At 39.0% G+C, this 71,743-nt stretch overlaps 5 protein-coding genes and 1 long non-coding RNA gene across 7 annotated transcripts; 3 read left to right on the top strand and 3 right to left on the bottom strand.

Annotated features, from left to right (window-relative positions):
• Positions 1-17,031: 17,031 nt before the first annotated feature.
• On the bottom strand, positions 17,032-18,422 carry LOC112167137 (late embryogenesis abundant protein 14). The gene is made up of 2 exons (XM_024304105.2): positions 18,240-18,422; positions 17,032-18,161 (listed from the first exon to the last, which is right to left on the bottom strand). The coding sequence occupies exons 1-2, from the start codon at positions 18,375-18,377 to the stop codon at positions 17,331-17,333; spliced, it is 969 nt and encodes a 322-aa protein (XP_024159873.1). The 5' UTR covers positions 18,378-18,422; the 3' UTR covers positions 17,032-17,330.
• Positions 18,423-21,783: 3,361 nt separating this feature from the next.
• LOC112202985 (B3 domain-containing transcription factor LEC2) lies at positions 21,784-22,622 on the top strand. The gene is made up of 3 exons (XM_024344018.1): positions 21,784-22,251; positions 22,326-22,400; positions 22,518-22,622. Exons 1-3 carry the CDS (start codon positions 21,784-21,786, stop codon positions 22,620-22,622), a joined length of 648 nt encoding a protein of 215 aa, XP_024199786.1.
• Positions 22,623-23,068: 446 nt separating this feature from the next.
• LOC112166557 lies at positions 23,069-25,470 on the top strand. The gene is made up of 4 exons (XR_002923319.2): positions 23,069-23,338; positions 24,556-24,629; positions 24,840-25,001; positions 25,162-25,470. It is a non-coding gene; the product is annotated as an uncharacterized LOC112166557 (long non-coding RNA).
• Positions 25,471-28,552: 3,082 nt separating this feature from the next.
• On the bottom strand, positions 28,553-29,473 carry LOC112165541 (cytosolic-abundant heat soluble protein 68135). 2 transcript variants are annotated; one of them, XM_040506932.1, is made up of 2 exons: positions 29,293-29,473; positions 28,553-29,163 (listed from the first exon to the last, which is right to left on the bottom strand). In XM_040506932.1, exons 1-2 carry the CDS (start codon positions 29,386-29,388, stop codon positions 28,684-28,686), a joined length of 576 nt encoding a protein of 191 aa, XP_040362866.1. In that variant the 5' UTR covers positions 29,389-29,473; the 3' UTR covers positions 28,553-28,683. The 2 variants fall into 2 exon arrangements, with proteins under 2 accessions (XP_040362866.1, XP_024157858.1); XM_024302090.2 differs by having other exon boundaries at positions 29,260-29,469.
• Positions 29,474-39,618: 10,145 nt separating this feature from the next.
• On the bottom strand, positions 39,619-40,408 carry LOC112166753. Its single transcript, XM_024303656.2, has 2 exons — positions 40,214-40,408; positions 39,619-40,123 (listed from the first exon to the last, which is right to left on the bottom strand). Exons 1-2 carry the CDS (start codon positions 40,340-40,342, stop codon positions 39,770-39,772), a joined length of 483 nt encoding a protein of 160 aa, XP_024159424.1. The 5' UTR covers positions 40,343-40,408; the 3' UTR covers positions 39,619-39,769.
• Positions 40,409-56,000: 15,592 nt separating this feature from the next.
• Positions 56,001-58,193, top strand: LOC112202984 (B3 domain-containing transcription factor FUS3). Its single transcript, XM_040505689.1, has 6 exons — positions 56,001-56,159; positions 56,248-56,322; positions 56,500-56,600; positions 56,701-56,747; positions 56,857-56,930; positions 57,621-58,193. The coding sequence occupies exons 1-6, from the start codon at positions 56,001-56,003 to the stop codon at positions 58,191-58,193; spliced, it is 1,029 nt and encodes a 342-aa protein (XP_040361623.1).
• Positions 58,194-71,743: the final 13,550 nt, after the last annotated feature.

The following is a 71,743-nucleotide window of genomic DNA, read 5'->3' as shown; positions in this document are numbered from 1 at the left end:
GGGGAAGAGTAAAGGGACCGGTTAACTGTTGAGTCACAAATTACTTACGCAATTGTGCCCCATAATTATGAAAATTGATTTGTCTTCCATGCTATTTTACTTTTTTTAATCCATTTCCTTTTATTTGTAGGAAACCTTGCATTGAGAATAAAATGACTATTTGAGGCTTGAAATGTGGAGATTTGAAGCTAGGGGAAGAAGACACGGAGATTGGAAGAAAATTGCAAATCGACTTTTCCGGCGATTTTTCCGGTGACTTTTCCGGCAAACTTTTCCGGCGAGCCGCCACTCATGGAGGGTCTTTTCTTCAGCAAAGGAGGACCATGGTGGTGACAATCTCCCATCACTTGAAATTCAAATATCTCCCTACACCTTGTCCTTTTATCACCTTACCAATTTGGGACCATTTGGGGGAGAATGGTGTAAGAGCATCTCTTGCACACTTGGGGACCAAAGATGACACACCTAGCTGATCAAAAAGAGGCAAAAGACCAATTATTCAGCATTCTTGACTCCATTCAATTATCTTCATCCTATCCAAGATCCATTTTTCTCTCTAGAGAAGAGACCACCATCTCCACCACAAAAACCACCATCTCCACCTCTAAAACCTCCATTTCCACCACTACATCCTCCATTTCCTTCACCACTCAACACCACAACTCATCTTAGAGATCCCAAATTTCACTATTCTTACCAATATCAAGAGCTTGGAGCAAGGAGAAGGAGGTGACTACCACCACATCATGTTCTTGGAGACCCATCTCCACCACCTCTTCCGGCATCATCAATAGTCACCCTTTACTCCTTATCTCTTTATGTATTTGATGTTTAATAGAATGTTGAAGTTTGTGTATCTAGCTATGTGTGAGTAGTGAACTAGTTGGGGCTAGGGTTGAAAGCCCTAGCCAAACTTGCTTGGATTGATGCTTTTGTTTATAAATTGATGCAAATTCATGTTGTCATTCTCACATGCTAAGTCAATAGTTGAATGCATTACTTAGACCTAATCAATTTGAGTTATGTGTTTGCCATGACATGAAGTTTTTCCTAGAGATTGATTACCTTTAGGCAAAAAGGGAGCATGAAAGCACACCATGTGTGCATGTGAGGGTAGTGAGCTAAAATCACCTAGAGATAGGATTGGTTTGCTTGCTTGGTTACCTAAACTCTAAGCTTTATGCATTTAGGGGCAAAGGATTGAGACCTATCCGGTAATTGAATTTGTCTCTAGGTAGTTAGCTCTAGACTTATCCGGTTAGAGTTAATAAAATGAAAGGGGTTTAAGCCTTAGTAGTCCTATCCGGATGCTAAGAGGGTAGTTGGACAATTAGCTTTGCATCATTCATATTCAATTGCTTTAATACTTGCAAGGGAGGCAAAAGGTGAAACCCGATGCCCTAACTCCCATCCATTTGATAACAACTTGTTTAGTTTAGCTTAGTTTATATTACTCGCTTTCATTGTTTCAATTTGAATAGAAACCAATCTCAAAATCAAAATCAAATCTCTACACACCATCTTGCACATACTCACCATGAACTTTGGTTCACTTGTGAGCCTTTGTTTGTGATTGTATATTTGCATATTCTTCTAGTTTTTCCTTAGGTTTCCCTAGCTAGGAAAGGATTCACCAATCCTCGTGGGTTCGACATCCTTACTTAATCCCCTATTCTATAACTTGTACCTCTTGCACTTGAGGGTGGCTTTAATGCTAACAAGTTTTTGGCGCCGTTGCCGGGGATTGGTGTGAAAAACCAATCCCTAGCTTGGGTAGCCTTAGGGACTAGCTAGAAATTTTTCTTGTTTTTATTTTATCTTTGTTTGCCGACCAGTCGTTGGTCTTCGCCGACCAGTCGTTTGTGTTAATTTCGTGTGATTTTTGTCTCACCGACCAGTCGTTGGAAATTTCCGACCAGTCGGCAAGTGTCATTTTAGGGGTCAGAAGCTCACCGACCAGTCGGCAAGTGTCGCCGACCGGTCGTTTCCCCTGTTTTCAGAATTTTTCAATTTCTTGTTTTTGGTTTCTTTTTGTATTTTGACTTATTTTCTTACCTTTGTTTTGAAATTTTATAGGTGTTTATGTCTCACGAATCACCTATAAGTAGTCCAAGGATCAATTCAACATATTCCACTCCATCATCTCCAAGCACACCAAGTGGAGACAACATATCTATTGATCAAGTTCTTGAAGATAGTGGTGAAGAAACTCGGATACCGCAAGAAACTCTTGATCTCATAAAGAAATTGGCAGAAGAGTTGCAAGCTAAAATAGCCCGGATACCCACAATGGATGAACCACGCCCCATGAAGGAGTACGCTTTACCAACAATCTCCAATCATCCAAGTTGCATCGTGCTTCCACCATGTGCCGTTGCTTTTGACATAAAGCCGGGGACTATTGCAAACTTACCCCTCTTCTTTGGCTTGCCAAGTAATGAGCCATACTTGCACCTCCAAGAGTTCAATGAAGCATGCTCAACCGTTCAACTTTTGGGTATTGATGAAGGCAACTTGCGTCTTCGGCTCTTTCCCTTTTCATTGAAGGACAAAGCTAAGAAATGGTTGTACAAGCTTCCCCCAAGTAGTATCCACACTTGGGAAGAGATGCAAAGGGTATTCCTCAAGTTCTATTTCCCTCCTCACAAGTCTAATTCATTAAGGAATGAGTTGATGAACTTCCGAGAGCTACCAAATGAGTCATTCTATGAGACATGGGAGAGATTCAAGGATATAGAAGGTGGTGTTCCCAATAATGGCCTCTCTAAGGTAGCGGTTCTAAGTGCCTTCTACACGGGGCTTTCACAAGACACAAGGAGGAGAGTTGACAATGCTTGTGGGGGATGTTTCATGAACAAGACCGAAGATGAAGCGATGAAGATCCTAGATGAAATGAGTGAGTCTTCTCAACTCTATGATAGTGCCTCGGATAGAAAGCCAATGATGATGAAGAGTGCACAAGTACCTATGAGGGAGCAAGAGCAAAGGAGAGGCATGTATAATGTTGATATTCCAAGTGTTCAAATGCAACAAGAGTTGAAGCGGATAGAAGGAGAAATGCAAAAGAAACTTGACATGATTCTACAAGCACAAGGAAGACCCTTCAATCAAATGGCATCACCAAGCCAAATTCGGGAGCCTAGTTTGGGAGTCAAATCCATGGAGCAAGCTTGCTTGATTTGCGAAAGTGTGTACCATAGCACAACGGAGTGTTCACAAAGTGACATGTACCCGGAATTGATAGAGCAATGCAATCTTCTCAGCAACCAAACAAGGCCAAAGAATGATCCTTATAGCAACACTTATAATCCCGGGTGGAGGAATCACCCTAATTTTGGTTGGGGTGGGAATCAAAACCGTGAACAAGGTCAAGGTTACCAAAGGCAAGGAGGTGGATTTCAAGGTGCAAGTAGCTCACACTTCAACAATCAAGGAGCAAACAATGCTTATCATGCTCCTAGACCACCTTATCAAGCACCACCTCAACAACCTCTACCTCTACAACAACCCCAGGTGCCAATTCAAGAAGCAAGAAAGGCACCTACCCTTGAAGAAATGATGGCGGCCTTTGTGAACAATCAAGCAAAGCAAGATGAGAAGATCAATGTCATTCAACAAAGTGTGAGCAAGCTTGAGGTACAAATGGGGCAACTAGCTAGTGAGTTAAGTCAAAGGAGGCAAGGTGTGTTTCCAAGCCAAGTAGAGACTAACCCAAGACATGAAGCCAAAGCTATTACCACCTTGAGAAGTGGAAGGCAAGTGGAGAACAATGTGTACATGCCTACCAATGAGGAAGATGTAACTCCAAGGGAGCCACCCGGTTTTGAAAGAAGATCAAAGGGGAAAGCAAGAGAGTTGTCACATGGAGAAGTCATCTTAGGCTTCAATGATGGTGAAGAAGAAGCTTTGAATGACAAGATGAATGCTTATGCCGATGAGAAGCAAGAAGAAGCCTTGAAGGACAATTTCAATGCCAAGGTTGGAACTCATGATAATGAAGCCTCTCCTTCTACTCTAATTGAAAGGCCATTCAAAAGAGGTATCACCTTCAACCCTCCTTTGAAGATTGTTCAAGATAAAGAAGTGTCTCTCCCTTACCTTCAAGCTATATGGCAACAAGAGAAAAAACTCAAGAAAGAGAGCCAATTGAGGGAGATGATTGATTTGTTCAAGAAGGTTCATATAAACATTCCACTCCTTGAAGCCGTGAAGACAATCCCATCTTATGCTAAGTTCTTGAAGGATATGTGCATGAAGAAGAAAAAGTTCAAAGAAAATGAGCAAGTGGCTCTTTGTGAAGAAGTGAGTGCTATCATTCAAAGAAAGCTTCCACCAAAGCTCAAAGATCCGGGAAGCTTCACTATTCCAAGCAAGATTGGAGAAACTACTTTTGACAATTGCTTGATGGATCTTGGGGCAAGTATCAATTTAATGCCCTATTCGGCTTTAAAGAAGCTTGGTCTTGAAGGAGCTTTGAAACCAACTTCAATCACTCTCCAATTGGCGGATAGAAGCGTGAGGTATCCTAGAGGAATCTTGGAGAATGTGCTTGTCAATGTTGCAAGGTTTGTGATACCGGTGGATTTTATAGTCCTAGACATGGAGGAAGCCCCCATGGTTGACAATGAGCTTCCTATCATCTTTGGAAGAGCTTTCATGGCCACTGCCGGTGTCAAGATTAATGTGAAGAAAGGCACCATGAGCATGAAGGTACTTGGAGACAAAATCAAGTTCCAAATCTTTCCTCCCCTTCAAATTCTAGATGACATGAATGAATGCTATTTTTTGGGTTACTATGGAGAGGCAAGAGTAAGGGGAGATGAGAAAAATAAGAAAGAAGTTTGGGCACCTCTTCCGGTCTTACCATGTTCACAAGGCTTTGAGTCACTCCTCACCCCTATCAAGAAGAAGAAACAAATTGGAGGATTGCTCAAGGGAGCACTTGTTGACATGGGAGATTGCTTTGGAAGTTCAAAGAAGGTAAACAAGGGAGATGGTTGTCTCAAGAAGCCCCCTTGAATGAATGAAGAATCAACGGACCGGCTAGAAGTCCTTAAAGCAAAGCCCTACTTGGAGGTAGCCAAGCTCATAATGCAAGTGAAGGAGGAGGAAAACCCTTGGAACCATTCTTGAAGAAATGACACCATTAAAGTTTAGCTTGGAAGGCAAGGGCTTAAAGCCTTGCATGTTGGTGATTGTTGGTGAATTGAATGAACTTCATGGTTTACAAGGGGGAGCATTCCTAAACCTTTTTCTTGCTTTATGTACTTCATTGTGTTTAAATTCCGATCACTTCTTTGTTTTTGTGATAGTTTGCATGCTCCTTCTTACCATGCTTGACTCTTTCATTGCAAAACTTTCAAGAAAACACTTTTTAACATTGAGGACAATGTTAAGTTCAAGTGTGGGGGGAAGGTCTAGTTTAAATTCAATAAATTCAAATTGTTAAAAAAAAAAAAAAAATTTATTTTTAGCTTTTAGTTGTTTCTAGTTATTGTGTGTTTTGTTTGTGTTGAGTTCCTTCCAACTCCTATGATGAAACTTGAACTTGATTTGTAAAGGGATAGAAAGCATGTCTATGTTTTGTGAACTCAATTTTTCAAATAAAGGTTATGGGACTTATGTTTAACTTCATTGGTACCTTTGATTGTCAAGTTGATGCATTGAGATATGGTTGGCATGATGAGATTTGTGAGAACTATTTGCACCACAAATGTGAGTTTTGAGCCTAATAAAAGTGCATCCAATAGCTCTTAGCACTTTATTCTTCATGTGTGTTCCATCTTTTGTGAATTGTATCTCTAGAACTTGCTTTATATCTCTCAAAACTTTTGTCAAGCATGAATACATCTCGGAAATGATTGAGACAATAGGAATTCCACCATGGCCAAATAAGCTCTTGTCCTAAAAAGATGATTATCCTTAGATTGCCAATTTGTGCCTTTTGTTAGCCTTTCATTTCTTTGCACCACAAATGTCTTACCTTCTAGCTTAAACACTAGCCTTACCCTTTCCAAGTTTTCTTAGTGAGCAATGTAAGATTGTATATGTCAAGATGCTTCAAGAAACAAAGTTTGGGGGTACTTGAAAAGAAATAAGTGTGGGGGAGTATTATGTTTGTTGTGCAATTGTAATTTGTCTTTACATTTCAAGAAAGTCAAGAAAGAAAGTAAAAAAAAAAAAAAAAAAAAAAAAAAAAAAAAAGAAAGAAAGAAAGAAAGAAAATCCAAAAAGAAAGTTTCTCTAGTTGATCAATAAATAGTTTTTAGTTTAAAGTTTGGGGGAATGGTTAAGAGAGTGAATCATATGAAGCATCTTAAGGTCCTAAGTTCGTAAAATCTCAATAAGGGAGTTGCTTGCTAAGTTGCTTGGAATTTGTGATTTCCTATCCACTTCATTTCTTTAACCCCTTGCCCTAAGCCTCATTACAACCTAATAAAAGTCATTTTTGATCCAAGATGGTTTGTGCATGACCCGTGGAGATGAGATTGAAAAGCAAGCATATGGCGGCATTTGCATGAGATTGTTTGAGTGATAGTGTAGCTAACCTTTAAACACTTGTGTGAAAATTAGAGTGAAAATCTAGTGAGTTTATGGTTAGCACGGTTTTGTTGTGCAAGCTTGGTTTTGGTGCATCAAAGTGACAATCATGGCATGACATACATTCTACTCTAGCATTTGTCCCATAGCTTCATAAACTTTTGAGATATGACTTGATTTTCTAGCCTTGAGCAAATTGTGTTCTTTGAGGATAATGTTGGAAGGATTAGGTTGTGTTAGTTTTGTTATGTTTCGGATTGGGGTTAATGCTTTTGCTTGAGGACAAGCAATATTCAAGTTTGGGGGTATTTGTTGAGTCACAAATTACTTACGCAATTGTGCCCCATAATTATGAAAATTGATTTGTCTTCCATGCTATTTTACTTTTTTTAATCCATTTCCTTTTATTTGTAGGAAACCTTGCATTGAGAATAAAATGACTATTTGAGGCTTGAAATGTGGAGATTTGAAGCTAGGGGAAGAAGACACGGAGATTGGAAGAAAATTGCAAATCGACTTTTCCGGCGATTTTTCCGGTGACTTTTCTGGCAAACTTTTCCTGCGAGCCACCACTCATGGAGGGTCTTTTCTTCAGCAAAGGAGGACCATGGTGGTGACAATCTCCCATCACTTGAAATTCAAATATCTCCCTACACCTTGTCCTTTTATCACCTTACCAATTTGGGAACATTTGGGGGAGAATGATGTAAGAGCATCTCTTGCACACTTGGGGACCAAAGATGACACACCTAGCTGATCAAAAAGAGGCAAAAGACCAATTATTCAGCATTCTTGACTCCATTCAATTATCTTCATCCTATCCAAGATCCATTTTTCTCTCTAGAGAAGAGACCACCATCTCCACCACAAAAACCACCATCTCCACCTCTAAAACCTCCATTTCCACCACTACATCCTCCATTTCCTTCACCACTCAACACCACAACTCATCTTAGAGATCCCAAATTTCACTATTCTTACCAATATCAAGAGCTTGGAGCAAGGAGAAGGAGGTGACTACCACCACATCATGTTCTTGGAGACCCATCTCCACCACCTCTTCCGGCATCATCAATAGTCACCCTTTACTCCTTATCTCTTTATGTATTTGATGTTTAATAGAATGTTGAAGTTTGTGTATCTAGCTATGTGTGAGTAGTGAACTAGTTGGGGCTAGGGTTGAAAGCCCTAGCCAAACTTGCTTGGATTGATGCTTTTGTTTATAAATTGATGCAAATTCATGTTGTCATTCTCACATGCTAAGTCAATAGTTGAATGCATTACTTAGACCTAATCAATTTGAGTTATGTGTTTGCCATGACATGAAGTTTTTCCTAGAGATTGATTACCTTTAGGCAAAAAGGGAGCATGAAAGCACACCATGTGTGCATGTGAGGGTAGTGAGCTAAAATCACCTAGAGATAGGATTGGTTTGCTTGCTTGGTTACCTAAACTCTAAGCTTTATGCATTTAGGGGCAAAGGATTGAGACCTATCCAGTAATTGAATTTGTCTCTAGGTAGTTAGCTCTAGACTTATCCGGTTAGAGTTAATAAAATGAAAGGGGTTTAAGCCTTAGTAGTCCTATCCGGATGCTAAGAGGGTAGTTGGACAATTAGCTTTGCATCATTCATATTCAATTGCTTTAATACTTGCAAGGGAGGCAAAAGGTGAAACCCGATGCCCTAACTCCCATCCATTTGATAACAACTTGTTTAGTTTAGCTTAGTTTATATTACTCGCTTTCATTGTTTCAATTTGAATAGAAACCAATCTCAAAATCAAAATCAAATCTCTACACACCATCTTGCACATACTCACCATGAACTTTGGTTCACTTGTGAGCCTTTGTTTGTGATTGTATATTTGCATATTCTTCTAGTTTTTCCTTAGGTTTCCCTAGCTAGGAAAGGATTCACCAATCCTCGTGGGTTCGACATCCTTACTTAATCCCCTATTCTATAACTTGTACCTCTTGCACTTGAGGGTGGCTTTAATGCTAACATTAACGCAGCCCACGGCAGCCCTTGATCCTGCAGTTAACCCCCGACGCTTGGGTATCAAAGATTAGGTTCGCTACCTAACACCCATTGCTCATACGTAGCTCCCCTCATCAAACAATTTTCTGACCATACGGAGGTCTATAGCTAGGAGTTGGGGACTCCTCGGAAGGCCTAGCAGGGGGCCCACCCTAAAGGGCATAAGCGTTCGCTCCACAAAATTCTAGATGGATGACGCACTTGCACTAATTATGCTAGTTATACGGCACAAAGCTACGCTTTGGTATTAACCCTGTAAGAAAACCCTCATTCACTGGGGACTTCGGGGACTTGTACATACAGCCCAACATAATTAGCGACGGTTACACTCATGCCTTCACGGCATCCCCGAGCTTCCCACTCACGAGCTCTCACGCTCATGCCTCCGGGGCATCCTCGAGCTTCCCGCTCAAGCCTTCATGGCACCCCCGAGCTCTAACGCTCACACCACCACGGCACCCTCGAGCTTCTTGCTCACAAGCTCTAACGCTCACACCTTCGCGGCACCCTCGAGCTTTCCGCTCACGACTTTACGGCACCCCCGAGCTCTAATGCTCACGCCTCCGCGGCATCCTCAAGCTTCCCGCTCACGCCTTCACAGCACCCCCGAGCTCTAGTGCTCACGCCTCCGCGGCACCCTCGAGTTTCCTGCTCACGAGCTCTAATGCTCATGCCTTCGTGACACCCTCAAGCTTCCCGCTCACGAGCTCTAACACTCACGCTTCCACGGCACCCCCGAGCTTCCCTCTCACGCCTATCCAGCACCCCCGAGCTCTCACGCTCACGCCTTCCCGACATCCTCGAGCTTCCCACTCACGAGCTCTAACGCTCATGCCTCCGCGGCACCCCCGAGCTTCCCTTTCACGAGCTCTAACGCTTGCGCCTACCCAGCACTCACTCACGAGTTCTAACGCTCATGCCTCCGTGGCACCCCCGAGCTTCCCTCTCAAGCCTATCCGGCACCCCCGAGCTCTCACGCTTACGCCTTCCTGGCATCCTCGAGCTTCCCGTTCACGAGCTCTAACGCTTGCGCCTACCCAACACTCACGAGCTTCCCGCTCACGCCTACCCGGCACCCCCGAGCTTCCCTCTCACGCCTATCCGGCACCCCCGAGCTCTCACGCTCACGCCTTCCCGGCATCCTCGAGCTTCCCACTCACGAGCTCTAACGCTCACGCCTCCGCGGTACCCCCGAGCTTTCCGTTTAATAGATCTAAAGCTTGCGCCTACCCGGCACCCCCGAGCTTCCCGCTCAAGCCTTCCCTGCACCCCTAAGCTTTCGCTCACGCCTTCCCGACACCCTCGAGCTTCCCGCTCACGAGCCTTCCGCTCATGCCTTCTCGGCACCCCTGTGCTTCCCGCTCACAAGCTTTCCTCTCATGCCTTCCCGGCACCCCCGAGCTTACCGCTCACGCGCTTTCCTCTCATGCCTTCCCGGCACCCCCGAGCTTCCCGCTCACGAGCTTTCCTTTCATGCCTTCCCGGCAACCCCTGAGCTTCCGCTCACGCCTTCCCGGCACTCCCGAGCTTCTCGCTCACAAGCTCTAACGCTCACGCCTCCCCGGCAATCCCGAGATTTACACTCACGTCTCCTCGACATAGTGCACATTAATGGAATATTGAATTCTTCTACCATTTGTCGTTTGCAACAAATCGAATTTTTTTCTCGTTCCATTAATATGAGCGAAAACCAAACAATCACAAGCGTTCGCATAGCCATCGTTTACTAATTACAACCGCTTGCCTTCATGGCACTCATGCAACTCACATCGAGCATAACCTCATCCTTACTCGACCTCGCTTGTTCTCTTGCAAACACCATGTGCATCATATGCAATTTATGTGCTTATTCGTGATATGTTCACACAAACAACCATACGCGTTCTCGAGTTTATACGTTATAATCGATCGTACTCGGCGCCATTCACATGTATACATCAACATGAATCATGCACATCGTACATTAGTATATGCCAATGCATATCAATGCAACTCACATACGTTGCCCAATACAACAAGTATTCTACAAGTGCGTGCTTTTGTCTTTATTGTGCAGGTTAACGAGTCCCTTCTTGCTTACGGAGTTCGGGGACTTGTAGGGGCTGGACGTCGCCGGACATTACTTATTCTTGATGACTTCATGTTTATAACTCCACAACCAAGAAGCTCCTCTTACTTGGGGACTTGTAGATACCTCTACTAGCAAGGCTATTTTCTATGTCACCAAGCATAAGTAACACCTTCTTAGGGGGCCCACAAGCCACGGTGGGGCCCAACCGCAACATGCATCACGTAGCCAGATGTCCAAGCTATGCCACGGTAGTCGGAAGCGGCCAATACCTCGTCGGGAAGCCACCTTCCCGGCCTTGCCAAGTTACCTTCACAAGTATGTTTTCTAAAGACTAGAATAGTGGGTTTAGCATCCCACATGGAAGAAAATGTAAAGTGGAGGGGTTCCCTTACCTATAAAAGGGACGTAGTCTCCCGCTAAGGCGGGAGATGAACCACTATACACTACACCAAAAAATGAAACACACAACAGGTAAAAATTATTGTCTGATTTGACTGATAACCGTTGCGTATCGGCGCGTTGTGTGATTAAAATTTGCACAACGGTGTTGCACCGTTGTATGATATACAAACACACGACATCTTTTTGTTATCACCGTTGTGCCTTCTCTCGGTAGATGCCAAGCACAGTTGCCACATAGCATGGCTGGTGCATCCTTCATACAACAGAACTTGTTTCCAAGCTGTTGTTGGAAAGCCTAGTTAGACAACGTGTTCTATAATTTCACCGTCGTCTGATATAGCATCACACTTCAGTTGTACACAATGGTTGTTGTGTGAATTGATTTTAGACAACATTGTTCAGTTTTTATCGTTGTGTGATTGTAAATCAGAAGACATAGTTTTTAAAAAAAAAACCATTGTGTGATATGTAAAGAATGCATTGAGTGAATGACCCAATTTTTGTATTCAAACAACGTTGGATTGCTACATATAAACTGTTGTACGATCATTTTCATTTGCTCTATTTTGTGCATATATAGCTCCATTGTACCTAATGAATAGTGATTAATTGGGAACAAAACTGATTGCAAACCATCAAATGAGTAATCCAACCCATACTATAAACTTCAAATGTAAAAATGGAGCATTCCCCAATCATCCAAGCCAACATTAAAAGAAGAAAAGCATTCTATAATACATGCCCATCTACTTGGGACATCAAAAGTTGATACAAATACATATTGTTCCAAAACAAGATAGCATTCTAGTGCCATGCCATTATAAATATCCATAAACCATCAAAAAATAATATGATTAATGAAAAAAACATGAGCAGCTGCTGCATGTGAATCTTATATGCCAGCAGAAAATGGTGCGCTCATAGGATCAATATTTTCCCTCTCTTTTGTGACTCAACCCTGTATAGAAAAAGAAAAATTATTATTAGTCACAAACAAGTTAGGCCAAGTACTACTACATTGTCATTGTTCACACTTCAATTCAACTTCTTCAAGCGATGGAATAGAGGAGCCAGATTTGTAAAAAAAAAGAGATTACTTTATCTATTTTTTTTTTTTTTTGGGCAATGAATACTTCATTAAAGCTGTAAATGCAGCAAACGAAACAAAAGAAGATACAAAAGCAAAAGAAACAACAAACAACTAACTGAAGCTAGAAACTAAACTAACAAAGGAGGAGCAGGCAAGCCATCAGTTTTAAGAACCTGCATCAATGAAAGTGGAGGTTGATTGATCCAATCTCCCAAATCCACCCCCATTTTAGCTCACGTTGCAAGCCAATCCGCCGCAGCGTTACACTTTCTCTTGACCAAACTCCAAATCCACAGGGGCTTCTCAAGCTTAATCTTCCTAATGTCTCTCAAAAGAGGATAGATATGCCATAAATTTGTGTAAGGCTTCGAAACAATTGCAGAAAACAATTGTTCAGAATCCATTTCAACACTTACTGAAGGGAAATCCAGATTTCTAGCTGTAGTCAATCCCTCTAATACAACAATGGCTTTCGCATGCAAAGCAGAGTTTGCCAAGCAGGTTTTAACTCTCCCATTAATAATTGTACCAGTAAAATCTCTGATAATGCATCCAATCCCAGCTCTTTTGGTTGTTGAATTCCAAGCCCCATCACAATTCAGCTTTACAGTAGGAAACAAAGGAGCATACCACTTCAGACTCTCGATAGAAGAACTTCGGATTGATCCCCAGACATTTGATGAACCAGAGACAAGCAGGCCACAATATTCTGTAATAGCAGCTTTGATTTGAGCAATTACCCCCCAAGGACTAGGTTCTCTGTGATCATAAACACTTGATCTAACTTCGAACTCACAAGAATTGAAGCACAAGAATAATATCAACTCATGTGAAAATTAGTTTCTAGGACTGCACTAAATTACAACTTGTATGCCAAGTACAAGAGAAAGCAACCCAGAAAGCCAAAACTAACATATGGAAGTGAAAAGTACTAGATTATGGACCAATTGAACTATGAAACTACACATTGAAACAAAAAAAAAAACTATGAAACTACATAAGAAACTACAGACCTTTATAAACATGATACTGAAAATTAATTATATGAACAAGAAAGCCATTTCACTCAAAACCGATAGAAATCGATAAAGACATTACAGTTTGTGGTACCTGTGATAGTACTGGAAGGGAGAATGAGCCAGCTATGGAAGCCAGATCCAGACACGCCGCTCCACATCAAAGATTAACAAAAAGCTACACAAGTCACCACAATTCCATTCATTTTTGGAGATCCAATATGATTTTACAGCAAGTAAAAAAATGAAACTCAGTGCTAGTAACTACCTCGACAATCTGTTGACAATGTAAAACTGGAAGTATCACCATATACTTCTATGAGATAATGGAATCATTATGACATCAGAAAAGCAAAGACAAAAAATTTTTCTACTTAGCAACATACAAAGTTCACAGTTCATACACACACACACCCACCCACCTATATGTACAACTAGTGATTCAATTTTGATCATTAGGGAGAATTGAGATGATACCAGTACACTTGATCATCATCCTCTAGTACAGACCTCATGAGATCCTCTTCTGTCAATTGTACACCTGTGAAACAAGAGGGAAAAAGTTGTCATTAAGTATTCTCACTTTTTAACCATTGGTCTAGCATAAAAATTGAACATCAAAAAGAAATATATCAGACTACTATACCACATATGTAGCTTTCTGCATCTAACTCAGATCTCTGCTGTTGTTGAATATGCTTAAGGAACGGCAGAGTTTTGCACAACAAGTAAAACAATTTTTCCAATTGAATATTCATATCTGTTTCTTCATGTCCAGCCTGAAAACATATACACTGACTAGCAATCACATATTCATGTTCAATTTACAGGTTAAGGTCCAAGTTTGTAAAATTCTATTAATTGATTATGAATGGGTTCAAATAGGTTCTTTATGCACAAATGAAGCATCTACAAGTTCAATGGTACATTTTAGCTCTCGGATACCAGAATCAACATCCTCTATGTTCTCAATTCAATCAAATTTTCTCAAATACAACCAGATGGGGTTAGGATTGTACTTGCAGAAGACCCATTAGAGAGGTGAGATTGAGGAGCGATGAGCATCTGTTTCGGTGCCGCATCCGAAACTTTGGAGATTTGGGGTTTTCCACCGGCATTGTAAATGTTCATCGAGTTCTGCAACCCATTCAACATCGTCTGAACCCTGCTCTTCTCCTGCTCCACCCGAACCTTCTCATGTCCAACAACACCTTCTGCTTCTTCAACGCTATGTACTAGTTTAGAATCTCAGAAAAACTTAGCAAGCTCTTTGACACCTAAAAAAAATTAAAACCCAAAATTAAAAACCCTAAATCAGAAAAATGTTGAATATTTTAGTCAAAATTGATGGGGAAAAAGAAATGGGTACCTCTTAAATCGGAGACTTAGAGAAGAGCGAGGATGCTTCAGTTTGGAAAACGGAGCGGGCTTCGGTGTAGCTGTTATCGGAGAGATACTGGTCGACGAGGAAAGCGATCTGGACGGGGGTGACGGTGCCCTTGCCCAGATTCTCGGATTTCTTGGCTTTAGATTGCTTCGCCATTATTCTGAAATGTGAGAGAAAATAACCGTCGGGAAAAAGTTAAGGGGTGGAGTTGAGATCTGAGAGAAATGAAAATGAGGGCAGTGTCTACAAAGGAGAGGCTAAGGCCACAAAGCGGGAATTGCATTAGAGTGCGGTGGAGTCGGGGGTCGAGTATGAGTTGGAGATAGTGAGTTAGGGTTTCGATGGTTAAAGAAATTGCAAGGGGCTAGAGTTGAGGGGTTGATGAATAGGGATATGAGGGATACAGGTTTCAATGGAGAGAGGGTGAAATTCATTGGGTGCTTCGATTGGATGAGGGATGTGCTTTTGAGTCGGACGCGAAGGTTGGTTGTGGATGAAGAGGAAGGTACTTGTGTTTCGGGGAGAGAAGAAGACTGATGAAGAAATTGTGTTTTTATGGTATTTTGTCCCAAGTGTTGGAAATAAATGAAGTAGGAGACAAAAGTTGCTAGCCCTAGCTAGCTTAATTAAGTTGTCAAATGTCGGGGCAGTTAGCTCTTTTTATCTTGTATTCATGAATCAGACAACACGTAAATGATATTATGTTGTCTGATTTTGGCAAGGAGGGGAGGTTCCCGCTACATGCAATCAAAGTTTCAGTTGTTTTTGGTGGGAGGGGGGAATATATGAGTGGCATTTGGAGGCACATCTAAACCTCCCAATATATCTTACTTGATCATACAACACAAAAACAAAAATTGTTGTATGACATTTTGCAAGCTACACTCATACAACGCATTTAACTATTCTGTTGTACAATGTAGTACAAATTTGGAGCCAAGTTTGAGTCAATGTAGGAGGGAAATCTGCCGCTCATTTTTTTTTTTCATTCACACAACGAACCATTCTTATAAGTGTTGCATTACCTTCTAGCTTAAAACTTTTGAATTTTAACAGCTTTACACAACGCAAGTTTTTTAAACATGTTGTATGATTCACTTTCCCTCATCACACAACAATTTTTTTTTTTCGTTGTGCAAAAAGTGTTGTGTGTTGAGGTTATTGGTGTAGTGATACTTCTTGTGTATTCTCTCTCTCTCTGTCTCTCTCTCACGTTAATTAGACCCCTCGGTCACTAACATTAACACGTTGTGAACTGGTCTCAGTAATTTGTCGAAGTTGACTAATCTGCACAGGCAGATTGGCTGATTTTGCCTTTCAATCCCTCTTTTACTTCTTTTCTCATTCTTTGCTCAAAGATACCTATAAAACAAATAACAACGTAAATAACGAGAAAATACACTAAACTAACAAAGAAAGTATACAGATTAACGTTATTAATATCGCATAATTATGCTCCTATCATTAATACAAAATCTTTTCTTGAAAAGTGTCTAATTATTCAATTATCTCTTGTTAGTACACAACATAAAGAGTTACTAACTTTATATTCAACCTACCCTACGAAAGATCGTGAAGAATAATTAGACGTACGTTAGTGTTGCAATGCCAACAATCCTCCGACTCCGATTAGTGATGCACCTACAAACAAAAATCCAAGTTTTAAAGGAACCTGAATTTACCAAATACAAGTAAAATTCTGTTTCCTAACCCACATTAACAGCTCTACATGGGCATTCTTCACTAATCACATTAATTATTATACGCCCTAAAATAAGGTTAGTGAATTGAAAGGCAACATAAAACTACCGCTATTCTGTTTGTAGGACTTCTGACCCTAGTCTACTAGGTATGGTACCCAGAGCTCAACTCTCCCTTCCCGACTATCCTTATAAGCCTCAACATGACACTATTTTTTTTTTTTTGAAATAAGGGCCTGTGCGACCGTTCTCAGGTCTTGATTGATGAAATCGATGAATACAAGAAGGGGACATAAAGCCTAAACCCCATATTACAATACACTTCAAGAAGACCTCCCGAATAATAATAAGAGTCTTTACAACTACCATGTATTCGAACATGCATCAATTAGCAAATAGTGTCATATTGACTACTCTATTTGCTTTACAATAGTGATGATATATCAGAAAGTTAAAGCAATGCTATAGAACTAATAAAGTAGCTTTGCCAATATGCTGACAAGCCGAAAGAAATTTGTCGACACGAAGTTTCATCCTACCATTAGAAAGTTGCACCCAATTCAAAATCTGCCATCTCGCTAGAATAGACAAGACATACTGAGTATGCAACATAATACAAAACCCACATGACCTTACCAAAAGTTGGCAGAGATTTATTGTAGAAAAAATACACCTAGACTTGAAACAAATTATAAAAACTAAATAAAACTTAATAACAGCCCACCAGTAGAGGCCCAAAGACTGAAGATAGCAGCCCACCAGTAGAGGCCCAAAGACTGATGACAGGCCCACCATCCTGACCAGGCCCACGACCCGGGTGTCCCTTGAACGTCAATCATTCCCGGTCAGACTTCCTGCACCGCCCAACCATTATATACACGCACAAATGCAGTCACAATGGCGCACAAAAATATTTTCTTTTCCATAAAACTTGAGCAGTGTCGCAACATACAAATTCAAAAGAACGTAGGAAAGCAAAGCTTCCACCTCATGACGAACATCCTTGATTTATTAATTAATTACAACTATTGAAAACACAAATAGCCACAAAACAGTACGTTGCAAAACATGTTCATCTTGTCATGATCAGGTATCTTTCTTGTCATCGGCCTTCTTATAGGCGGTCCGCCGCCTAAGGTCTGCCTCCGCCGACAGGTCCTCATCGGACCTATACCCAGCAGCACGCCTCCGCTCAATGACATCAGCATCCATCACCTTCCCTCCGGTGACCGCCACATCTTCATCGGACGAAGTGCTCTCTTCGACAAGATCAACCGCCACATCATCATCTGACGTGTCCTCCACGACCACTGCCACCTCCGCATCGGGACCCACAACTGCCTCCTTGATTGCCTGCCCCGTCTCCTTAGTCGCCTCCCAAGCGCCCTTCACTGTATCCTTCACGGTCTCCGCAGCCTTATGTGTTCCTCCCTTCACCTTATCCGTCACCGTCTCCGCCACACCCTCCGCCTTCTCAGTCGCCCCATAAACCGTGTCCTTGGCCTTCTCCTTAGCACTCCCCGCAGTCTTCGCCACCTTGTGAGTCCCCTCCTTAGCCTTCTCCTCGACAGTTCCAGCCATGTCTTTCGTCTTCTCCTTAGCATCATAAGCGTAGTCCTTTGCCTTCTCCTTGGCACTCTCCGCTGTCTCTGAAGCCTTATACGTTCCCTCTTTGGCCTTCTCCTCCATGGTTTCCGCCGCACTCTTTGTCTTCTCCTTAGCTTCGTAGGCGTAATCCTTCGCTCTCTCTTTCATCTCCTCTGATTCCCGCTTGGTTTTTTCTAGTCCTTCCATGGTTTCTTTCGCGTGCTTGCTCACTTCAGCAGAGCCGTACCCTCTTTCCTTGTCCCTCCAGTCCTTATCGGCATACGGCCGGTGAGAATTTGAATCCCTATTCTCCTCCGCCGCATTTCGACCCTGAAAAATCAAGACAATGTCAGTATCCATAAAATGGGGTTCAGACTTTAAAACTTGTAGTAATTTTCAAGTAATTACCTCGGAGAATTTGGAGGCGGAGGTGAAGCAAACCCTAGAGATTTTGAGAGAGGGTCTGAGAGAGAGTGAAACTTGGGATTGAGGAAACGACTTTGAGAGATTGAAGATGAGATTCTTCGCTAATGAAAGGCTCGCCATTGTTCCTAGTTACTGCACTCTGTTTTTTTCTTTCTGTTCTCTGTGTTTGTACTTTGGTTTATCTTCTTCCTTACTGCTTTCTAGGGTTGCATGATATAATATAGTAAGGTGGCAGTGTTAATGGCCGACACGCGTCTAGGTCAATTTGCTGGGGCGCTTAGGAGGTTACACATGTCTTTCACAGTTTCACGTTCAAGAAGTCAAAAAAGATAATTGAATCGTTTTGATCCGTACGATTCATGGACGGTGACTCAATTTTATGGGCCAGATAAAGCCCATGCAATTTACCAAATTGGAAGGCCATCTATTTGCTTGGACATTTAATCCATGTTGATGTACAGAAATTTGCCATAATTAATAGGTCCAAACTCTTGCCACTATTAATAGGCTCAAACTCTAAGTCTTCTTTAAGACCTTAAAGGCTTTCTAGGCTAAAAGACTAATTCATCGACGCATATGAACATTGCATACAGCATACATAAAAGGATTTCCAACTATTACACTCAACCGTTAAGTGAGAAACTTGGAGTCCAAAAGTATGGATGGTGTGAGCGAGCAACTTGTTGACCCGGTATTTAAGAAAGAGAGTTGAAACGCTTGCTTCTTGCTTAGGAAGGAGCAAAACTTCTTAGAAGGTCAAGCTTTTGTCCAGTTGCGCTGCTCCGACCGTTTCAGTTTCAGTCACGCAAAGCCTCAAATGGAACCATCACTACATTTTCAAGTTCAGGTCAGTTACCACAAACCTCTCTCTTTTCCCCTCACAGTTTTACAATTACCAGGCTTAATTATGTATCCCTATGTGCAAAAGTGTCAATTCACAATTTCAAATTTTAAACCTAGATATTTAAATTGGGGAAAATGATTCCCAGCTCAACTGGGTTTATTATGACTGCAGTTTCAGTAATACTTGGCTGTGATTCTAGTATAGTTCGAAAAATGAAAAATCTGGAAGCAATGGATTTAGAGAAGGAAGAAGGCAATTTAAACCATTAAAATTGTCCCTTTAACTTGGATTATAACATGGTGCTTTGCTTTCTTTAGCATTCATGAAAACTCTTGCAGTAACCTACCTATGTATCTATGTATTAGAATCACAACCTCGGTTACAGTAGAGAGAATTTATATCCGTGAAGTATTCCTTGCCATTGTGTTTGAGATGTTTGAGATTTTGGGTTATATATATGAATTGAGTTTTCAGTTAAAGGTTGATCAACTGCTAATGTCAATTTTCAAATGGTCATATCACTGTGATTAAAGATTACACTGTCAAATTTCCAAGAAAGATGACCAACAAAAGCAGGAGCAAGATATTTATATATAGGTGGTGAGTCTTGTACGTAATGAACTACATTGTCACTCATTGCAGGAGGAATACATATATTCTCATGAACTTTATAGCATATTTAGTTCCGCATCATGGACCATTTGTCTGCAACTTACTGCTTTATTATGAAAATGAATTGCTAGTGAATTACAGAAGTACAGAAGTCTCATATCGATCTTGTGGCTTGTCAATAAGGATGGTGTATGCGTTTTTTTTTTTCTTCTTTCCTGCTGTAGCGAACTACATTATAAGATCTAGCTAATCTCTGAATAATAGTCTAAAACCTAAGGAAATATCCCTACTTTTAATTGACTGACTTGAATAAAACTCTGAAAACAAACTTGAAGTACTTCTTTTACTAACAAACTTGAATTACTTCTTTTACTACTAATTTCTGCTCTGCTATTTGACATAAAGGTCTTTAGTCTTCTTATGTTGTTAGCTCTGTTGAGTATTTAGCATAGGTGAAATTACATGCCCAAATATTTTCCTTTATGAGAGAAATAAACTGAAGTTCATATTATCATCAACAACGATAAATATCTAAACTCAGGAATAAATTATTAGGAACCAAAATAGACATAAATCATAAACTTATCTACTTAATTACCCTATTTGTTCTTTCCGAGGATGGGTGCGTTTCAGGTTTTAGAGGTCTTAGAGGTCGAGTATATATATATATAATCATGCATGGGCGACACACCTGAGGCAGGTGTAATCACCTAGGCAAGCTAGCTGCATGCAGTTTGTCGAGATGCTCTTTACACCGTCTATATAACGCCTGGATGATTTCTCAAGGCATCTTCACAAATCATATTCAAGTTCTCTTCCTTGTTCTTTTTTTTTTTCTACAGTTCGTATAAGCAATTGAAGTTTTCTGTTTGGTGATGAATGTAAGAGATTTTCATGCCATGGAGAATTTCTTTACTCATTCTGTGGTGAACTCTGTAAGTACTAAGAACCAGTACTGCATTCTGATCTTATAGCATTGTAAATCCTTTCAAGTATCATGCGTGTTACTAATAAGAAACTCTGCTTGATTTATTAATTGATATTATGAGAAAGGAAGATTATCAATTTATCAGAGTTTATATAGTTAAAGTTAGCCTTTGCGTCACCCTAATGATAAACTCAGTTACTGTCATGCAAAACCAAGTCAAATTTTTGTTGAAGTAGCATAATTTCCATTCAATTTTGTCCAAAAGCAAAGATAGTCCTCTTACCAGGGATTGACACTATTTTATATATTTGGTTTGTTCACAATCTTAAGAATCAAGGCCACAGTAACAATAAAATGCAATTCCATCTGTGGTACTATTCTGTTGGAAAATATGGCATGTTGATTTTGGCACATCAATTATAGATAAAATCCTGCATATTTCTTGGTCTGGATTCAGATTTTTGAAACAGAACATGAATAAATTTCTGACGAAAGATCATTTCCCTTTTTTATGCAGGGTGGACTCAAAGTAGTCTTGGGTTCATGCTTTGTGGTCGAAGAAATGAGAAGCAAGAAGCAAGATGTGGCTTCAAACCATGGAGTGCTTCAAATCAAGACGGAAATGAAAGCACAGATTTCATTGAGTTCCTCAGGTTATGCTGCCCCTGTTTTTACTCACATTCCAAACATTAAAACAACCTTGTTTACTCACATCCCAAACATTATATAAACAAAAAATATCACCTTGCAACCTTTTAAAACGACCCCCAGTGACGCCACCCCTTATAAAAAAAAAAAAACTCTGATTATATTAAACACATAACTAGAAAGGTCAAGGTTTGGTCATTTGCCATTTCTGGGGGAGGTTTTTGATATGCAGTCGTGTTGCAAAGACAGGAACCCTTCCGTGGAAAGAGCAAACTACACACCTTGACCACTTTCAAGCCCCAAACGGCCAAACCCATTCTCTCCCTCTTGAATGGTATCTATTGGAACTCCCAGCTTCCCCATTGCCTGCTTAAACACACCCCACTCACAAACGTAGACACCAAACCCAACCAGGCAGTACCAGCCAAACAGTGAGTGCAACTCTGTATCACCAACACCTAAAGACCGACTTCTCTCCCTTCCAGTGGTTGATAATGGAGAACTCCCGCCCACCTTTCACTCCAACAACAACCACCACCAGCTCTTCTTCATTTTCAACTCTGGATAGTTCATCATCTTTGTCGTACTATTATCCGGCGGTTCAGAACCCACCACCACACCCTTCCCGGCAGCAGCAGCCCTTTTTGCCATGGAACTTTCCAGTCTATCCCTCTCCAGTCCCAAACCCTTACTGGCAGCAGCAGCCCTTTTTGCCATGGCACATTCCAGTCTATCCCTCTCCAGTCCCAAGTCCGGCTGTCGATGCAAGTGTATCCAGGGCTGCGAGGGAGGAGAGAAGAATGGCACGCCAACAAAGAAGATTTATTCTGAGCACAAGAAATGATGCTCATGCCGCATCTCCTTCTTCGAGAATGGGAGGAGAGAGGGATGCAACTGATGCTGGTTCTGATGCACAGAACAACGAACAAGACCTCTACTTGTTCTGCACGCCGGGTCAGTGGGTTTGTTTTCTCACTTTGTCTCTGAAATCTTATATTCTCTTACATTGTTTATGTTCTGACGTTTTGTTTGACAGAAACTGAGATTTTTGTTCAAAAAGGAGATCAAGAAGAGTGATGTTGGATCTTGGGGCAGGATTGTCCTTCCTAAGGTGATGAGCTTTTTAGTCTTTAGTCTAATTTTCTCTCTTAAAGATTATTCTCTTTATTAATTTTCTCTCGTCATGAAGTCACTGATCGATTTCATTGTAATCTGTTCACATTCACAGAGGGAGGCAGAAAAATACCTTCCCAGCCTCTCTGACAAGGAAGGAATCGAGTTGATGATCAAGGATGCCCTCTCAAATCAAGAGTGGGGTTTGACATACAAGTAGGCCACTATTCTCTGCTTACTGATGATAATATGATAGTGAACTGATATAAACATGGTAAAGAGTTTTAGTCAGTTTATTGAAGCCACTTTTCTCTGCTTGTTGAATGGACACAGGTACTGGACCAATAACAACAGCCGAATGTATGTTCTTGAACATACAGGTAAAATGAAATTTCCTTTTGGGTATCTCTTTTTGTAAACATCACTACAACAAATCCGGGCAATAGCCACGGATGGTTTGCCACAGTCAAAATAAACGTGGAGATATGCTTCAGATTTGCCCATTTGCTTCCATTCATTCCACTTTATAATTAGAAATAGTGGAGATCCAATATTTTATAGTTTCTGATTCTTGTTTCCCCACCCAATATGGCGGGGGCCCTACCTTTCACCATTTATTAATTCTCTTCTCGTACAAAAGTTCAGAATTTAATAAAAATCAAATTCCTCCCTTCAATGAGAGTAGCGAATAGGTGACATCTGTATGACTGTAGTCTGCTTGCAAAAAAAAAATAATAATTAAGAGTTACAGAAGCCTTTCCCCACTTCGCCAAATTAGATCTATACTTCTGCAAAACAGCTCTCTCTCTGTTTTTGCCTGTGTTGAATCGAATGTTCTTCTCAGATCTACCAACCAACCCATCTGAATCCATTTCTATGGCACTCTATGAGCATTCCGAACTACATATCAGTCACCAACCAATGGAATCTTTTCTGGTGAGGATCGGAGCTCCTCCTTTTTTCTCCCTCCATTTCAATTGTTAGATTCTCATGTCCTGGTTGGTAATCGATATTAGGTTTTCTGTTTTTGATTGGGTTCTGCAAGTAGAGAAAGCCACATCAGGCAGCCATCTTCTGATCTAGATTTTTTATTTATTTATTTTTAATCTGATGCTTTGATTTTATTGAGATTTAGTTGTGCTACTCATATGTTTTTAATGAAAATGGTTGATTCATTGTCTCACCCAAATTTCCTCTCCCTTCCAAACCAAACCTAGCCGCCACCCATGGAAGGCATACACCGCCAAGTCCAGATCTTCCCATATGGTGGAAGCCAAGCCAAGCCAAGCTGGAGCGATTCCATCTTGAAAGTTCTTAAAGGTTCAGAACTTCAGATCTTTCCCTCTTTGCTACGAGTGCATGATATCTTTCCCTCTTCTCGATCTTTCTTGCTCTCCTCAGACTCGTAATGATTCAAGATCTTTCCCATTCTGCTGCATTTCAGTTTTTGGTCTTGTGCTTATCTGTAAAGTTTAGAAATTGTCTTTCCATATATTTGATTTTACATTTTAGATTCTGGGTCAGATTGAATTAACCCAATTTAGTTCGGAAAAAAAAAATGTTTGGTAATCCCTGTAAAAACTAACAAGTAATTGCTCAATCTATCTTTTTTTCCTGTGAATTCAGATCTGGTTTTCAAATCTTGGTTTGAATTTTTGTTTTAAGTATTGTAATTTCAATTCCTTACCTCTGAAATTTAAGGAGGATCATCCTCATATAAATTGTGTTTTCTGAATGAAACATTATTTTTACTTTAGCGTCATGACTGATTAATGGTTGTTCTTGGTTATTTCAGAGTTTAGCCACATAATTGTTATATGATCTAAATGCATGGGAATCCTAATTGGTGAACCTTGCTAAGATGATGTAACAGTAACATTCGGGTATGCTTATTGATTATAAGAGTCCAGAAATAAACTTGTTTCTTAAAGTTCATGTCAAATTCAGTTACCTTGAAATTTGACTTGTGTGGAAATACCTGTATCTATGCATGACAAACTAGCACTTAATCCTTTACATGACAGTTATCACCTAAATTAGAATGCTTAATATGATTACCTTATCATTTCCACTATAAAGATTGATTAATGGTCCTAACACATAAAAAACCTCTGATTTTCAAGTTGTTTATTTCATTTGTTTACTACTGCCAGGTGATGGAAGCTCTTTTGGACATGCTAAAGGATGGAAAATATCTTGATACCTATATTGTGATTCAAACTATGAGGTAAAACTTGTTGACAATTTTCTTTAAATTTCTATGTGGTTCGATTAACCTTCATAGATGCAGTGCATATTTACAAGCAAACTATTATGCGTATCAAGTTATCTACTGAGATTATGTGTTTAGTCAATTCTTTTTTGGTGACTTGGCTTTCAACATACATCAATCTATTATTCTGTTTAAGTTTTTTTCACTGCTCTCCTATCAATTCAGATGCTATTTGAACTGTGATGATATTGATCGTGGTGTGCAAACCCCTGATGACTATCTGAAGTTAGGGAAGCTTCCTGCACCAGAACTCATAACATAAATGTGATATGGAGTTGTGGAGTTGCTAAGATGATGTATCTCATAACATAAATGTGATATGTAGTGGTATGTTTCCCTCATCTTTACATGCTCTAAAGTGGTCCTTTTAAGTTTAAATATGTTTAACCTCATTATAAACTACATACTCATTGCTTTGCACTATGGTGCTAGTGGTTTGCTGTGCTAGTTATTTTTAGCAACTGATTACCCATGATTGATCCTACAGATGTGAAAATGCTCGTTGGGCTTTGCTGCTAAATTTGGGTCAGCAAGTGTAGCTGTTCTAGGATATCAAGAAGGCGCTATTAAGACAATTGCAGATAAGGTTGCAGCATAAATGAGGCAAAGCTTGTAGACAAAATATTCTTAGGTTCTGTATGCATTATTATGTGGTTGCTTGAAGTTGGCAGTTGATTTTCATGTTTTACAGTATTAGTGAAATGCACTTGTTTCTTTCATATGTAGAGAAATCTGAAGTTGTAATTGAATGGTTTCTGGAATTTTATAATTAAATATTTTGGAATGATTAATTTTGTGCATCTTTTTATTTAATATATTTTTTTAATTGCAAATAGATGTCACGGTTTGTATTGATGGTGGGTATTGAACCCAATAAAATATTGTTAAAATAGTTTAGAATTGGCACACATAATTGTGGGTCCCCTCATAGTCATACCCACGAAAGAGTTGGAATGTGACATATTTGAAGGATGGCAACGGCTCCACAGCGCACTGACATTTTTAAAAGTGGCTGCAGCGTGGCTTTGGGCGTTGGACACGGATAAATGTGTCTCTTGCTTGTCGTTTTCTGTATAAAGCCACAAACATGGTACGTGGCTGTAGCTTATAATTGTAGTGGTGCATGGAAAAATGTTCAGTTTTCACTGACTGGTATAAATCGATTTTTCAACGTAACAGGAGACTTTGTTAGGCAAACTGGAGTGGAGGTGGGAGATAGCCTTCATCTTTAAGAAGATGAATGCAAGAATCTCGTGAGTTCTACTCTCTTTTCCTCTTTGGATTTAGAATTTTGTAATAGATGAACACTTTGAATTTGAAAATTGAATTAAGAAAGAAAGATAAGAGTTTAATTTGTTTCAGTTTGCTTGCATGCTGACAAAGTTTCTTTTCACCTTTTACAGTTATGCTGACGGTTTTCTTTGAATTAGAGTCAAGGGGGATGAATTAGAGTAAATGATGTACTGGTAACTTTGAATGGAAACCTAGGAGCTTGGGAGTTGGGACTATGCACGTTCCTCTTGCACCCCCTCTTGGCCTGTTGTATCAGATAAAACATAAATGACAGCATGGAGAGGATTGTATGCACCGACAGTGCAAGTGCACTGTAGGTTATTTTAATCTCTAAAAAAATAACAGCCACTCATCTAATTCACTCCTTTATATATTTTAATATAAAAAAAATTACATTAATTCATATTGCAAATACTCATGCATTGACGGTGCATGAAATACACTCCCCCGAAAGCATATTCGTCTAAGGCTAAAATGGGTGTTTAGGCATGACTTATTTGTAGAATTCAGTTTAAGTGGGCCACCCTTCATAAAATTAATAAAACAATAATATACAGGGCAGTGATTTAATGAGATTTATTATGAGACTTACATGCATTTACGATTAAAACACATTAAATATGATACCATATATTTATCGAGCTGTCAATATTTGCTTTCAATGTTCTTCATATCTTGCATAGGTGCTCTTAGTTTGCTGTATTCTTAACTATTTTCTTTTTCTTTCTCTTCTTTTTGTGCGAGGAAACAGTATATTTCCATTCGAAAGGTTCCACCGCGACCAGTACATGATGCCAAGCCCTGCTCGTACCAACAACAAATCTATACCGAAGACAACAGTAGCAAGAGCAGTAGCTGCCTTGCAAATGCTTCCACCACCGCCATTAACAACACCACCAAGACGAAGACAACAGCATCGACCAAGAGAAGAATCCTAACCCCACGATCGGTAACAACAGCAACATAACCCTTACCGAAGCAACAACAACAGGCATATATGTTGAGAATATATACATCCCACATGGGAAAAATGGGACCTTGCCTATGAGTTTATAAGGGTTTGGGCCACTCCATCCATTGCCAATTGGTTTTGGATGTGAACCCCAGATTACTTTATCATGGTATCAAAGCGGGTTACCCACGTGTGCATGCCTAACGGCCACACGGGCTCCACGTCACCCAAAGTTGTCCACGTGCATGGCTTGAAAATTCGCCACACGTGCGGGGGCGTGTTGAGAATATATACATCTCACATGGGAAAAATGGGACCTTGCCTATGAGTTTATAAGAGTTTGAGCCACTCCATCCATTGCCAATTGGTTTTGGATGTGAACCCCAGATATAACCAAGTTGGGTAATTGGTATCATCGAGACAAACAGAGACTGCATTATAGTACTGTGATGAAGACGCCATTGTAGATCTTGATGAAAATAGGCACAAGATTGAATCTTGAGACAGTATCGACTTGAATCTTCGAACGAGCTTCGTGAAAAGTAAGGAACTGAGAAATTGAGAATGAACAGCTACAAATCTACTAGAACCTTGAGATTTCTTCACTGGTAATTATACAAATCTTGCTTTGTTTGTGATTTTGCTTCGCAATTGTACAGGAATTTGGTATTTGATTTGGTAATTGTACATATCTGAATCAATCTAGGGTTTCAATCTAGGGTATTGTACATATCTGTATCAATATATACCTACAACGATGCCCGAACTAAAGAAGATGAGAGTTCTTCAGCGGTACTACTACAACAACAACTCAAGGAACACATACTAGAAACAAACAACCTGGAGACATTGTTCGCGGATCAGGCTTCTTCAAATAGACAAACTGAGGAAGCTAGTAACTCCAACAACGACGTCCCTAAACAACTAGAGACCTCGAGTCAACCAGCCATGGCACAGAGCATAGTGACGATGGCGGAGGATAACTTCGACGACTGGTTCCTACGTCTAGAGATGCTCCCTGAAATCGAACATTTCGACTTTAATGAATTAATAAAAGACGACAACATGTAGTTGTACTGGAACTGGCAATGTAATGACATGATAAAGATAAGAACAATTTTTTCTTCTAATTCGTATTTCTTTTCGGCTAAATTCTTATAAAGGATCGATGTACATACATACATGCACATACATGTAGTTCGGCTTGTAGCCAGTTGGGCACCTATGCTAACTGTCTCTTGTTTGTTCAAACTTGTCCCCATTCTTTGCCCCAAAAAAATAAAATAAAAATAAATAAAATTTAAATGTAAATGTTATCTCTATTGTAACCTCACTACCTCAGGAATCAATATATGATATAATAATGGTAAAACTCGTTATTATTTATCGTTAATAGAAAAATAGATGGAAATACCAAATGGTTAAATAGTTGAATAAAAAAGAACCATTTTGACATAATGATTTACCATTGAATATCAAACGGTTCTCTTTTATTCACTTGGTATAGTAATAATACGTGGATTACCATAAAATTTTATCCAAACTTATAATCAATTATTAAATAGTGGTAGTATATTTTTGTTTGTTTGTTATTAAGCGGCTGGCAGAGAGGTTTGAAAAATTAAAGTTGAACTAGAAATATCAAGGAACGCTTTTCAGACTATTGAGATTATCTTTCTGCCATACAAAACGTTAAGACGATTGCTTCAATGTAGAAATTCTACTAACACCGCGCTTATGTATCCATACATGCAAACATGTCAATTACAACTTCAAATTCTTCACCGCGTCCGCCGTCTTGCTCGTCCCCTCGTTCACCTTATCTTTCACCGTCTCTGCCCCACTCTCCGCCGCATCGTAAGCCTTGTCCTTGGCACTCACTGTGGAGTCCACCGCCTTGTTAGCGTTCCCCTTGGCCTCGGCCGTTATAGTCTCCGCCGCGTCTTTTGTCTTCTCTGTTGCACCATCTGCATACTTCTTTACCTTCTCCTTGGTACTCTCCGCGGACTCCGCCACCTTGTCCGACCCGTCCTTGGCCTTCTCTCCTATAGTCGCCGCCGCATCTTTGATGTTCTCCACCGTGTCTTTGGCGTACTCGGTCGCTGCTCCCTTCATTTCCTCGAAGCGCTGCTTTCCACCCTCGACATCGTCTTCCAGGGTTTGCTTTGCTTTAGTACTCCAGTCCTTGTCGTCATACGCCCGGCGAAAACTTGAGTTCCTACTCTTCTCTGCCGCATTTCCAACCTGAAATTTCAAACGACGTCAATATAAATGAAACGGGGTACCTACATTGAAATTGAAGTGAAGGAACGTGGTGGTTAATTTTAACCAAGTGATTACCTTGGAGAAGTTGGAGGAGGAGGTGAAGCAGACCTTGGAGGTTTTGAGAGAGGGACTGAGGGACTGTGAAGCCGGGGACTGAGGAAATGAGGACCTTGAGAGGTTGAAGATGACATTGCTGGCTGCCATTCTTGTAAATGCGCTGTGTGCTGCTCTATTTACTTTCTGGCTTTCTTTCTTTTGTCTCTGAATAAATAGATGGTTTACTTCTTCATCACCCTTTGCATGTTATAAAGAGCTTAACGAGCGCAAGGTGGCAGTGATAGAGGTTGACACATGTCCTGGTCCAGTCCCGGAGAGAAAGTCTAAAAGAAAATTTGGAACGTTTTGATCCGCACAGCCTACTGTGTCGGCTAGATCATTTCCAATTTGGCATCTATTTTGTGTGGGCATTAATCCATGTACAGGTACAGCCAATATCCATGTACAGGTATAACCGAAAATCCATGTCGACATCTAACACGATATCTACTAGCCTAGGGGTGAGACCGGCCCAATGGGTTTAGCAACCCCGTACACCAATGGAGGGATTGTACATTGTCTCTCTCTCTGTTTTTTTTTAATCTAGAATTACATTAAGGAATACGGGTGTGACAAAGTGTCAACTTAAGGACACTGCTCACGTTAGTGATAGGACAACACTATTTCCTTGTACCTTTTTTTTTTTTTTTTTTTTTTTTTTAAGAGGGAAGCGGAATGAGGTTCCGTTACAAATCGACAACGCCTCTCCGTCAAGTTAGAGAGATCCAAGAATCCCTCGTATTATATCTCAAAGCCCAAATAAAATTATTCAAAGCCAAAAGCAAAAAACCAAACTAAAGAACCAAAACAAAAAATAAAAGCAGAAAAAGAAAGAACACAGACCTACACCATACCAAACAGAACAACTGACATGAAGCATATCGACGCCTAAGACTATCTTGGTGTACATCTCTGCAAACATCATAGCAAAGCTTCCGCCTTTGATAGTGTAGGGCTGCTACCCTAACCCTCTTGGGAGAGGGTGTTCACCTTTAGCTTCTTCACAGACTTCGGTTTATTCCGATGACCATGAGGACGACCTCTTTTCTTTGGAACCTTCCCAATAGCAGTAATGGGGACCTCCACCAAGCCCTCACCAAAGAACTCCAGCAAATGCACCTCTGCCAAGCAAAGACGCTTCCCAGACGCAGGTGATTAAGTTTAGAACCATACTAGCTAGCGTTGATAACTTCATTGAGTATGTTCACAGTGAATTCAATCAAGTGATTAATTTAAAACAATACCATATATGTTTGATATCATTGTGGTATTTTTTTTTTTGGTCTGATATATCATTGTGGTTATAACCTAACATATTGCTAATACTCATAATAAGGTAATTTGAGCTTAGAAGACTAATTTGATGATGCATGGAGAGACCCAAGTCCTTGGGCAAAATTATATTCATGTTAAAGGAAAAACATATTGTGTGCCTTCGTCAAAGCAACTGACGGAGAAGGAATCAAGGAATCAGTGATTACCATCAATCAACACAATTATAAATCAATCAGCATTCAATGTATTTAATGTAATTAATATTTCCGTTGTAACTCTATCCCTATATAAAGGGACTATGAAATGAAATGAGTAGACCAATTCAAATCCATTTTTACTTTAACACGTTATCAGCATGCTCAGAGCCAATAACCAAGAAAAAATCCTAGCTTTCCAATTTCTTTTCGTCCAAGAAAAAAAAAAAATCCTAGAAGAAAAAATATTTTTTTTTCTTTTCTGCCGCCTACAGCAGATCCCAACCTGTCAAAAAAAAAAAAAATTTCCAGTCTACATCACCGGCCTCACCTCGCTGGTCAGCCCTGCCTAGCGTGGCCGCTCACCTCTGCCTCTCCGGCCTCACAACCCGCTTGCGCGGATCCCACACCGAGCCTAGCAACCGCTGCGCAGATCCCGCCTAGCTGCTGCCCAATCTCAGCCGCCGACCGATCCCAATCCCAGCGGCCGACCGATCCCAGCGCACCAGGCCGTGAGCTGCGCAACACAGTCCCGTCAAGACCGGCCTCCATCTCGATCCGGCGGCCTTCCCACTCGATCCCACAGCCGGCCTCATCCTTCCCGGCCACGAAGCCCCACAGCCGGCCTCATCTTTCGCCAGCTAGCCAACCTGCAAACAAAGAACCTGTAGGAAGAAGAAGACGCGAAGAGAGAGAAAGAAGGAAGAAAAAAAAAAAAAACAAAGAAGGTGACTTGGCGAAAAAAAAGAAAAAAAAGAGAGAGAAAAAAAAAAGGGGACCTGGCCCAAAGAACCGGCCCAGAGAAAAAAAGGAAACAAGCCTTGCGGCCTAAGACAAAAAAAAACAGAAACAGGCCTTGTGGCCCAGACAAAAAAAAAAAAAAACAGGCCTGCGGCCCAGAGAGAAAAAAAGAGAGAAAGCAATTAAAAAAAAAAAAACAAAAAGGGTTTTGTGGCCCATTGTTGAAAAAAAAAAAAAGAGGAAGCAAACACCGTTTTTTCTCAAGCCCAAAAACATCGCTACGCACGCCTGCATCAACACGCGCGTGTGCTAGGATTGTTTTATTTTCTCGAAATCAAGTATGTTTTCTTTATTTTATTTTATGATTTTAACAAAGCATGCTTTATACTTTATTGTTTATGCTTTTATTATAGTTTGTTATTAAGCATGTTTTGTTCGATAATATTAATCCTCTTACAGCATGCCTTGTTATTTATGTTTTAAATAATTATGTTTAAGCATGTTTCAATTATGCTATAGTTTATACTTTATTTTGAACATGCCATATATATTTTGTTATATATTATTTATGCAATTATGAGCATGTTTTGTGAATTTTAGCGTAAATAAATATAGTTATTCCTAAGCATGACTTTAATTATGCTATTATTTATATTTTATTTTACGCATGCTATATTATTGCTATTATTATGTGTAGTATATAATTTGTTGTATATTTGTGAAATTTAAGCATGCCATGTAGTTTATTTTTTTATATGCTATATTTTAAATGTGCTATGATTATTTTTAATGCAACATATCAATACTGTTTGGCCATGATAATGAAAATTCATGCGCATTATACACACACTTACTGTGATAAAGTATTTTCACATAGCATCGAAAAAAATGTGACCATTACGAATCTTGGTCTTGAAATCTAATTCATACGTTTGGAAAATAATTCACGTGGATGTCTTTATGACTGCGTAATTTATTTCTTCTCTCTTGTTTATGTAGATGGCTGATCCAACTCGACCTGAGTTTGACATTTTGGACTCAGACGGACTTGAGTACCACCGTTGGGTTTCCGATGTAGAAACTGCCTTTGTGGCAAGAGATTACACTGCCACCATTACCGACCCCAAAGACAATGGACCGTCTGATAAGGTGAAAGCAAATGCCTTAATGTTTCTGAGGCGACATATTGATCCTAGCCTCCGCTGGGAATACCTTCAGTTGAAGACACCCAAAGAACTATGGGATGGGATGCCCTTAAGGGACGTTTTGGGAACATTCATGACACCTTGCTCCCAGAACTGACCATTCAGTGGAATGAAATCCGCTTGCTTGACTACAAAAGGGTCAATGACTTCAACAAGGACATGTTGAGCCTAAAGGCACGTCTAAATTTCTGTGGAAGGGAAATCACAGAAGATGATATGATCCAGAAGACTCTTTCCACTTTTCCTACTTCAGCAATCATACTAGCGAACCAGTATAGGCTGGAGTATGATAACAAAAGAATCACAACCTTCAACAAGCTGATCAACCTACTGCAAGTGGCTGAGAGGTATAATGAGGTTCTTTTGAACAACAATGCCAGGCCTTTTGGGACAAAGAAAATTCCTGAGGCTAATTATGGCAAAGTGAAAGGTGGACAGAACCCCAATGCAAAAGGGGTTGGACATGCTGATACCTACCAACGTGGCAATAATGCACCACGTGGCAAGGGACATGGGGGTCATTATATGGGCCGTGGAGGCCCTCCCAATGTATGGGGCAAAGATGGTGGTGCTGGCCCTAGTGGTCATGGAAACAAGGTGCAAAGGGTACCTAAGAGCCCTTCAGTCAAACAGAATAGAGTTGGTAATGAACCATGCTATAGGTGTGGAATCATTGGGCATTGGTACAAGAACTGCCAAGCAAGCAACAGAGTAGCAGCCAATTACAAGAGATATAGGGAGTCTAAAGAACAAGAAACTCACTATATGGAAGAAAGAGGCCATGACCCAAATGTCAACCTCACAATTGCAGACCTCAATAGCAACAAGGAACTTGCTCAGTCAATGGATGCACTAGATTTTGACTGACCTGCTTTATCTATTTATTTTCCAAAGACAGTTGTGAAGGCATAATGCCCCACTTTTACTTAGACTATTGTTTTGGTCTTAAAGTTTATTTTCAATCATGGATTGATGAATAAGATTTCTAAACAAGACCTTGATTTGATTATCGTTGGCTTATTAATAAATTTTGAATTTTATTCTAAAGCACTGAATTTATTCAAATTTATTTCTATACACATATTTACCTGGTTCGAAATAGCACTACAAAGATGTAAAGCAATACATCTAGAAAAGAGAAAAATTATTAGAATGAAAAGAATATCATTCTACGCAAATAAAATTACTCTAAAGAATCTGAGATATATTTAAAGTCAAAAACGCTCTGTATGCACCAAGAGCTAATCGAACCTTGTTAATGTTTCAAAGCAATTTGTGCCAACGGTTATCATGTAAAAACACACCGTGAGAATGGAACTGAATACCTTGATATTACATCTAATGACTGTGGAAGGAAACACATCTTAGAGAAACTTATGAGTCAATTTAGTGGACTGTACCTCACTACGATTCTGATCATTGAATCCTATACTGTCACCAACAATGAAATGTGGGACACTGACTCATACAGGCTTTTGCATGACCGCCTATGGCACCGAGGTCGTGACATGATGATCCGTATTTTTCAAGAACTCACACGGACATCCCTTCTTTCGAGTGAAAAATGGGAGAAAAATCCGCCACACTGCAAGGTGTCGGTTCTAGGATTGCTCAAAAGCACTACCTCCCTCCCATTATGCCTCATTGACTATTTCAAAGGCACATCACTCATTTTGCAAAGCCTGCTCTTTAGCAAAAACAGGATCGAGACCTTCCTATGCTAAAGATACAAACCAAAACATTCCATTCTTACAAAGGATACAAAGAGATGTCTGTGGACCTATCCATCCAAAATGCCGACCATTCAAGTACTTTACGGCTCTGGTGGATGCTTCGACAATCTGGTCACATGTCGTTTTATTGTCCACAAGAAATGCTGCAATACTCCTGGCACAGATTATACGTTTAAGGGCTCACCACCCTGACCACCCTATCAAGTCTATAAGGCTTGATAATGCTGGAGAGTTTACATCAAAAGCATTTGATGATTATTGCATATCTATTTGGATCGATGTAGAGCATCCTGTACCCTATGTGCATACACAAAATGGTCTCGCAGAAGCCACCATCAAAAGGCTACAGATGGTGGCTAGGGCATTGGTTATGCGCACCAATCTGCCTATATCTGCATGGGGTTATGCAATATTGCACGCAGCTTTACTTATTCGTTTCAGACCCATAGCTAGCCAACCATTTTCTGCGTACCAGTTGGTAACTGGATATGAGCCTGACACTTCACACTTACGCATATTTGGTTGAGCAGTATATGTGCCTATTGCACCCCCACAGCGCACCAAAATGGGTCCTCAGAGACGATTAAGTATTTATGTTGGATACGAATCCCCAACAATTATCCGCTATTTGGAAACCTTGACAGGGGATCTCTTTACCGCTAAATTTGCGGACTGTCACTTTGATGAGATAGTCTTCCCGTCGTTAGGGGGAGATAGGAAAAGGATTTTCCAAGGGAACGACAGGAATTGTCGTGGTTTGTCCCCACTCTATCTCATTTTGATTCCCGCACTTCACAAAGTGAAAGTGAAGTGAAAAGAATAATCGATCTTCAGAACATAGCAGATTCGATTCCTGATACGTTTACTGATATCGCAAAAGTGACGAAATCACATATATCAGCTGCAAATGTGCCTGCAAGGTTAGAAGTCCCCAACAAGGGGCACGGTGCCGCAGATAGAGGCACTGCAACCGCACTTAGTGGAGGTGTGGTTGAGGTCGTGGCTCCCCAAGGAAGAGGGGGAGGTCACTTGGTTCGATTGACACTCACCCAAGGAAGAAGAGGGTGAGTAAGGCACAAACCAATCATCAATGTATAGAATCCCTCTCATGAGATTATCTCTGATTATAGTTATGTCCATGAATCAATACTGGAGGACGCTCCGATGTTGAAATGATTCCAGAGAACAAAGAAATCTCAAAGGATTACGAGAGTGCGTATGAGTTGATAGAAATATCTTCCATACACATTGATGATATATACTGTTGCTCAAGGAATCATAGTGCACGATGATATCGAACCACGCTCTGTTGAAAAATGTCAACAAAGAGCAGATTGGCCTAAATGGAATGAATCAATCCAGGTAGAATTAGATTCTCTGACAAAGAGACAGGTATTTGGTCCGGTAGTGCTAACCCCACCAAGTGTAAAGCCTGTAGGACATAAATGGACCTTTGTCAGAAAGCGTAATGAGAAGAATGAAGTCCTAAGGTACAAGGCTCGCCTTGTGGCGCAAGGTTTCTCACAACGCCCTGGAATTGACTACGAGGAGACATTCTCTCCCAAAAATGGATGTTATAACGTTCCGCTACTTAGTTAGCTTAGTAGTTTCCAAAGGACTGGAAATGCAGCTCATAGATGTGGTTATTGCATATCTGTCTGGGGATCTAGATTCAGAGATATATAAGAAAGTGCCTGATGGCCTTACATTACCCAAGCCAAGTGACTCTAAACCATGGAGTGCATTTGCAACTAGGTTGAAACGCTCACTTTACGGATTAAAACAATCCAGGCGGATGTGGTATACCCGTCTAAGTGACTACTTGATTGGGAAGGGATATAAGAACGATGAATTATGTCCCTGGGTATTCATAAAGAAAACAAGTTCCGGATTTGCAATTGTAGTAGTATATGTCGATGATATGAACATAACTGGTACTCTTGATGAAATAAGAGAAACCGCGAGCTACTTGAAATCCGAATTTGAGATAAAGGACCTTGAGAAAACTCGATTCTATCTAGGCCTTGAACTAGAACACCGAGTTTGTGGAATATTAATCCACCAGTCTGCATATGTCTAAAAGTCAGGCGATATAACATGGACAAAGCACATCCTGCTAGCACTCCCATGATCGGTCGAAGTTTGGATGCAAGGAAAGATCCATTTCGTCTAAAGGAAGATGACGAACAAGTGTTGGGAGCTGAAATTCCCTATCTAAGTGCAATAGGCTCATTATTGTACTTAGCCCAATTTACTCGACCAGACATTGCATTCTCAGTGAACTTGTTAGCTAGATTTAGCTCAACGCCAACGCAGCGTCATTGGAATGGTATCAAGAATATCTTCGATACCTAAAAGGGACCATTGACTTGGGACTGTTCTTTCCCTACAGAGAGATAAGAGGGATCGTAGATGGAACTGCAATCTCTAAAGAAAATGTTGATGGCGAGAGCGCCACTCACTACACCGAAACGCCAAATAACATTTTGGTTGGTTTTGCTGATACTGGGTACCTCTCTGACCCACATAAAGATCGTTCCCAAACTGGTTATGTATTTACCATTGGGAACACGGCGATATCTTGGATATCAACCAAGCAAACCCTTGTGGCTACCTCCTCGAACCACTTAGAGATCATTGCTCCACATGGGGCGGTTCATGAGTGTGTATGGTTAAGAGCTATCATCACACATATTCGAGGGACTAGTGGTTTGAGTTCAACCACTGAAGAGCTTACTTGCATTTATGAAGATAATGCAGCTTGCATCGAACAGATGAAGCTAAGATATATCAAGGGGATAATACAAAACACATATCGGCAAAGTTTTCCTACAATCAGCAACAACATACCCTCCTCAAGATTCAAGTGAATCAAGTAAGGTCTGAGGAGAATGTGGCAGATTTGTTCACCAAATCACTGCCTAAGGCCACAGTTGAGAAACATGTGAAAAGCATAGGAATGCAAAGACTTTCCAAGCTCACTTGATTAATGTAAAGATTAGGGGGAAGTGTAGACGTCAGGGGGAGTCTAACACACACATGTCATTCTCAAATGTAGAAGGTGCATTGTGCCCTTTTCCTTCGACCAAGGTGTATTTTTGTCCCACAGGGTTTTTATTGTTACTTGGCAAGGTTTTTAGTGAGGCAACAACTCATGCACCATTTCGTCTTTGACTTGGCACAAGGGGGAGTGTTAAAGGAAAAACATATTGTGTGCCTTCGTCAAAACAACTGACGGAGAGGGAATCAAGGAATCAGTGATTACTATCAATCATCACAATTATAAATCAATCAGCATTCAATGTATTTAATGTAATTAATATTTCCGTTGTAACTCTATCCCTATATAAAGGGACTATGAAATGAAATGAGTAGACCAATTCTAATTGTCATTTTACTTTAACAATTCATCCAATGTAGAATATATATATATATATAGTTCACATTCTCAGCCCTTATTAAGTTACTAGTCTGGTCATTTTGCTCTAGTTAGTGTGTTATATACTTTGTTTAAATATTATTTATATATTTATTCAAGCAAATTATAATTTAATTTACTGTAGTCACACACACACACACACACACATATATATATATATATATATGCAAACTCATACCTGTGCTGGCTGTGCATTACAAAATTACCTCATAATTTTTAACTTTTCACAAACTTAGATGTTTTTAAGCTCTGCATCCGTCACTTCTGCTAGAAAAATTTGCAAGAGAATACTTTTAGTTCTTTGAAATTGATTTCATTATTGGTCAGCTTTATCAAAGTAATTCCTTTTTTGTTAATGTTTTTATTTTTTTATCTGGCACAATTTATTATTATTATCTGCTCCTACTACTACTATTAATACCACCACCACCACTACTACCATCAATCATCATCATCATCATCTTAGTTTTATTTTTGTATGATTGTCACTTAATTGGTGTACCATATAACTACTATCACAAAGAAAAATATGTTCAACCACCCTTGAATATAAATCCAATAGTGAAAATAATTATTTTTATGTTAAGTTGTTTTATTTTCAACCGTTGGATTTACACCAAAAGTGATTAAATAGGGTAATCATATATAAGATTTGTGGCCTCAAATCCTAGATATCATGCCATGTAAGCGAATTCAAATTTTATTTTCAATTCTAAATAATAAATCTTGCCACATCATACTATTGCAATATCAACTTTACCCTTTTAAATTTCCTTTTAGATGTTAGAGGATGAATCAATTACATTAATGAATTAAATTAGGTGACGGAAAAAAAGATAAGCTATTAATTAATATGTATTAATTTAAGAGATATGTCTACAAATTCATTGACAAATATTTTTCTTCATTTAATTAAATTCTTTTCTATAATTTTTCTTTTCAAATAGCATCAGTCAAGAAATAGGCATTAACTTTTCTTTTCAAATATTGATTAATTTCATCCAAAAAAAAATAGCATTATTAAATTGAATTTAGAAAATACATATGTCTAACTTAAGAGGTAAGAAAAAATTCTAGTAATTAATTATCTTCTACAAATCTAAATATAAGGGAAAAAACAAACAAAAAATAATAAACTCAAAATATAACGTGTAAACTCTAGCTACATAAAGAGAAAAAAAAAATAAACATAAGAATATATATAATCATATGAATATGTATTTTTCACATTATATTTTTAAAATTTACAGGAACCCAACAAAGGTTGAATTCATATACATGTGTTATGCAAATCTATTGATCGAGTGTATGTGCAAATCTATTGACTGAATTACATGAATTTTTTTCTATTCTTAAAGAAAAAAAAATTGTTGTTTAAATCTAAGCATGAGAGTAATGAAAAGAAAAAATAAAAAAACTAAAATAATTTTTGTTTAGAGGAAAGCCAAAGTAACTTAAATTCATTAGATTTTGGAAGGATAAGATAGTCTTTTTCTCAAAAATTACATGTCATGATTTGACAAATTGGTAATGTGTGTAGGTGACATGATTGAGGCCACAAATCATTTTCCGATTAAATATAGTTTCTTTAGTTAATAACTAACAAGGTGAACACCCTCTCAAAAACTAGGTGAACACCACTGTGCAAGATATATATTCGAAAAAGTTGGTAGAAATTTGTAAGCTTTACGACTATTGAAATATCTTCTTTATCATCATTTCCACAAAAAAAAAAAAAAAAGTTCAGAGGATTGCTTTAACTTTGTAATTCTAGTATTAGCCAAAAGCTTTAACTTTGCTTATTCAACTGTAAGCGCTAGCAGCTAAGCTTATGTATCCATATGTATAAATATGTTGATCACAAGTTCAAATTATATATTCTCTGCCGTCTCCTTGACCTTCTCACTGACTCTCCTTGACATTCTCACTGTCACTCTCCGTCGTCTCCGGCTCCGCCACCTTGTTAGTCCCCTCCTCCGCCTTGGCCGCTATAGTCTCCGCTGCCTCGTTTGTCTTCTCCTTTGCATCATCTGCATACTCCTTGGTCGTCTCTGATATAGTCTCCGATGCTCCTTTTACGTTCTCCATCGTTTCTTCCGCGTAGTCCGTCGCTGCCCCCTTAATTTTCTCCAAGAGTGGCTTGTCATCTTCGACATCTTCTTCCATGGTTGGCTTTGCTTTGGTACACCAGTCCTTTCCGTCATACGCCCGGCGGGAACTTGAGTAGTCATTATTCATTTCCGCTGCATTTCGACTCTGAAATTTTGAGAGCTAGACGTCAATATAAAATGAAATGCATGTGGTACTTTCAACTTCAGCCGGAGTGGCTCTAACTAGAGTAATTACCTTGGAGAATTTGGAAGCGGAGGTAAAGCAAACCCTGGAGGTTTTGAGAGAGGGACTGAGAGAGTGTGAAGCCGGGGATTGAGTTAACGGTGACCTCGAGATGTTGAAGATGACATTGCTGGCTGCCATTGTTGCTACTGCTAAGTTACTTCTCTGTAACTTTCTTTTGTTTCTCGAGCAGATATTTTTTCTTTTTCATCACCCTTTGCATGTTATAAAGAGTTTAACTTGGGCAAGGTGGCCGTGTGGTTGGTTGACACGCGTCCTGGTCTATTTCTGGAGAGTAAGTTAAAAAAGAAAATTGAAACGTTTTGATCCGCAGAGCCTATGGACATGTCGGCCAGATTATTTCCAATTTGGCATCTATTTGTGTGGGCATAAATCCATGTACAAGTATTACCAATTTGCCATTACTAATACTTTTCACTTGGTCCAATTTCAACTGGCTTAACGGGGGTGAGAAAAGTCTCGAGGTCCAAGATGGAATTGGGCAAGCCCAAACTTTATCGATGCGTAATTTCCGAGCATATTTTAAGAATTAAGACTGAGTAAAAACTTACTTTCTTTGAAAATGAGATTTTTAAAAAGAAAAATACTCAATGAACATATAAAACGGTTCCTGTATGACTCACACAATATCTAAGAAAAGTGAATTTGGATGCAAAAAGTGTGAGCATCATCATGTTTTAACACAAATCGAGCCATATTCAAAGATGAGGCAAAAACCTAAATTGTTTGGAAGGCTCATGTAAGATATTTACAGCAACTCATTTTGATACAAGGATTGAAAATTTTTTTATTCTCATTAAATGAGATTTTAATTTGTGACCTCCACGTTATCCGTTAATCTACATAATCAACATGCCACAGCTCATTGACACCAAGAGATGTTTTTTTTTTTTTTGGAAAAGTATGATTCTATTCATACCTACAAATTTGCTTTTTAGACCTCTTTTAATTTTTGTAAACATTGAATTTCCATTTTAGCCCTAGAACAAAATGAATAAAGAAATAAGTATATAAAAATTCAGAAGAAGAATCAAAATTGAAGAGATACCACAGTTATTTCTCCTCCATCTCAAGGCGTTGCTATAAACATGATTACCTTCATTCATAATTTTCTTTAGTGATTCATAATCTTCTCACGTCATTTAATACTGCAATTAACTCAGACGTTGTATACTAATATGGCACTCAATAAAACATCTACTATATATTATCAAGGAGCAAATAACACTCTAATCTGGGTACGTAGATTCTTGGCGAGGTGCTGCACCATGAGCAAGGTTCTAAAAAACACTAGGCGCTAGTCGGGCGGTGGTCTGGGGCCTAACACCTCCTGCCTAGGCAGTTTTTTTTTTATAAAATATCATAATTTATTAATTATTTATTAGCAATCAATTTTATTTCATTGATTAATATTGAGCTAATAAAAGAACAATATTGATTATTAATAAATAATAACCAATTCATTGATAATTCATTAACAATCAATTCTAAATCGTCATTCTGCTTCTCTTCTTCTTTTTCTCTCTCGTCTCTCTCATCTCTCTCTGGCTTCACTGCAGTTCAAAAGCTCACAAAGCTCAACCCCATTCAATCCCAATTCATTCTTGATTTCTAACCTCTAATTTAGCTTTACGGGATTCAATTACTCCATAAAGCAAGAGCCTTTTACTCTTTTGCCTCTTCGCCAAATTTGGCCCCCTTTGTGAAATTAGGGATTAGCTCATCTCAGATGGCTTCCATGGACGCCTCCTACTGGTGCTACACGCCTACACATGCAGCAGAACGATTTGGGTCAGGTATCGGGCTAAGACTCGATCTTTTTCTTCTATTGCAGCGCCGGATTCATCGAGGAGATTCAAACCCCGACTCGATCTCTTCTTAACCCATCCATTTTCTGGCCACGTTTCACGACAACACGTCGATATTGCAAAGCTTGAGGAGCAGCGCCTAGTGCCTAGCCTCCGCCTAGACCGCTTAGGCGACCGCCGAGAAGCCCCGCGCCTAACACAATCGCCTAGGCCAAAGTCGGAACGGTGACCCAACGCCTAGCGCCTAGGCCGTTTTTTAGAACCATGACCACGAGTCCCTAATTCTAGAATTTCTTTGCACTCAGTTTGGTTGAATCACACCCAATAGACCATATATCAACTATGAATCAAGCAGCAATGAAACTTTAATCTAAGTTGGCTTGGTGAGCTGCCACCCAAGTGCTCAACCAAATCTGATGGCCGGTGCCTATTCGGTTTTAATCTAGTGGGTTGTTTTTCTTTTTTAATTTTATTATGGGGGTAAGTTAGGAATTAAAATTTCACAAAAATTATGGGAGGTTCAAAGAGCAAATTAGGAGGTATGAATAGAACCTGGCACCAAGAGGTTGAGTTTGAAATCAACTCCTATACAAAAGAGGTTGAGTTTGAAGACTGGACAAACACTTATTTTTATTTAGGGTTTTTGTCCATTTGTCTCATTTCTAGAGATTTTTTTCCCACTTACCCCATTAAGTTTTTTTAATTCCCCTTTACTCAAAACACTCTAAGGAAGTCTTCCCTAATACCCCATAAAGTTTTTTTTTTCCCTGTTTTTTTAATACCATTTTACTCTCACCCATGTGTTACTTAGAGAGAGAGAGAGAGAGAGAGAGAGAGAGAGAGAAACCATAGGAGACTTCGCCGGAGCCCCGTCACTAGTCTTCTGATTCCGGTCATCGGTCACCGAATTCCTTCCAACTTTGCCAGATTCCGGTCCGGTCACAGGTTGCCGCTCACAGGACTTTTCTGAAAACCTTGCTGGAGGTTCCCAGAGAGGTCGTCGGAGATTTCATAGGTTGCCGGAAATGTCTATTGCCGCCCAATAGACGTCTATTGCCGCCCAATAGAAGCCTATTGTCCCCAATAGTCTATTGCCCCCAATAGAACTTTAAGTAGTCGGAATAGGAACTAATCTTCCTAAAATTAGACAAATAAAACTTCGATTAAAGAAAAAAAAATGAAGAAATTTTATCAATTTAAAAACGTCTATTGCCCCTCAATAGACACTCGAATTTTTTTTTTCCTTTCCTTTTGCCCCATTACTTATAAAAAAAAAAGGATTCGGGCACGCAGAAATTGATCTAGGCATCCACGTTAAAGCTGGTGCTTCAAACTCGCCTACCAGGTCCGATTTCGAAGGGATTTTAAAGGTGGCGGTACTCTCTAACCTCCGATTGGGTCTCCCTCAATCCCCGCCTCGCGCTTCTCTTCTCCGCTCCCAAAACCCTTGCTTTGGAGCTTATTGACATTTTGTTTACAACGCCTTTGACCAAATCGGCGACGGGATCTCCGATTGGTCTTCTGCTTCGCTGTGATGGGATCGACCTGGTCCCAATTGGTCGATCGACACCAAAGCGAGGCTGAATTGCAATGAAGACAGCACCATTCCTCCTGTCTCCGAGTTATTGCGTCGTTACCGGAGCTGGAGGAGAGATGGAGATGGCTTGGGTCGAGCGCCGGAGCTAGAGGAGAGAGCGAGGGCTGAGTCGATCGCCGAAGCTGAAGGAGAGAGAGAGAGAGAGAGAGAGAGAGAGAGAGAGAGAGAGAGAGAGAGAGAGAGAGAGAGAGAGAGAGAGAGAGAGAGAGAGAGAGAGAGAGAGAGAGAGAGAGAGATTGATGTTGAGTGGCTTAGCTGTAATTCATTAATTGTGTTAAGGTCAAAATAGTCATTTGTTGTTAAATTGTGTAGGCGAGAAGAAAAAACTGTTGCTGGGGTAAGTAAGATAATTTTTGCTTATTTTGGTGCTTTGGGTCAAAGACCCTTTTAGTTATATAAACTTTTAGAGAAGTTTTAAATACACACTCCTAATTACTTAATACACACTTCATACTTAATACATCACCTATTTAATTTCTTATTCTAATATTTTACTAAATACACAACTCAAAGTCCCTAAAATACCCTTAATCTCAAAAATCATGAAATATCCTACTTTTTGACTATATTAAGGTTACTATTTAATATGATTAGTATATTCTAGTATATTGACATTTTGTAAATCACTACTACAAAAATTGAATCAGACGACAGCTAAAAACCGTCGTCTGATATGGAGATAAAGCGTCGTCTATCGAGGCGCCGTCTGATGAAGATCAATTGTAGGGAACCGTCGTGTGAAGGGCTCGGCAGCATGGGGTGCAGCATGTCGGCAGTATGCCGGCAGCCTGTCGACAGCATTAGCTGTTGTGTGAGTGTTATTCAGACAATGGGCAACTTTAGAAACTGTCGTGTGAAGGCAATTCAGAAGTCGTTTTTTTTTTCTATAACCGTTGTGTGACTTTTATTCACACAACAGTTTTTATTTTGGGGTCATTGTGAACATTGTGCACATACGACAATTTTTTGTGGTTATTGTTGTCCCAATAGAATGATTCAATGCATTATATATGTTGGAACTGAAATCGAAAATGATCAAATTAACAGTAGCTATCAATATATAGAAGAAATTGTTATAATCCACATAATGCACCAAAATGGATTGTGCAAAGGTAATCTTTCATCCACAAAAGGAGTACATCTAATACTACTCTCCTAACAATATACATCCAGAAATTTACTTAAAGGAGTCTAGCTTTGCTGCTCTCATGGCCTCATTGGAGTCTAGCTTTGGAAGCTTCTGTAGGTGCTTTTTCCTCTCTTTCTGCAGTTCCAACTGCATATGGATCAATAGTTCACTGAGGGATACACATGCCAGAACAGAAACTGGACTAACATAGGCAAAACACTAGTTACATGCAATTCCATTATACCCTTTCTCACCCGTCAATGCTAGGATCATGTACCTGAGATTAGAAACAAGGAAACAACAGAAATATTCATATATGTGGTCAATGAAATACTGAATTTATACATGTTCTCATCATTTAGGAAAGGAAATGCATTATATTTTTGGTCAATCAAATGCATTCTCACCATCTGGAATAGCATGCCTAGGAAATATTTCCAATTGCTTAGGATGACGCTCATTCTTGTACACAAAGTCTTTGAATATAGGATATGTACATTTCTATTGTTTCCAGAATCTGAATAATCAAACACTAACAGTTAAGAATTGAACATCACCACTGCTATAGATATTGTGAATTTAATACAAAAAACATTTAACTAAGCTTTAGCTGATTTACCTGAATGAAAAACAATGGATGAAGATACTACGAAAGCACAGATAAAGGAGTGGCAGAAAAAAATTAGGATCAAACTTTTTTTTGCATATGGTCTGCAAAAGAAAAACAGAATGGTAATGAGATTATGAAACTAATCATGACATATATGAAAAATTCTATCAGATATTACTTGTACTTCATGATGCATACTTTCTTGTGCAACAATCAATTAACACAAAAACATAAACATACCAAAAACCAATTACAATATCTTATACAACTAGAAATGATGCCCGCACTTTGCTGCGGAACTCATTATTCTTACAGATTATGGAGATTGTTTAAGCGAGTAATTGCTTGTCTAGACAATAATAGATGATCAAAACCTGCAGGTTTGCTAAATTTATGCCGGCAGAAGTTCCAGCATGTAAACCATTGTTGCTTCTGCATTATGTAGCTATTTGCCTTGATAGAAGTTCCAGACTGTCAACAAAAGAGTTGCCTGACAAAAGTAACCAAACAGAGAGAGAATAGAAATGAGAATTTAAAATGACTTTTTTTTTATTCAAACGTTTATCTGCAAGTGATCTTTGTACTTGGTGAACTCATACATATATGCAAATGGGTCAGGACAATTGATGCATGATTTGAAACTGAAAAGTGGATGATCAAGTTGTGTGTGCGTGTGCGTGTGCGTGTGTGCAGGGGGGGATATGGAGTACACTAATGCTGAAAGTGAATTGAATCTATTCAGTGTAAAAATGCAGAAGGAATGTGAATTAGTTAAAAAATTGCAGGCAACTGAATTATTTTTATTAAGTGAATAAGAAATGATCTAGATAACAAAGATAAACCAAAGTATGAACAAAGATGCCAAGAATAGAATGGACAAAAGAAAGAGCAAATTTATAGATTCTGACCTGGACATCTTTGTGTGGGAGGAACTTTGTCAAGTTATGGATTATCAATCTTATATCTTCAACCTAGAAATAAAAAAAAAAGTACTTAAATTTTTGAATTGAGTTGACAAAACAAATGTGTGTGTGTGTGTAGAAGAATCTCAAAGCCTGTTTTAGATAGAAAAATAAACCATACTTTTTCCCTTGCAGGCCAATCTAAATTTCGTAATACATCATCTTAGTAAATAAAGAATCTGGAAAGCTTTTATTTTCCATCTATTCCCTTTTTCTCTATATCAAATATCCTTACCAAACAATCAATGTGCAGGGCTTTTATTTTTCATTTATTCATTCAATACAACAATCATATAACTTAACCACATTTGCATATTGTAAATATATGCAAAAATACACTTCCACATTTCGATGCTACTACATATATTGTGCAGAAGTTCTCTGCTATGCTCATATTAATTTGTCAATCAATCATGGACAACTTGATCAGATATATACATTAATATCTCTAAGACTATCTGAACAATCATCAGCCACAATAAGATAAATATGTTTCGAGTTATCCTTGATGTATATCACTTGGGAAACAAAGGTGAACTATCACTTCTAGTTAGTTGACATGTGTTATTGTGTTAGTCTGAATCTGCACTAACCTCTATGTATGATTTCAATGTAGTCACCAAAGTTGAAAGAAAAAGAGTCGAGAAACAGCAGGCAATTCAAAGATAGTGTTACAACATGCATTTATCTCTATCATGATAGATCAGTATCTGCAGAATACCAGCTCAGAATATAAAGATATCCATACATCTAGTGGCGAAAACAAAGAAACCTGATAAAAATCAATTCTACCCTCCACTATATAATAATGATATGCAACAAAAATGACCAAACCCCATATAGATGAATGATATTCTCATCTAAATCAATACCACGATTATTAAGAGAAGCATGACAGAACTGATCATACCAGAATATAAAGAAGACAACAAGTTATTATGATCCCAAATACAAACTTGAGGAACCTTAGCTTTTCAAATGCACTAAGCAGACATATATGTAATTTGATGCGAGAGGCTTTTAACCAATAACACTCAACATAGATTGAAGTCCAGTATCTATATCTTTGATTTAAAGCTCAAAATATACACAAATCCATACATATAAGCTCAAAATATTAAGACTTCATTTAAAGCAGAACTCAACAAATCTAGCCAATGTACAATCTTTAGTTTCTTGCGAAATCAAACTCTCTCAACCTATCCTGAAAATCAAACCTTCACATCAAATTTCTTTTCATCCAAGCTAAGGTAATGAATCCAGTATTTTCCATGCAAAGCCATAAACAGGACCATGTACTAAACAACAAAACACTAGGAAAGATAACGACGATAACAGAGAAATTGAATTCACCACTGAATCACAAAACTGCTTGTCTTACCAATAGACTAACCAAAATCAAAACCTACTCTTGAAAACAAACCTTCTCTACCAAACAAATTTTAATAAGCAGTCATCACTTTAAATATACTTCCTGATTATCTTTAGCTTCAATGTCTTTAAACAACGATAGCTTAAATCAAATAACAATAAAATAACAATAAGAAAGCACTGAGAACAATATACCAGTTCATAACACGAAAACCATCTTAAAAAAAAGGACCAATTTTGTCCCCATCAAAAGTTCCTATACTCGCAGGACACAAAGCAAATCCTTAAACCCAATCACCAAACACCAATATTTTGAACCCAAACAATCAAAACACCAATATCTTGAACCCAAATCAAGAACAAAAACCATTACCTAGTCAGATTGACCAATGAAGGAAGGAACCGATAGAGGTAACCCAAATGAAATCTACACCACCGATTAAAAGCAACCCAGCTCTGTACCTCCAAAACCAGATAGATCAAGCAATTTGTTTTAATACTGCGTTCAATTTGAAGAGGTATTTGCATACAGCCTGGAACATCAAATAAGCTTACCCTTTTCTTCTTTCCCTCGCAATCTGCAACTTAACCTGAATCCTAGTCTGAGTCAAGTACAACCTAAAACAAAACTCAATGAATCTGAGAAATAATTACTTATTTAATCAACTACAAAAGTTAAACTTATGATATAGATTAAACCAACCTCTTGTAGCTATTGTTAGCATTGCAACATGGAAGCAAGAGAACCGACTCTCTCAGGTACACGCTACTGCATCTCTGCAAACTTGCCATATACCTGAACAAAAAACCCGACACAAATCGATTAGCGGAGCTCCAAAATATGGAAGCTTGGGAGTTTATAGTGGCTGAATTGAAATTTCAGTGAATGGTGATGTTAGAAAGGGAATGCGAGTAGTGGTGGAGGTAGTGAGAGCAGAGGAGGAGGCAGAGGGAAAGAGTCCCTATCACGCACCAAAACCCACAAAAATCAAACAAATAAACCAAACAAAGACTTGATTTATATTGAGCAGCCTAGATTCAAAATCAGAGAGAGAGAGAGAGTACCTGGTGTCGTTGGAAATGGAGTAGACGCGGTCTACTAGTGAAGATTGGATTCGATTAGGAAGAGATGTGAAGAACAATAAGTTTAACGAATGCGAAGCAAAACCTAATGGATTTGGGGTCGATGTGAATTCAATTATGAACATTAACTAAACCTAGATCACCTGATTGACCTCTTTCAATGACCTAAGGCAGAAACCCGAACCCTTATCTTCCCAAGTACTTTAATTGAATGCCCATAATCGAGCCGTTCATTTGTAGGAGCTCGAGCTTCTGGTTCTTCTGCTCATATATAGAGAGAGGCCGCCTTAGATTATGTAAGAGAAAGAGGACTCAAAGTATTGGAGAAGAGAAGGTTTCCAATCTAGGGCTCTCTCCAGTCTATTTTGAAGTGAGAGTGATGGGATGAATTCACCATCAATCGTATGAGGCAGAAAATGGTTTGGTTGTCGAGGAGAGGAGAGAGGTCCAAGGTTTCAAAATGATGGATTTGGGGTCAGGGGTAGAAGATAGAGGGAGAGAGGGCGAGGGCGAGGGCGCTGATAGTTGTGGGTTTTGGTTATGGGTCTGTGTCGAGACTCGAGAGAGTGAGGCGCTGTGGAGAGATTGAGGAGCTGTGGCAACTTTTGTTGTTCTTTTGCTCAAGTGTTAGGGCTTCAAACCCGGCTATATCAATTAGGACAAAGACACACAACAGAATTTTATAAAAATGTGGTCTGAAGACTACCATTTTAAATTTAGGATTTGTCTCCTATCAATCTGACTTCCCTCTTTGGGGAGTTAGAGAAATATGCTGGTGGGAAATCTCCCTCCTTCAGACAAATATATTGATCAGACCACAGTTTTATTATTTTTCGTCGTATGATTAATAAATGTTGAGGAGGAAATTTGGGGTTTGAGATGGGATTTGGCACCACTACATGGTGGGAAACTTGCCGCTCAATTTTTTTAGGGTCACACAACGGTTCTGTCCTTAAACGTCTTATGAACTAACTCATAATTTCACATCAGACGACAGATTTTATAAAAACGACGTCCAAAAAAATAAAAATCAATCAGACGACGGAAAACTATGATGCGTCGTCTGAGGGGTGTCGTCTGATTCAATTTTTGTAGTAGTGAATGACCATATTGATTACTTGTGTTAGTTATTGAGAAATCCATAAAGATTTATTATTGTTATTTTTTTTAATAGAAATTGATATCATTAAAATCAATAGCCGGCAAACTGCCAATGGCTAGAGTCTAACTATACTTACAACAAGATAGCCAGCAAGAAAATCCGGAAACCCTATTCTAAGCAAAACAGACTCATTACAAGTCGATGATAAGCTCGCTAAGATTAGCGAACTTATAAGCAAAGAAACTTCGTGTCTTCTAGGGCAAAATCATTTACTAGCATCCCTATTGGCCAGGCGCGCAATTGTTGTACCAACAGAAAGTTACTTCCTAGCAAAGTGCTAATTAAGGGTGACAAGGCACCCTCCTTAAAGGTCCCCAATACAGAGCCCAGCAGCCCAAGTTGGAGCCCAGGCCCAAAGGCTCGAGCCCAAACCCAAGCAAAGTGGGCAGAAGCCCAAATCATCTTCTGCCATACCATCGCCGCCGCCGGCCAGCTTTCCGGCAGCCGACCCTTCCAGCCGGACATCAGGCCTCCACTTTGCAGCAAACCCCACCGCCAACGACTGGCCAAAGCTCACCTGCAGACCAGATCCTCGACTCAAGAACACAAATCACCCAGAGAACAACGTCGACTCCCGCAACCGGAGAAGCAACAACTATCGTCAAACAGACATTGCTGTGCAGTCCCTTAGTCCAGGTATTGCGTCAGGACGCTGAGAAGAATGCCAGATCCGCCAACCCAAACTGACCAATGCGATCCTCAACTCCTTCCAATCTTTGGCACCGATCTGTCCTCCAAAACATGCGCCCCCCCCTACGTAGCCTCGCCCTGATGAGCAAACTCGCCGGTGTTAGATCAGCCGGCCACCGAAGATGGCCCGCCGCCGTTCTGCTCAAACCCTAGGTTAGGTTTGCTTGAAAAATGATCGAGACTCGATGTTGTTCAAGATTTATTATTGTTCCCTTTAAATAGATGCATATAAATAGGCTTTGTGTTATTTGTGCTCACATCCACCAAACATCATGTTAATCAAGTATAAAATTATGAGTTGAATATTCAACTAAAACTATACTAGTAGTTTCTCCATAGTGGCGGAACTAAATATATAGTTGTCATTAGAGGGGCCAAACAAATTAACAATTACAAAGTTTTTTCACCTGTGATGTTTTATATTAGAAAATAAATTGATTAATCATAACTCTTAGAACAAAAAAGGAAATTAACTAAAAAATGGGAGTAAAGCGATATGTTTTAAAAATATTTAATGCCATTGATTTTTAAATTCTAAATATTACGGTCTCTAACCTCATTTAATTACAATTTATTTAAGGAAAAATTAAATTAGATAGTTTCTAACTTTATTCTTGTATTAAATTAGGAGGCCATGTATAGAAATTTTTTGTGTTTATCTAACTCTTTATACATAAATAGAATTATATAAGGAAAATATGATTATTTTTTTCTTCTTCTAATGCATAGATGTCTGTTTTGGTCATTTAACCTAGAGTTTTTCTATTGGAACTTCTAAATTTACTCACTTGACCTTTATGCTTTTTACACCTCTTATTAAATTTTTAAATACTAAATTTACTCACTAAAGCTCACTAAATTTCCTCAAATAACCTCACTCATATAATTTGAAAATAAATTATTATCTTTAAAATAAAAAATTTAGTCATTTCAATGATTTAATCACTCTATAAATCTTAATTAAATATACTTCTTAATCAAACTTGAGTTTTAAAAATTAATGTCTAATCAATACGAAAATGCCATGAACTATTATGTTTTTTTTTTCTACTTTAGCTGTGCAAAAAAAAAATGAAGAAATCATTTTGTTTTTATTCTCAAAAAAAAAAACATTCATTTTTTAATGTTTATTTTTTTTCTGTATTTTTTGTACCACATGATTAATTATTTAAATATTTTTAGTTTTTTTTTCATTTTTTTTTTTTGCAAATGTAATGGATTGACTTAGATTTAGGTCATAAATCATAAGAGGATTTATTTTGTTTTCCCTCACCAATATGCTTTCAACATATATAATTATATATCATACATTTTTATGTCACATGATCTTAATCATATTTTTAATTCTTATTAAATATATATGAATACTTTAATGAGTATGTATTGAAATTGGAAAATGAAAATAGATAAGGAAAATAATAATATAATCTAATATTATTGAATTAGAAAATCTACATAAAATAAATATAATATTTTTTGGGTAAAATTATATATTGTCCTTAATAGTCATTTTATAGTAGGTTATATATGTCATTTAATAATTCATAATAGAGTGAGGTCAAGTGAGCAGATTTGGAGGTCCCAATAGAAACTCTCTTTAACCTACCTACAAAATCTAATTTGAAATATAAAATAATAGGGATGTGTATTAAGTGATTAGGGGTGTGTATTTAAAATTTCTCAAACTTTTATTTCTGGAGTACAACGTATTCATTCTGTGAATGAAAGTTGTAACGCTTGCTTCTTGCTCAGGAAGGAGAGAAAGAAGTGTTTGATTCAAAATTGGTGTCACGTTTAGAAGAGGATGGAGCTTTGTCCAGTTGCACTGTCCCGACGGTTTCCTTCACGCTAAACCTAAAATGGCTTCGCACCATCACTATCTTCCAAGTTCAGGTCAGTTATATATGTTAAACTTCTCTCTTTGCCCTTACAATTTTACCATTACCACGCTTATGTATCCCTATGTGGAAAATTTTCAATTAGCATTTCAACTTCTAATCCCTAGATGTTCGATTTGGGGAAATTGAGTCCTAGCTCAGCTGGGTTTATTATGGGAAGATTTGAGGAAAGTTGTGACATGAAAAACTGAAGCAGCTAAACTCTCTTTCAATTCAATATAGGGCATTGGACATCTATAATGACACACTGAGTGTTCTTGTTGTTATTGAGTTAAAGAAGTGTTAGAGCACAGGCTACTTCTGGTTTAAGACATATGAAGAGCAATAGTAGTTAGTTTCAAAAACTCCGTTAATTTGGATTTAGAGAAGGAAGAAGCCATTTTAAACCTATAGAATTGTTTGTTTAACTTGGATTATAAGGTTGTATGCTTTGTTAGCTTCATGAAAACTCTTGCAAGTAACCTACCTGTGTATATACTATATACCAGAATTGGTCCATTGGTTACAATAAAGGGAACTTATAGTGTTCTGTAGCCTTGAATTATAAATGAACGGAGTTTTCAGTTAAGGGTTGATCGTTCAACTTCTAATGAAAATTTTTAAATGGTCATATAGCTATGAATAAAGATTTATAGAGTTCAATACCCATAATCGAACAGTGTCAAATTTCCAAGATAAGATGACCAACAAAAGCTTTACAAAGCTCTGTAAAACACATATTGATCTCTGCAGGATGAAATTTAATAGATGGTGAGTCTTGTAATGAACTACATTGTCATTCATTGCAGAAGGAATACATATCTAGTCATGAACTTTAAAGCATATTTATTTCTGCAGTGATCATGGACCATTTGTTTGAAACTTACCACTTCATCATGAAAAGTGAATTCTTATGAATCACATAACTACAGAAGTCTCATATCTCGTAGCTTGTATAATGAAAGATGGTGTCTGTTTTGTTCTGTATTCTTTCCTGCTCTACTGAAGTACATTATATGATCTGATCTCTGAAAGGTAGTATTAAACCTAAGGAAATTCCTACCGTTAATTGACAGACTTTAAAACAACTCTAAAGACAAACTGGAATTACTTCTTTTACTGCTAACTTATGTTCTGCTATTTGTCATAAACGTCTTTAGTCTGTCACTACTCATGTTGTTAGCTCTGTTGAGTATTTTTAGCATAGGTGAGATTACATGCTCAGATGTTTGTCTTTATGACCGAAATTAAACTAATATTCATATTCATCAGCAGTGATAAATATCTAGAATCAGAAATAAATAATTATGAACCAAAACAGAAATAAATATCTAGAATCAGAAATAAATAATATTCATATTCATCTAAATGACCCTATTTGTCTTCCCCAAGGATGTGTGTACGTTTCACATTTCAGAGGTTCAGTGCATGGACGACACGCCTGAGGCAGGTGTGCGTTTTCTCGCTTTAAAGGTTGAGTGCATGGGCGACATGCCTGAGGCAGGTGTAATCACCTAGGCCGGTAGTTGCTTGCATTTTGTCGAGACTCCCTTTAAGCTTCTATATAACACCAGCTTATTCTCAAGGCATCTTCACATTTCACAGTTCAAGTTCTCTTCCTTGTTCTTCTTTTCTTTATAGAGTTCATAGAAGCAGTTGAAGCAGTTTTCTCTGTGGTGATGAATATAAGAGATATTCATTGAATCATTAGCATGGAGAATTTTCCTTTTAATTCTGTGAACTCTGTAAGTGTACTACTAAGAACCAATACTGCATTATGATCTTATAGCGCTATGTTTCCTTCACTAAAAGAATATTCTGCTTGATTTGTTAATCTTGACAGTGATATTATGATCTGTGACACATGATTTCTCATGCGCATGTGAATCATGTATGAATGCACTTATTTGCTGTCTGGATTACCTTATTTGCTTGATTTGTTACCTGTAGATCCTGTCTAAAGTTGTGTTTTGTTACCTTTTGGCAAAATATTAAATTCTTGCTCTGAGAGGAAGATTATCAGTTTTATAAGAGTTTGCAAGTTAAAGCCTGTATTGGCTTATTCACAGGAATGATAAAATCAATTTCTGTTATGCAATACTATGACAAAGTTTTGTTGGAGATGAAGGCCTGATGAAGTTAAAGTTTGAAGCTGTTAAAATGCCATGAGATTATGGATCTCTCTAGAATTCACCTTACAAAGTCTTCTCTATCTAAACATAGTCATATCGTCTTAAACATATATCCAGTCTTTAGCTTAATTGGTGGAAAATAGTTTGTAAGAAGTAAGAACAACTAGACTTTTTTCCCCATCTGTGCAAATTTTGTGTGTGTGGTTTTTGAGACTCAAGGCTACAGTAATAATATATTTATGATTTTATGGTAAAATTCTCTTAATTGGAACATGTTTTCTGACTGGAAAATGTTTCACTTTATTCATTGATGCAGGGTGGACTCAAAGGCATTGTCTTTGATTCATGGTCTGTGGTTGAAGAAATGAAAAACAAGAATCAAGACATGGCTTCAAACAATGGAGTGCTTCAAATCAAGACGAAAATGAAAGCACAGATCTCATTGATGAGTTCATCAGGTCTTTCTGCCCCAATCTTTACTCACATTCCAAACATTAGACAACCTTGTTTACTCACATCCCAAACATTATATAAATTACCTATAAACTTATAAACCATAACTATATCAAGGTTAGACCAGCACTCAACCAGATATAAAAAACATGATTTTATAGAAAAAAAACTTAAGGAGGACTAGGTCTGGCCATTTGCCGTTTCTGGGGAGTCTTTGATATGCAACCTCGTTGCACAGAGAGGAAATCATGCATGCCTGGAAATAGCAAATTAACTACCCGACATATAATACCTCAAACCCTAAACCTAATCCCACCCCTCCCACATTGCTCTTGTAATGCTTGCCCTTCAGAGAGAGAGAGAGAGAGAGAGAGAGAGAGAGAGTTTGAGTGAGAAGAGTTTAACCTGAAAAAAAACCAGTCTTGAGCCACATTTCACACCCTCTGCCTCACCGGAACTATTCATTGCTCTCTCTCTTTCCCATTCTTCTGCCAACAGTTGTTCTCTTCTGAATGGCATCACAGATCCCTAGAAAACGTCCAAAACCAAAACCCATCACCCCCTCCCTGTACCTACTTAACACACAGAAACCGAAAACATCACTACCAGAAACTAAGAGCAACTCTGTTATCACCAATACAACTCTTCAAAGACCAACTTCTCTGTCTCTCTTCTTTTCCATTGTTTGATAATGGAGAACTTCCGCCCACCTTTCACACCTTCAACAACTACCGCTAGCTCTTCTTCTCCATCTTCAACTCTGGAAAGTTCATCATCTCAGTTGTATCATGATCCAGTGGTTTGCTACCTACCACACCCACATTGGCAGCAACCACCATGTTTTTCATATCCTCCTCCCATGCGTCCCGAACCAATCCCAAGTTCGGCTGCGTGGGAAACAAGGATGTCACGCCAAAGAAGAGGCAACATTCTGAGAACAAGAAAAGCTGCTCGTGCCGCGGCTGCTTCTTCAAGGTTGGCAGTAGGGAAGGATCCATCTAGTGCTGTTTCTGAAACGCCGAATGAACAATACATCTACTCATTCTGCACGCCGGATAACAAGGTCAGTGTTCTCGATTTATGTATGAATTGTTATATTTTCTTTCTGTTTTGAAGTTTGTCTTTCTTAGTCATATATCTCTGTTGCACAGAAACTGAGAATGTTGTTCGAAAAACAGCTGAAGAATAGTGACGTTGGATCTTTGGGCCGGATTGTCCTTCCGAAGGTGATGAGCACCTTTTCTCCTTTAGTTTTCTTATTTTTTTTCCTTTCTCTTTTCTAAGTTAAAGAGCGACCATTATTTTGGTTTCTAGAGCTTTGCACCCAAAAAAAATTTGCTCTTTCTTAAGTTACTCATGAAGTCACTAATGTCATGTTGATCTGTTGTTTACCTCCTTCACAGAAAGAGGCTGAAAAATACCTTCCAAGCCTCTCCGACAAGGAAGGCATAGAGCTGAGAATCAGGGATGCTCTTTCAACCCAAGAATGGGGTTTGAAATACAAGTAAGTTGATGACAATGCTAAGTGAACCTCATCTATGGCAAATAGTTTTAATCAATTAATTAAACTGTTTCCGCTTGTTGATTTTGAATTTTTGACACAGATACTGGTCAAATAACAAAAGCCGAATGTATGTGCTTGAAAACACAGGTAATGAAATTTCCAATTGACTCTCTCGATCTCTCTCTCTCTGCGTGACGAACATGGAATGTATTCAGTTCTGCACTGACTAGTATATGTCCGTTTTTCGATGTAACAGGAGACTTTGTTAGGCAATCTGGAGTGGAGGTGGGAGATAGCATTCATCTTTACGAAGATGAATGCAAGAATATTGTGAGTTCTACTCTCCTTAGTTTTCTTCTTTGGATAAAGATGAGCATTTTGATTTTTAAAATTTGAATCAAGAAAGATGGATAGAGTTTGTTTAAGGATGCATGCATGGTGACAAATTTGCATTACACCTTTTTCAATTATGCTGACAGTTAACTTTGTATTAGAGTGAGGCGAAATTAATTAGAGGAAATGATGTATTGGTAACATTGAATATACAGCTAGGACTCACGTTCCCCTTGCATCCTCTGAGAGTTTTAGAAACTGTTTTAATCATCAATGAGCCAGCAGTTCAGATAAAACCGGCTAAAGAATCTTTCATCCAAATAAGACTAAAACGGGTGTTTTAGCCTTTTAGGCATGACTTGTGTATAGATTTCAGTTTAAGCGGGCCACTCTTTCACAAAATTAACAAGAGAATACATAATACTATACAAATTTATACGTGGGTGCGTCAATAATTTGAATGAGATTTATTATGAGACTCACATGCATCTACAGTTGAAAGTCACCCGGGTTCACTCAGACAGACTGTTTTAAGCATATCAATATGGAGCCATCTTTTTATGCCTATAATGGATTTTCCATGAATGCTGCAGGTTCTTTATATGCATGAATCCTGCATAATCTATTAGCTTCACTTAATCTGTATTCTTAACTAATTAAGCTCTTTCTTGTCATGCGAGGAAGCAGTACGTCTCCATCCACCGGCAGGCTCAAGTAAGACCAGTCCATGTTGTCAAGCCCTCCTCAACCTCATATCATCAACAAAACTATACCCATACCAACACCAACACCTCTAAAAGAGACAACACCAACACCGCCATCGATCACACCAACAGCAAAACCCATGCCAACACAACAAGCATATACACGCCATACGCCTACAATGAAACCGGAACCAGTGAAGTTGAGACTTCTTCAGCGGTAGTATTACTACAACAACAACGCAATGAACAACTAGTAGAAACAAACAACATGGTGACATTGTTTACGGATCCTGCTTCTTCATATAGACAAAGTGAAGAAGCTAGCAACACCAACAACGACGTCACTAGACAACAACAAAGCTCTACTCAACCAGCTATGGCAGGGATATTCGGGTCCTCATCATCGTCATCGTCCTCACCGAGTATAGTGAAGATGGCTGAGGATAACTTTGGCGACTGCTATGAAGGCCTTGGGATGCTCCCGGAAGTAGTCGATCGTTTTAATCATTCTCTTTTTGATTTTGACGACATAATAAGGGACGACAAGACGTTATAGTGGAGTGGTGATAAGTGCCTCTGTAATTACTAGGTTAATTATTTGTATTCAACTTACAGAAGGAAATAATTTGTTCTTGTAATCTACATTCTTTTCAAACTAGTGGGCAGTAGCAAGTTGGGAACTTGGCTAATCATTGCTGTCTGTAACGAAGGACATATATATATGGAAGCTTGAGCTGTAATTAGAAGGATGATAATGGCCAATTAGCCACTGAATGTTTTAATAAATTTTGGGCTTAATGACCGTAATACCCCCAATTTTTTCTCTCTAATTTTTCTAAAATTTGTCAATTTACATATTTTCATTAACTTTCGTCAAGTTCCATCATTAAGTGTTACCACGTGCCAAACATATGAGGGTAATTTAGTCTTTTTCATTATTCATTTATCTTTTTTTTTAATAGAAAATTACACATAAGTGATCTTTTGAAACTTTAATTAGTGATAAGGCCACTTAATTGTTTTTGTACACATAGAGGCACTTGCTTCCACAAATTAATTCATTCGTGACAATTGTACCCTCCCACTTTCTTTTCCATTAGTCTACGCCCTTACCTCTCTCTCTCTCTCTCTCTCTCTCTCTCTCTCTCTCTCTCTCTCTCTCTCTCTCTCTCTCTCTCTCTCTCTCTCTCCTCGACCACAGATTTTCACACCTTTGGTCTCCGCCCCCATTTCCGGCGACCACCGGCACGACGCTCCCCCCTTCTAATTCGGACGACCACCGCCTCCGATCTGGTGAGATTCCAATCGGTCCAAGCTTGCAAAACCTCGAAACGGCGCCGCCATGCCTGAAGACAATGACGAAGAAGCTCCAATCGGAGCTACCTCACTGAAGTCCAACTCAGATCTCTCCGATTCTCTACTCGCCTGTGGTTTCTCTGTGAACTCGACCTCGTGCTCGTACTTCGGCTTTGAGATTTCTTGCCGTGCCTTTCCCTTAAGCCCTTCGAACCGGCAAGTTGTTGCTGGCGGCCTTCTTTTGCCTCACTGACTTGGCCTACCTGTGCCTGACTTGCGACTCGAAGATCCACGGTGCCAACAAGCTCGCGTCGCTCTACCAGTGCGTGTAGATGTTCAAGGTCTGCGAGCAAGCTCCAGTCTTCGTCACTAACAAGGTCGACGTCGCCATCCTCTGAATTTGGTGTTGGTGTGCTTCCGGATCTCATTCTAGGTGTAGATCCGAGCGCTGTCGGCGTTTCTCGGTGTTCTGCCATTGACGTTCCTAGCGTTCTCGTGCTCCCTTGCCTCGGCTTCATTGTCTCCAAGTCTCGGATTCGCCTCGGCTCCGTCGTCTCCCAAGTAATTTGCATTTTCCATTTTGTTTGAATTTGAATTTATAGCTGCAAATTGTTTTGAAAACCTCGATTTTAATTGCCTAGTGAAAACTGTGAAGTAATTGTTCGTAGTATATTTGGATTTAACTTTTGTTTATGATCGATGAGTACTGAGTAGTATTCACTGCTATGGGTTCTTAGAATCAAATCAAAAATGAAAAATGCATTTTGAGGTCTTGCAGCTTACAATGCATTCCTTGTTAGGCTCAGAGGAAGCAAAAAGATTGACATTCTGGCTATTGCCATTTGTTATTGATTGATTGTTGTCTTATCTTATATGCTATTACATGTATGTTAGTGTAATGCTAGCACTGTATCAGAATTTTGTATGAAACTTAGTTTTCTAGCATTTCTTGGTTGAGATTTGTATTGCACTATCAACATGGACAAACATGGACAATCAACATATGATTTTGTGCAATAAATTTATTTGTCAGTAGCTTTTTATTACTGGTCAAGTAGCTTTGTACATGTGTCATAGTAGGTTTACGTACCTATATCAGTAGCTTTTTAGATTACTTGTTTTTGATTATCCAGTTAATAAAGAGTACCACATTTACAGTGCAACTGCACGCTGCTGATTTTAGTTTGCATTTCAAATATTAATATTTTGTTGTATCTTTGTTTTTGAATTCTTTCCCTTTGCATTTGCAGTGCTAGATTACGAAAATTATGTCAATTTGGGTAGTGAAGGCTCCATTGACCAAGAGATCATTCGGCCAACCAAGAAATGTTGCAATGAAGTCTAGTGCTGAAGGTGGCAAAATAACGCCTAAGGTTAGCGTAGAGTGGTACAGCTTGACAAGAAGAAACATCAATGGTGGCCATTTGAAATATGACACTAGCATTACCACATTGACAGTAGCTTTCTACAACTATTGTAATAGATTTTCACAACTATAGTAGTGGTGTTTTACAACTACGAAAGTAGCTTTTTTCCATTGCAATAGCTTTTTTATTTTAGCAGTATCATTTACATTTCCATAGTTTTGTTGGTCTCTGAGAATAGTTTTCTCAATATCTGGGAGTAGTTTTTGTTCTGCTTGTTTATTGCTTTTGGCATTGTTGAGAGTAACTTTTGATGATGGTTAGAGTAGCTTTTGTTACTGGTGAGAGTAGTTTTCTGGTGTTGGTGACAGTAGTGTTTGTTGCTGGTGAGAGTAGTTTTTGGTGTTAGTAACAGTAACTTTTGTTGGTAAGGATAGTAGCTTTTGATTTTGGAGAGCGTAGCTTGTGTTAGTGACAGTAGTTTTTGTTACTGGTGATAGTAGTTTTTGTTGCTAGTGACAGTAGTTTTTGTGACCTCGTTGGAAATTTCACCAGTGTAGCTTTTGTTTGTGATAGTAGCTTTTGTGACTGGTGATAGTAACTTTTATGACATTGTCGGAAATCACACCAGTGTAACTTTTGTTGCTAGTGAAAGTAGCTTTTATTGCTAGTGATAGTAGCTTTTGTGACCTCGCCGGAGGTTGCCGAAAATCTCATCAGAGTAGGCTTTGTTGCTTGCCACAGTAGCTTTTGGTGTTATTGACAGTAGGTTTTGTGGTCGCTGGAGTTCGTGAGAAGTTGCCGGAGACTCGCCGGAGACCTGCCGGAGAGGGGAGAGAGAATGATTGTTGAATTTTTACTCAAGTGGCATTTATGTAAATATATTAGTTTTTTATATCCAAATTATAACATCCTTTTTAATCTAGTGGCAGAGAAAAAATTAATTGATGGCCTTATGACTAAAAAGACATTCAAAAATGCACTCTTATATGTAATTAACCCCTTTTTTTTTCCTTTATCTTTTGATCTCTTACCTGCTAAAAATAAATTAAGAAAAGTTGATAATAATTCAAAGTTAGGATGCAAAGCTTTCTTTTGCTCTTGAAGGAAGAAGTTGATTATCTTATTCTGGAAGTATCTTTTTCTTGAGATATGACAAATCTATTTCTTTATTTTTCATTTATAATTGTTCAATATATGCTGAAGTTGATGAGATGATATTGAGATGGCCTGATGACTTGTTTATGTAGTTAATTTCTTGTATGAGAGTTTGTTTGTGTTCCAACTCGGGCAATTGGGTTAATTCCCATGTTGTATATAGATGGAACATATGCAGTTTCTTGTGATTCTTTGTTTAATAATTTGATGTTATATTTGTCTGTTAAATTAATAAAAGGGCGTTATTAAAAATTATACTTTTATCTTTCATTCTTATGACTTACCAATTAAATACTACAATAGAATGAAAAACTATCAATTCCAAAATTTATTTTTCAATATGTTCCAAATGCCCACATAAAAATATCAAAACCTATTCCATACACCGATATGGCGTGTGTGTGTGTGTATGTGGTCTGGAGAGGAAAATAAATCTTCCGACTTTGACATTCCTGCCAACATCGTCACACACACAATATATGTTATTAGTGGCATCGAGGGTTCGGAGGTGGGCTGGAGTTGATGGGATCGTGGAGGCATTGCTTGGCTTGGCGCGAACTGACCTAATATGGGTTGGATCCGATTGGAATTTTTCGATCTGCATCTGGGCTTTTGATTCCGGCATAGGGAAGGGAAAGTTTGGAGAGGGTGACGTTTTTCCACGGCGCGGCCCGGATGGAACAAGGTTGACCGCGATCCGGTGAGGGTGGATGTGCGTTGCAGCAGGTGGTCCGTCGGAGGTGGTGGGGTTGGGCCACGCTTACTTAGCAGCTTGTGATCTGTTTGCATTTTGGATTGATGCTTGCGTTGGAGTTTTTATTTTTGTTTTTAATTTTACTTATTATAGCTAGTTAGTATTGTCTCGTCTTTGGAGAGTAATAAGTTCCTGCATGTATCTTGTAGGGTTAGTCGGGCTAAATGCCTGTGTATGCACTCGCTAGGCCAGACACCTCTCAGTGCCTTGTCTGGCCTAGCGAGGCGACGATCCAGTATTAAATGGTCACAACCTCCTAGTGGTAAAATGAAACAAAGTGTCGTCGGTTTTACTCTCTGGTAGCAACATTGTAGGAAAGCTATGCGTATAATTATGCTATGTTGTAATCGAGTTATCTTTCTGTTATGTCACCGCTATGTCAAAGCAAATAGAGTACCTAGTAGAGCACTCTTTACTAGTTTGTGCCTGGTTGAATACAGCTATTTAGTAGAGACTCTCTATATGCCTATTTTAATCAGGGGTAGTTTAGGCTCAATGTCCCCCCTTGTATTCGACGGTTTCATTAATCAAGGCACTTGGTTTGCCGTGACCGGAGGCCCTTTTTACTAACGAGGCGCAATCTTTTATTTGACTCCTCAAACGTTTTCGGAAGCAGACATATAGTTGACGAGAAACATTTTGTACGTTTTGTGGATAAATATTTGCAGCTGTATAAAGGAAAAAAGGTTGACTCTTTCGAACTGGAACACACTGATCGAATGATCACGTTCTTGATGAATGGATTCGTTTCGCAATTACAAAGGGAGTTGAAGAACTTCATCTTCTATATTTATGTTTTCCCTCATTGGTTGCTTTCAGAACAAGTAACGTTGCAGGCTCTGGTCCTTTAAGTTTAAACTCTTTGCCATGTATGGAGGCATTCTGCGACCTCCTCCCAATTTTAAATGTTCAATCGGCTTACTATTCTTGTTCTTCGTTATGCTACCGTCGTTGAAAGTTTTACGGCGCGCAGACCTCTCTTTTGTTTGTGCGTCACTTGAAAGCTGGACCTTACATGGCTGCAGGGTTGGTTTACATCTGAGTAAAGCGGATGGTGATTCACATCGGAATATTGTTGCCGGCGATCGTCTAAATGATCTCAAAGTGTTGTATTGTGAGGGCATAACCAAAAATATAGAGTTTTGCACGAAATCTTGCCTCCGTGGAATACATTTCATATAAAACGAGCACTGTTTCTGTCAAAACTCCACGCTTAATTATTAGCAAGAGTTTATTTGTCAGGCACGGTTTTTGATCCATTATTACCTCCCGGGCTTGAGACTCTTCATCTTCTTATCGACCCGGAAAAGCATACCAGCTTCTGGAAATAATCTCAAGAAATTGAAGGTGGATATCTGCTAGAAATCATGGTGACAGCGGAAGAGCAAAGAAAATGGCTATGGAGTTTGCAGAAACCCTAGAAATCTAGGTACGTACAGAGATGAATGAGGAAGACGAAGTAGGTAGAGAGAAAAGCTACCAAACTTTTGATATTTTCTTTGAAACTGTTTTTACAATTGAGCTAAGCTAACAATTATGAGCTGATTAGTTCCTTTTATACTATTACAAGAATAACAAACTCTCTCTAACATATCAATTAGCACCAACTAATTGCTAGCTGTACTAACTAATTACTAACAGCACCATGAGATATCTGACACGTATCCTCCTCCAATCTATCACTACAACTAATTTCTCTCACTTGATCTTTGTCTGGATGAGTACCACGTGTGCATTCTGTTGATGAGGAGGCTTGTTGACTGAGATCAAATCCTGAGCCTTGAATTGGTTGACTGGATATTTGTTCTTGAACTGTGTATTCTGAATTTCTGATCCCTGATTGTGCTGACCTTGATGAGTTACATTCTTCACTTTATCAATATCTACTCCCTAGTTCAGAAATACAATGATGAGGATCTCCTTTGCCTTCTGGATTTTCTCAAGGCTGCACCCATTTTAGAAGAACTTGAAATAGGTCCAAGACTTATTACTTTCTCGACACTGATGAACGAGAGATAAAGAATCTTTCTGCATTCATACATGGCAACTTGAAAATATTTAATATGCGGAATTTTCATGGTACTTGGTCCGAAATAGAGTTTACCATTTGTATCCTAAAGTATACAACGTGGCTTACCATAATGGTTATTGAGCCATTTGCAGAATACTATTCCAATGATGTTGATGCAAAGATCAGCTACTCCGGCAGCAAGAATTATCTAGCAAGACCTAGGGCAGTTATCCAAGACAAACTCAAGGAAGTAAAGACCAATACTCGAATTATATTTTTACAATAGTACATTATTCGTGGTTTTAGTTCAAGAATGTATCTTACATCTCTATTGTATATGTATGTGTTCTTCATATTTATTTTGTTTCATCAATCTATTATTTATATGTGCTCGGTGTTTTAATGTTTCAAATCTTTGCCGATAAAAATATTGTCAACAAGAGACTCTATTAATAATTTCACGATACAGACCGAGTAAGACTTTGAAAATTTTTGTTTGCACACTCTTCCTTTTAAAATTTTTGAGACATTACAGACGAATATTTCATTGACTATTTTTTTTTTTTTGGTTTTGAGAACTTTACCGACAAAAGTCCAAAGCATGAAAACTTTTACTTGTTGGCACTTGGCACTAGTGTTTTTTTTTAATTTTTTTATTTTTATGTCCAAATGTAGAGAGAAAGGATAAAAAATTAAAAATTAAAAAAAAATCTTTTTGGTGTTAGTGTCATTAAAGCCATTGTGAGTGAAACTAGGAGTCATCATAGCCGGGTTAGGGCCGGCCCCACCCTAAATTTGAGGGTTTAGGGTAGGGTTCGTCAACGGGCTGGGCTGGGCCGGGCCTTAATATATTTTTAAATAATGGTGGGCCGGGCCGGACTGGGATTCATTGTAAATCGAAGGATCCAAGCCCGTCCATGTAAAGCGGGTCTTGCGGGCTTTTTCGGGATGGGCCTTGTGGGCTTTATTTATAATAAATATTTAAAGACACTAATTTTTTTATAAATCTATATTTATATATCATGCATTCCAAAGAGCAACCGCTATCAATTCAAAGAAAATGGGAAAAACGACCGTTGGATGTGATTATTACAATAAATTATGTGTGTGGTTAAAAATTTAGTCAATTTCCTCGTCGTTTCGAACCCGATCAGATTGGTCAACCGTAGTTATTTGTATGTTTTCTTGGTTGACCGATGGCGTAACGACCGTAAAACGTGCTTATTTTTTACATCACGTTTGTAAATATTTCATCGATGGATGTGCGTGGACATAAGATAAAAATTTCAATTTTAATTACAAATACGTTGGTCTATACCAATTTGCCTCTTAAAGTTGTATAACTTATACATTGCATTTAAATTGTTGAGGTTCATTCTAAAGCAAACATGAAGTGGAAAATGAATTTGGAGAAACCAACCACTCGATGGAGAGATTGTAATGTTTTATGGTGGTTGTAAAAAATTTAGCCAATTTGGTTCTCGTTTCGAATTCGATCAACTAGGTCAAACTTAGTTATTCTTATAAACCTATATTTATATATTATACACTCTAAAGAGAAACCTCTATTAATTTAAAGAAAATGGAAAAACCAACCGTTGGATATGATTATTACAATAAATTATGAGTGTGGTAAAAAATTTAGCCAATTTCACCATTTTTCGAATCCGATCGAATTGGTCAACCGTCGTCACTTGTATGTCTTCTTAGTTGACCGATGGCATGACTACAGCGAAACGTGCTTATTTTTTCACATCACGTCTGTAAATATTCCATAGATGAATGTGTGTGAACATAAGATAAAAACTTCAATTTTAATTACAAAGACGTTGCCGTATACCAATTTGCCTCCTAAAGTTGTATAACTTATACATTGCATTTAAATTGTTGAGATTCATTCTAAAGCAAACATGAAGTGAAAAATGAATTTGGAGAAACCAATAGCTCAATGGAGAGATTGTAATGTTTTATGGTGGTTGTAAAAATTTCAGCCAATTTAGTTCTCGTTTCGAATTCGATCAACTAGGTCAAACTTAGTTACTCTTATAAACCTATATTTATATATCATACACTCTAAAGAGCAACCTCTATCAATTCAAAGAAAATGGAAAAACCAACTGTTGGATATGATTATTACAATAAATTATGAGTGTGGTAAAAAATTTAGCCAATTTCACCATAATTTCAAATCCAATCGAATTGGTCAACCGTCGTCACTTGTATGTTTTCTTACTCGACCGATTGCATGAAGACCGCGAAACGTGCTTATTTTTTCACATCACGTCTGTAAATATTCCATAGATGGATGTGTGTGAACATAAGATAAAAACTTCAATTTTAATTACAAAGACGTTGCCGTATACCAATTTGCCTTCTAAAGTTGTATCGACTTATACATTGCATTTAAATTGTTGAGGTTCATTCTAAAACAACCATGAAATGGAAAATGAATTCGGAGAAACCAACCGCTCGATGGAGAGATTGTAATGTTTTATGTTGGTCGTAGAAAATCCAGCCAATTTGGTTCTCGTTTCGAATTTGATCAGCTAGGTCAAACTTAGTTACTCTTATAAAGCTATATTTATATATCATACACTCCAAAGGGCAACCTCTATCAATTCAAATAAAATGAAAAAACCGACCGTTGGATGAGATTATTATAATAAATTATCAGTGTGGTAAAAAATTTAGCTAATTTCACCATATTTTCGAATCCGATCGAATCGGTCAACCGTAGTAATGACATATAGTAATATATATGCACATATTCTATATAGAAGTATGAGAACGTCCAATTTCACCATAAGCCAAATTACAACAAATTCACACTCACACAAAGAGACACACGCACACACACATAATGATGATGTGGCACACTGAACATTTCCAAATATATGTGCTGGGCCTTCTAGACATAAACTTGTAAAAGATGTTGCAGATTCTCGTCCAAGCTGAACTGCCTTCACTTAAATTGCCATAACTCCTAGAAAAGTAGGAATCACAAACCGTAAAATTCTTCAGAAACTAGACACATGGGGCTTTCCGTGCATATAGGGTACAACTCCTAATTCTATCCGAGAAGTTCCCAGTAATTCAGCAAAGTTCTGTTCTAGACATGAACTTGTAAAAGATGTTGCAGATTCCCGTCCAAGCAGAACTGCCTTCACTTAAACTGCCATAACTCCTTCTAGAAAAGTCGGAATCGCAAACCTTAAAATTCCTCAGAAATTAGACACATGGGGCTTTCCGTGCATATAGGGTATAGCTCTTAATTCCATCTGAGAAGTTCCCAGTAATTCAGTGAAGTTGGGTGTTCTGCACAATAATTTCTGCGTTGCAGATTCTCGTTCAAGCAAAACTGCATTCACTTAAATTGCCATAACTCCTTCTAGAAAAGTCGAAACCGTAAACCGTAAACTTCTTCAGAAGCTAGACACATGGGGCTTTCCATGTATATAGGGTAGAGCTCCTAATTCCATCCGATAAGTTCCCAGTAATTCAGCGAAGTTAGGTGTTTTGCACAACAGTTTCAGTGTTATTTATATAATATTTTTTGTTTGCGGACTTTTACGGGCTTGGCCTAACGAGCTTTTGGCGGGCCTGGCCTATGGGCCGGGCCGGGTTTCAAACCCCTAAACCAAGCTCGGCCCTCTACCCACCGGGCCGGGCCTATGGCGGGCTTTTTGACGGGCCGGGCCAGGCTTTTAGCCCTCCCGGTCGGCGGGCCTCCTTCGGCCCTTGATCCGCGGGTTTTTTGATGAGGCCCAGTTTAGGGTCGGGCCGGGCTTAGTTAAAGTTAGCAAAATTTAGGGCCGGGTAGGGTCGGACCGGGGTTTAAATATGCTAATCCTTACTTGCCCGAAAAGCCCGATTCGCTAGGGCCGGGTTGGGCCGACCTTCCGAATAGAGCCAAATAGGGCCGAAATGGGCCTTATTTTGTTTAACAAAAAACAAAATACATTTTTTTTTTCTTCTCAAAATGTGGCTCAATGGTTATATAAGTAATACAAGACTCTTTGTTTTTTATTGATCATATTTAATATATATATATATATATATATATATATAGTAATTAACTTATAACATTTATTAATATTAGTTAAGGTGGGGAGGTCTCTGTTTGCTGCAACATTGTGCTCGTCCGGCGGCGCCTGGACGTTTGGTTGGCCTCCGGCCTCCCCACCGTCATGGGGTTGCTGCCGGACGGGAGATCAATATCTAACACCCATGGGTTTTCGTCGGAGGGGTCGTGATTCTGGTCTGGTCAGTTTCGATCCGGCTGGGCTCGTGATGGAGGATCAGATCGTGCTGTTACCGGTCGGTAACCAGTGGTTGCGATGGGTCTCTTGGATCGCCGGCGCCCCCTGGAGTTTCAATCGACGGTGGTGTGGGGATGTGAGAACCCAGAACGAGGACGGGGTTGTTCCATGATGATGCAGATTGACGGCGTGGCTTGGGAAGACGATGGTCAGCGGCGTGGATCGCGTCTACGGGTCGGCGGTATGGATCGGCTGTAACACTGCCGGAAGGTGACGGACGACGAGGGGTGGAAGAAAATGGTGGACTGGGCCCAAATCAGGCTGCTGAGCCTGGAGCATGCCTCCTTAGTGGACTACCCCTGTTGGGCCGCGATGTAATACCCCGAAAAATCCAAATTAAATTCCGTGGATTTTTATAATTGATTTCTCGGTATTAGGAGCGAGTACGAAGCTTGGAGAAGTTGTGGAAGTAGTTCGAACGATTTTATTTTCGAAATCGAACGTTATTTAGGGGGGCATCAAAAAGTGACTTTTTATACATACCGAATTTGGGAAAACTTCCTTCATGAAAGTTGTAGAGCTCGTCGATACGATCACGTGCATATGTGGAACGCAATATTCGGAGTTCGTATGAATAAGTTATGAATATTTGAAAATTGGAATTTTTCTATAAATAGGTGGAAAATCAGATTTTTTCGGAAGGACGAAAGTTTCTCAAAATTTCATTTTGGTCCCCCAAACTCTCCGTTCTCTCTCCTCTCCCACGCGGCGGAACCGCTCGACCCGACCTGGCCGAACGGCGGCCCTCCGGCCTCCTCCGGCCCCGGACCCGGCCTTTCCCGAGTTCGCCGTCGCACGGCTGGCCTCCCTCCTGTGTCGCCGTGCCCCGCCGCTGCCCCCAGACGTGGATCGAAGCCACCCCAGCCGTGCGAAACCCGACCCGGCTGGAAAACGACTTTTCCGGCGATGCACGGGCCGATCGTTCCCATTTTCGTGATCTCCTCCTCATGCTGATCATCCCCATGTAAGTCTTTCATCACGATTTTGTGTATAGAACGCTAGATCATGGTTTGACTTTTTCGACGGTTCTGATTGAATCTGGGTTTTGGATCGACGATCCAGATTAATCCAAACTTCAAAGCTTGATCTAAGACGATCTAGGCCAAACCAGACTTAGCTCCAGTTATGAAAGTTGATCACCCTTTAATTCTGAAGAAGTTTGTAGTTGGTCACTTTGCCATCGGAGGTGGTTGGCCCGGCGTTGACCGCCGACGTTGACCGCCGGTTTGACCGCCGCTTGTGGCGGCGCGTGGCGGCGCGTCCGGCCGTATTTTTGTGTTATGTTTTCAGTTTATTCATCTATGCATCCATACGAGCGTTTTGATATATTATATGATTATTTTAGAAAAAGTTGATAAATAGTGGATTTACGTTTTGACGTTACTATTTAACGTTTTTACGTTTTATCTTCAGTTTACGATCTGTGAAGATCAGACCATCGGTTTTACTTCAAATTTTAATATGTTGATCGTATGACTGTCCCGGTGACTTTGTGAAGTCACGGGCGAAGATCCGACCGTTGGATCTTCGTATAATTGTGAAATAGTGATTCGGAAGGCGATTCGTGAGAATCCGACCGTCGGATTTTCATGAAATTTTGTGGAGATGTTTATAAGGACGATTCAGGAAGATCCGACCGTTGGATCTTCGTGATAATTTTGGAGGATGATCCTAAGGGCGATCCGTGAGGATCCGACCGTTGGATCATCATATAATTTCGATCCGACCGTTGGATCATCTTTATTTTTGAATCCGACCGTTGGATCATCTTTATTTTAGAATCCGACCGTTGGATCGTCGTTTAAGTTTATTTCGTGTTTCGTTTACTAAGCAAAGACCATACTTGATTAGGTACTTGACGGTTTGAGTTGACGAGCGTTCGGAATATTGTTATATTCGACTTTTTAGAAGACGCAGCTGGATTAGAGGTGAGTAAACCTCACATGGTTCATATTACGAACCGAATAAATTTAATTACTCTATTTTTGTGGTAATTGTGTGAAAATATTTATGGAATAAATATTTGTTTTAAATCATATGGACTTGATCAACTACGGTCCATAGGTAAGTAAAATGATTTTATTATACAAATGAATTTCACGGTTTTTATACTTGAACTATAGTTGGTATTAGTAGTCATTCCTGAGCGGATGATTACGTATATATATATTTACGTGAAATATATATGTTGATTGGCGTGTGATTAGCATGATGAAATGATTGAGAATTGATTGGATATTATTCAAGCTATTAATCTCCCATTTAATTGTTGAATAATGAAATGTTGATCATGTGATGTGAAAGCTATTTTATATGGCCAATTGTGAATATGTGGAAATTATTTTAAGAAGTAAAGATTGTCTTGAAATAATTGGTCTCTTATGTGGGTGTACATATGCATATTTACAATCTAAAATTTATAAAGATTGTATGTTGTGAACTTGATTATGTCTGAAAAATATAATTATGAAGCCGGGTGATTACAACAACCCCGTGCTTAAGTGAATTACTGGTAAATGTGCTTCGTGGTGCTTCGTGGTTATGCTTCGTGGTTGTGCTTCGTGGTTATGCTTCGTGGTTGTTAAGCTGTGGGCCCTAGTCCCTTCAGATAGTGCACTATTATACTCTTAGGAAGGGTGCTTACTTTGAGTATACATGCCTTGGTGGTGGCCTTGGTATGCTGCGGCTTACCCGTGCTTTGGGATTATGGCCCTAGCACGTGGATTTATGATTTGATACCAGTCAACCTGGTTTTCCCGTGTTTTGGTATTATGGACCCTAACACGTGGATTTATGATCTGATACCAGTTAATCTGAAAATTCACTAAAAAGACTTATGTTATGTTGATCAAATATCTATCTATGATATATTTTGAATATGTGAAGGTGTTAGTGAAATTGATCAAATATCTATCCATGATATATTTTGAATATGTGAAGGTGTTGGTCAAAAGAAAATAAAGCATGCATTGCTTTAATGTTATTTCACATATTAATGTTGCAATATTTGTTGATTGTTTACTTGAGTTATAAGAATTGTAATTTAATCAATCAACAGTTCTTTCTTGTTTACTCACAAGCTGTCAAAAGCTTACCGGGTTTTGTGTTGTTTCAATTCCCGGTACACTATTCAAATTGTGTAGCGGGTAATCTCACAGGTCAGGAGAATCAGGCAGTGATCGTGCAGTTTAGAGTACTAGTATT

The sequence above is a fragment of the Rosa chinensis genome, chromosome 5, assembly GCF_002994745.2.
Source record: "Rosa chinensis cultivar Old Blush chromosome 5, RchiOBHm-V2, whole genome shotgun sequence".
NCBI lineage: Eukaryota > Viridiplantae > Streptophyta > Magnoliopsida > Rosales > Rosaceae > Rosa > Rosa chinensis.
The sequence above is the reverse complement of the archived record's forward strand: the minus strand, read 5'-3'. Positions and strand labels throughout refer to the sequence as shown.

Bases quoted from the DNA above. Each gene is read 5' to 3' on its own strand.
- LOC112166753 (XM_024303656.2), bottom strand. From the start codon at position 40,342: ATGGCAGCCAGCAATGTCATCTTCAACATCTCGAGGTCACCGTTAACT. The intron at 40,124-40,213 runs GTAATTACTCTA...TCAAAATTTCAG, and splicing joins CCGCTTCCAAATTCTCCAAG to AGTCGAAATGCAGCGGAAAT.
- LOC112202985 (XM_024344018.1), top strand. From the start codon at position 21,784: ATGGAGAACTCCCGCCCACCTTTCACTCCAACAACAACCACCACCAGC. The intron at 22,252-22,325 runs GTTTGTTTTCTC...TTTGTTTGACAG, and splicing joins TCTGCACGCCGGGTCAGTGG to AAACTGAGATTTTTGTTCAA. The intron at 22,401-22,517 runs GTGATGAGCTTT...TCACATTCACAG, and splicing joins GCAGGATTGTCCTTCCTAAG to AGGGAGGCAGAAAAATACCT.
- LOC112167137 (XM_024304105.2), bottom strand. From the start codon at position 18,377: ATGGCGAGCCTTTCATTAGCGAAGAATCTCATCTTCAATCTCTCAAAG. The intron at 18,162-18,239 runs GTAATTACTTGA...TTGATTTTTCAG, and splicing joins CCGCCTCCAAATTCTCCGAG to GGTCGAAATGCGGCGGAGGA.
- LOC112165541 (XM_024302090.2), bottom strand. From the start codon at position 29,388: ATGGCAGCCAGCAATGTCATCTTCAACCTCTCAAGGTCCTCATTTCCT. The intron at 29,164-29,259 runs GTAATCACTTGG...TTGAAATTTCAG, and splicing joins CCTCCTCCAACTTCTCCAAG to GTTGGAAATGCGGCAGAGAA.
- LOC112202984 (XM_040505689.1), top strand. From the start codon at position 56,001: ATGTCACGCCAAAGAAGAGGCAACATTCTGAGAACAAGAAAAGCTGCT. The intron at 56,323-56,499 runs GTGATGAGCACC...CCTCCTTCACAG, and splicing joins GCCGGATTGTCCTTCCGAAG to AAAGAGGCTGAAAAATACCT. The intron at 56,748-56,856 runs GTAATGAAATTT...TCGATGTAACAG, and splicing joins GTATGTGCTTGAAAACACAG to GAGACTTTGTTAGGCAATCT.